Source organism: Micrasema longulum, unplaced genomic scaffold, assembly GCF_059751315.1.
Source record: "Micrasema longulum isolate JH-2025_06_02 unplaced genomic scaffold, ASM5975131v1 h1tg000120l, whole genome shotgun sequence".
NCBI classification, from domain to species: domain Eukaryota; kingdom Metazoa; phylum Arthropoda; class Insecta; order Trichoptera; family Brachycentridae; genus Micrasema; species Micrasema longulum.
This window is the reverse complement of record NW_028277326.1, coordinates 848,465-920,553: the sequence shown is the minus strand read 5'-3', so window position 1 is coordinate 920,553 and position 72,089 is coordinate 848,465. Positions and strand designations below refer to the sequence as shown.

At 31.4% G+C, this 72,089-nt stretch overlaps 1 protein-coding gene across 1 annotated transcript; it reads left to right on the top strand.

Annotated features, from left to right (window-relative positions):
- The first annotated feature begins 24,456 nt into the window (after window positions 1-24,456).
- LOC148284442 (neprilysin-2-like) lies at window positions 24,457-66,299 on the top strand. The gene is made up of 16 exons (XM_088240047.1): window positions 24,457-24,514; window positions 26,610-26,746; window positions 30,171-30,275; window positions 32,503-32,748; window positions 34,866-35,077; window positions 40,205-40,381; window positions 42,206-42,291; window positions 43,890-43,995; window positions 49,375-49,559; window positions 53,906-53,995; window positions 56,712-56,862; window positions 58,368-58,536; window positions 60,851-60,969; window positions 62,055-62,186; window positions 62,819-62,956; window positions 65,822-66,299. The coding sequence occupies exons 1-16, from the start codon at window positions 24,483-24,485 to the stop codon at window positions 66,020-66,022; spliced, it is 2,286 nt and encodes a 761-aa protein (XP_088096173.1). The 5' UTR covers window positions 24,457-24,482; the 3' UTR covers window positions 66,023-66,299.
- Window positions 66,300-72,089: the final 5,790 nt, after the last annotated feature.

The window sequence follows — 72,089 nt, the reverse complement described above, 5'->3', positions numbered from 1 at the left end:
TCTTCTGAGATGCCAATTCTCAAAACGTAGTATTTTGCTGTTTCGGACCCTAGTCAAAGTGCCACGATTCTCATCCGTAGAGGAGAAAGGTGTTGTGCAGGCGTTATAGGCGGCATTTAGTCTTTGCTAAGTTAATATCCGATCTCCTGCCTTTAATTAAACCCAAAATATTTACTACTACTACCACCACAGTAGTAGGTAGGCAGAGATAATGGACCGCCACACACGTCTATCCTGGCATACATTCCTAGCCTCTTCCACATTCATACATCTTGTCATACATGCCCTTCGGTTCTGTCTGCTTTTGACATGACCAGACTTAAGATTTTGGTTTATCTGATCATGCCACGTCTTCTTTGGCCGTCTTCGTCTCACGTTGCCGTTCATTTCCGCCGTATATACTTGTTTTACCATTATTTCGCCGTTCATTTGCTCTACATGACCAAACCATCTCAGAGACCCTTTCTTAATTTTATCAGTTATACTTGACTCAGATTTACACTCTCGCCTGATTTCATCATTCGTAATCCTGTCGTACATTGATTTCCCACACATTCGTCTAAGAGATCGCATTTCAACCGCATTCACTCGGCTTTTATCCTGCCCCTACTAGTTCCATGTTGCACTTCCATACATAAGTGCTGGGACTAAAACTTCGTTGTGCATTGCCAGTTTAGCTTTGATTGACATATTTTTATTACTGTGCTCAGTGCGCCGTTCATTTTGTTGCCCGCATTCACTCTCCTTTCAACATATTTTTCTACTCTTCCATCTCTTGAAAACATGCTTCCAATTCTTCTACTTATGCAAGACATTCGTTGTTTACATTTATTATGCTGTCAATAACCTCACCCCCCCTTTTAAATACCATAGCTTTTAACTTACTTTCATTCATCGCCAATTCGCTTTCCAGGCATACATTATACATTCTAGAGACTATTTATACCTCCTATTTATTCCGATAAATTATATCGGAATATTTTTTATATATTATGGTGATTGCTGCATTCGTTTCTAAACAGATTAAATGACAAAATGTCGTTTCGAGGGAACAAAGTCGCAATTACACAGTACCTGCATTATGAATATGCAGAAATTTACCTTCAACACATATTCAATTAGATCGGTTTAAGTGTAAGTAGCAAATGGTTTGTTATTTATTTATCTAACACTTTATATACATATACAATATATATACATATAAGGGCGGGCATATTGCCTTAAGGCAATTTCTTCCTACCTACCCAAACCGTTCAGTTTGAGAACATTACAAGTTCATGAACATATTCTTAGTAATGTCGCAGAATAGTAAAATTTTATTTATTTATTTATTTATATTTTATTTATTTAATTTTACAATACGCCCAAGGGGCATTTACAAAAAATATACAGGTAAGTACAAACATAGTAAGTAAAAATTTAAAAGGTAAACAACGCTTTTTTGTATACACGTAGAAACAATAAAAAGCATACTGCTATGCAAAATAAAAAGTGAAACTTCACATACTAAAAAAAAATAAAAAATATATGGATATAAGAAAAGTAATTGAATTAAAAAGCAAATTGTAAATAACTTGCAAAGAATTTAAACAAAAAATATACACATTTACATATACTTATACGTATAAAAAAATGGTTATGAAATAAAAAAAAATCAACTAAAATTTTACACTATACAATGAAAAGAGGAGAAGAGAGGCGATGGAAAGGAAAGAAGAAGGAGAAAATGACAACTTAAACATTTAGATAGTGACATTATAATTTTGATTGAATATAAATGAAGAAGGGGCCGTCTGTAACATTAGTGGGTGTTCACAAAATCTCGCAATCGTCTCCTGCAATGATCTCTTTCCTTAGACAATATCTAAACTTGTACGCTTCTCCTGAAAACGGCTATCGTTTTAAAGAACTAAATATGTTCATCCAGGACATTGAACACTCTTGGCGCCACGAAAGATAAATTTCTCCTAAATAAAGTCGTACGTGTTTTTTGTATAAAATTACACATATCTGAAGCCCTGTAAATGCCTGGACTTCCATATTCTATGCCCGCCCTTAGATGTATATAAATTGTATACGTTTACAAAGTTTTAAATAAATAAATATAAAAAAACTCTCTTGGTCTCTTGGAGCCCTCTTGGAGCTCTTGGCCTCAAAGAGTTAGGGATATGTTATTATGTTTGAACATGGCAAAATGGTGAATGTTGCGCAGTGTGTAATGTGGTCACTCAAACCAGCCAATGACTTTATCCTTCTTTTTTCCTTCCCACCCCCTCTCCTCTCTTCATAGTAAAGTGTTTTTTATTTTTATTTTTTTAACCTTTGTTTTTAATTATTGTATAAAATTGTAAAATTCAATATGTCCGTATGTATTTGTGATTTTCTCAAACTGAATGGTTTGGGTAGGTAGAAAGAAATTGTCTTAAGCCAATATGCCCGCCCTTATATGTATATAAATTGTATACGTATATAAAGTGTTAAATAAATAAATAAATGACAGGTCATAAGCCCTGTAAATACCTAGACTTCCATATTCCCTTATTGAAGGTGTTCTCCATCCCTGTTAAAATTTGTTGATATTACAACAGACATGAAGAACATTTTTACAAAAGGGAATATAGAACATTTAAGTTTGTAAGTGAAAATTCTTGATGGAAGTTCATTGTAATTTATTATATAAATAAAACACGAGTGATACTTTAATCCACAAATTTGGAATATCCAGTGACCGGTTTCATCGCTTTCGCGACATCTTCGAGACCAGTCTCGAAGATGTCGCGAAAGCGATGAAACCGGTCACTGGATATTCCAAATTTGTGGATTAAAGTATCACTCGTGTTTTATTTATATAATAAAAAAAAGGGAATATAGAAGTCTAGGCATCCACAGGGCTTATGGCCTGTCATTGGCTGGTTTAAGTGGCCACTTTTCACACTGTGTAACATTCACCATTCTGCCTATATTTGGACCTCTACATTCCTGAGGCTCTTCTGTTGACGTTTTTTAAAGTTAAAAAACTAAAACCTTTATTGTTCCGGGTGAGATTTATTTGATTGTATTATTTTACCTACATACTAGGCAACCTGAAAATATTTTGGAATTATTATATTTCGTCATAGACCAGGTGGATTCTTTAACAATGTTATGGGTTTGTCTAAATTTTTGTAGACAAAGACTGGATTCAACCCCTTAGGAAGCTGTTAATACAAACATATCACAACAGACATAAAGAACATTTTACAGATGGGAATATAGAAGTCCAGGCATCCACAGGGCTTATGATCTGCCATTGGCTGGTTTCAATGGCCACTTTATACACTGTGCTCTTGTTATTGTGTTTTTGTAATATACTCGTATATGTATTTGTTTGAAAAAATAATAAAATAAAGCACTGTATTTTGCGGACGATAAGACGCATCGGACCATACGACGCACACCAAATTATGGTTGGATTTTCAGAGTTTAAAAGTGCGTCGTTTGGTCCGAAAAATACGGTATTATTTATCATTTTTACTTCTTTGTTTGATTGGTGTAATAGGAGTTACGCCAGAATTAAATTTTAATGGACATCTTAGTCTTCAAAGTAATGTCAGTTGTTCTCTGAGTTAAAACAGGCGGATCTTTGGAAAATAAACAACGAAACGATAAAAACGTTTTGTTTTCATAACCTGTTTTGGATTTAATTTGTATTTTTAATTGAAACCAACAGTATTGAAAACTAAGTTATTTACATATTTTATTTATTTATTATTCACATTTTTCGCTCACACACTATAATTAATAATAAAAATAATGTGACCTCACTGGGGTTTCCCGTGCCGAGGACACTTAACAATGTACTTTTATGAAATTACATTTGAGAATAAACAAAGAAGACTAACTTTAAAAACATAAATTATTAACAAATATTTAGAAAGTTTTAAAAACAAAGTATTTATGTACATCTTTATTATTTATATAACAAAACACACAATGAAAATAACAAAAACCTAACATAAGCTATACACTTGTGGATCAATTGATTTAATATTGGCATAGGCGAATGAGACAATCCATTTTACTTTTACCTAGCTCCATTATCCATTTTTTTATAGCCTTTTAAAACATTTTTTCGTTACTAATTGTTTTAATAGATAGTGGAAGTAGGTTATAGATTTTAATTGGATAATACTCAAAATCCCTCTGAAAGTATGTTTCTATACATGACTTTCTAAACTTAAATTTTGAATTAAAAAAGTCATACCTAAAATTATGATGCTATATTAGATTACGCGGACATAGTCAGGGCCCTTTTCAGAGTTATTTATTTAATTTTCAACATTTTATATTCTAAAAAGAGCGGGCATGTTGCCTTAAAAGTATTTCTTCTTCCTTATCCAAACCGTTCAGTCAAGAAAATTACATGCACGAAAACAAAATGAAACTCAAATGTAAACATCTACAGTTTACTATGAAAAGAGGAGAGGGGATGGGAAGAAATGAAGAAGGAGAAAGGAACCAATCAAATATAGGGATGGTGATATTTCAATCTCGATTGTATTGTAAATAAAAAAGTCTTGGACATTAGTGGGTAGATTATTCCACAATCGAGCAGCGACTACTGTGAAAGAGGAGGCAAAAAAATGAGAGCGGTGACATTGTATTGAAAGAGTTCTCTCGTTATTAAAACAAATTGCGACGGTTAAAGATATAATTAAATATTTGTTTATAACCACTTACCGACAATTGATAGTTTTTTATAATGTTTTGCTTTTAAGGCCGTTTTTAAAGTTATATTTATCAAATACCGCGCCAAATGACTGTAATCAGTGTGTCACTTTTCAGTAGTGACGTCATGAAACGGTTGGCGTTCTTATTTTCACTGACCTGGCAAGAATCTATGGAATATTGCTTTGATTACTTCATTAAGTTGATCGTAATTTGCTCATTTCTATGTTATGGTTGTTTTTACGAACGTTTCGATTTAGAAAAACCTAGAAAGTTGACATAGTCTCTAGTTGAAATGTCACATTATACAAATTATACTCTTTTTTCTATGGTCAAAACGTTGCGGGGGCTTTAAAGCGGAAACCGGAAATACTACACGTAGATATTATAAGGAGTGACGTCATTATTTACGATTTTAAAATAAATACTATTTTTAACATTTTTAAATTTATTTTTGCGTGCGTTTTTGAGATATTTCATCCTACTCCAAAATTTTTAAATGTTCACGTGTACACGAAAACATTTTAAAAAAATAATTCCGGGTTGGGCTGGAATTCCTCATTGCGACACTTCTGTATTTTTTATTCAATTTTTCGTGTTTTAGCTCATCGGGCAGTTTATTATATTCGGGGTGGCCAATATTTTCCAAAGATCTACTGCCGAACTTTGTTGAGCGAAACTTAGACACATGAAGATTCCCTGAGTAACGCGTATTGTAATTGTGAATATGACCAAATGTGTATTTAAAATTTGACTGAGCAGAAAAGTTTATGATATTTAAAATAGTATTGGTTATGTCATGCAGTGGCATTACCTTGAAAGGAAGTTTCTTTGTTTGTCGGTAGATATCCTTGACATGGGAATCCCATTTAAGTCCAAGAATGTTTTTTAGAGCTCTGTTCTGAAGAACTTGTATTTCCGAGATCTGATTTTTGCTGGCCAATCGGATAAAAATCTGTATGGTTTGGTAAACTCAAACCTAATAAAGTGTTTTGGGTAATTCAACAAAATTTTGAGTACGTCCAAATGTTTTCAGACAGGCTAGATTTCCTTCCTTGGGAGTTATTTTAATCTAAATTTGTTTCAACAGAGAGAGAAAACATTTTTGAGAAGGAAATATGGAAGTCTAGGCTTTTACAGTGCTTATGACCTGTCATTACCTAGTTTAAGTGGCCCTTTTACACACTGTGTAACATTAACCATTCTGCCTATGCATAAACGTCCACATTTTCCCAACTCTTCTATCTGTTGACTTGGTGGCGACTTGGTAATCAACATAATCGACCTATTCATGATTTGATTTAATGAAAGAACTGCATATTTAAAAACCGGTGTTTTTATTCCACAACTTAATACTCGTACATATTATTATATTTTTACTGTTAAGAATCACAGCGAAATTCAGACGAACGCAGAAACATCCGGTGTATATTTCATAACCACATCATTAGCAACTAACAAAGCAATAGTTGTCTATTGTCACGCTCATTAGCGCGTCTGAGCGCGAGAAAGATAGAGATTGTCATACCATGGGCTTATTCACGGATACTACACAATGCGTATGTGTAAGTATAGCGCACGCGCCAGCTTATAAAAATCCACCAGTAGGTAGTAGGTAGACATTATAAATAGACAAGTAGCCATGAAAACGTGATGAAACTAGGTGTTTTAACGCCTTGGACAACAAAAAAAACTGCGCCTTTAAAAACTTTATTTTTACTACTGATATTTATTTATTTTACAGAAACATGCAGTCAACAATACTTAAATAAAATAATAAAGATAAGGTTTAAAGACAAACCAGCGGAGTCTTTAAATAAAAATCATCCATATTAAATTGTGGTACATTTTTAAATGTGTGCTTGCGTATTTATATATTTATGTAAAATAGTGTGTTTGTGTGTATTTGTATGAGAGGGTGTTCAGGTGTGTCTAAGCATAAGCATCATTAAAAAGCAAGTAGGAGCATATCGCAGCCAGATATGATTAGTCTTAAATTATTTTAACATAAATCATGGGGCATGTTAAATTTTTTTCATTTTTTATTTTAATTTTTTTTTTTGTTTTTTTACAATAAACATAAGTGATGAAACAGAGTTTTAAAAACATAAAGCATAATTACATGGTATGTATACATGTATACAAGAAAATTTAATGAATTTTTGCTCCTATAATAAATAATGGACAGTTATAATATTTTTGTGTAACATAAGAAAGAAAAAAAAAATATTCTGTAAAAGAAAATATGGTATTTTTTTTTATAGTAGTTAAAAAAGGAAATAAAAAATATTTAAAAAAAACACAAAAATATTTTTTATTATTATTAAAGGGCAACAAGATTAATCATAGAAAAAAAGAGTTCATATCTTTAGTTTGAATCCAGGATAGTGCATGTTTTTAAAAAGAAGGAAAATTTTGAAAGTTTGTAATCAATGAAATATTATCATTTAAAAATAGTATATCTAAAGATAAAAAAAAAGAATTAAGGTTTTAGCAAGAACGATAGAGGAAAGAGTTTGTGCATAGTTAGTGCTACAGACTGGCAGATGGAATAAATATTTATCTCTTGTCGTGCGAAAGGGGACATTAAAATTAATTTTGGTGAGCAGGTCAAAAGAGTCTACTTTATTATTCAATAATTTATATAAATAGCATAATTCAGATATAGTGCGTCTATTTACAAGGGTAAAAAATATTTTTTTAAGCCCGTCGTCTTTGTTTACGTTATTTGGGTGACTGTTTATTGCCATTGCCTCATTTATTATTCGTGGGTTTATGCAAAATTTTCGGTTCAAATGCGAAAAAATGTTTAGTGTCTATAAAGTGTTCCGCTATTGCAGATTTGTCGGGATGCCCAAGTTTACACGCTCTTTTGTGTTCGTCAATCCTTTTCTTTCCTGTTTGTCCTACGTACACTTTATCACATCCTTGGCAACTTAGTTTATAAACAGCTAAGATTAAATCTATTCATTCTTATTTTCGCCTTTTTTACGAGTTTATTAGTTTTTATTACATGTTTATTTACTAAGGCTCCTCCCAAGGGTGGGATACCTTAGTAATGAAGAGGTTCAGTGGTTTTTTTAAAAACATGTATGTGTGAATTGATTATCAAACTTAGTCGAAATTATAATTTTAACATTTTGATCTGTCGTATATCTGCGCTAAGATTTTTTCAACTTTTCGAATTTTGGAATTACTTCGCTTTTGACGTCGCGTCGCCAGTTATATTTGTTGAGTTCTGCTGATTGGTGAATTGGCTTCCCGGAAGCCGGAAATATATCACAACACTCCATAATTGGTTGATTCGGAATAACTAGTGACGTCGTTCAAAGTAGTTCGTTTTTATTTAAAAAAAATAAATTCATACGTTTTCAAGAAACTTCGACGTACAATTTAATGCTTTAATTTTTACTGTGCGTAAGAAAACTTTTTTTATATTCAGTTTCCAGTAGCACTGAACTTCCTCATTTGTGTCTAATACTAAATACTGCAGCACCTTACTAAATAAAATAAAAAAACGTAGTTCTCTTTTGTATTTCAAATAGATTTCTGTGTTAAAAAGGGGGCATTTCAAAACGATGATAAACTCAAGATAATTACAATTAAAGCAAAAAATGCTCGCTTGAACCTGATTTTAATATGACTTGAAAATCACCAAGACGGTAAGACTATCTTTCTTCTGTTTTTTATTTATCTAAGTATTATAAAGCCGGCTTTTTTGACATCTCTTCACATGCACTCAGGAAGATACTCCCTCTCACTTCTATTCAATGTACTTCATAGTCCTAACGCTCCTATATACCTGAAAAATTTCAACGCTTATCAGTTCATGGTTTACCTCTTCGTTCTTATTCTCAAGGTACTCTCTTAATACCCATCCACAATTCCTCTTTCTTCTCTAACTCATATAGTGTCCATGCGGCTCCACTGTGGAATCATCTCCCATCCACCATCAAAGATGTTACTACATTATCTCTGTTTAAATCACGTCTGAAGAAACATCTCCTTTCTCTTCCTTAATCTCTTTTTTTTTACTCTTTTTTCCCTTTTCCCATTTAGTAATTGTTTTAATTTAAAGTAATTTATAAACAAATACGTTTATTTCTATTTTTATATATCTTTAGCTTTTTAATCTTTTTTTCTATTGAATATGTTCTGTAACTTAAATTATAAAAATATATATTTAATTTTATTGGTTGGTTGGAAGAAATTGCCATTTGGCAATAAGCCCGCCAATGTACAAATAACATTATGTACAAAAAGTTAAATAAAAAAAAGATAGTAAAAATGGTGGAAAAAATATAATAACGAAATGGATTTTTTGTGATGGCAATGTTTTTACGGCTAGATGGTTCTATATGTTAATATACAACAACATCTAGCCGCATTATCTCTGCATCTAGCCGTTCGTTTTCTGACTTTCAGAATTTAATCCGACTTCAAAATTTACAACAGTGGAACAAAGATTTTGTCACTTTTAATGAGTAGATATGTGTGCCGTAGGGTACTAGATACGTCGGTACATACCGATGTACTTACCTCAAAACTTTAAGATAGATCGTCGGTCGGGTATCTTCGTTATCACTCGCTTTAACTATGACGTCATAGTAAAGGTGTGTATAGTTCCGTGGCGTACGTGTCCTGTTGGTACATATTGATGTACCAATCTAAAACTTGAAGATAGACCGTTTCTTCAACGATGTCATGGTGAAGGTATGATGACCCTAACTTCCAATTTTAATCGCCGCACTGGGATGATATTCCAAACGCTCTCGCGGGCGCAGAAAACACTTTTATCTCGCGCATTTTATATAAATACGCGAAACAAAAGTATTTGATGCGTAATATAATATGCTTATAGCCATGTAGGTGCTGCATTCGAGTTGAGATTAGCATTATTTTATTACATCTTAAATAGTGTTTGATTGTTTTTGTGCTTAACCTACTTCCATTAAAATGGAAAATAACAGGCAAAATCTTATCAAAAATCTCGGTGTTTTTATTGCGTTAGGGGTCATTAATTCGCGTTGTACTAAATGAACCTATTACAACAGAGATGATGAACATTTTAGGAAAGGGAATATGATATTGTTAGAGTATAACTTTACAATACGTACTCACCACAACTGTCACTAAAATTCTCTGGAAAGAGTAGAATAATGAGAGTAAAATTCTTAAGGTAAATAGATTTCAAACTAACACTCGTATGCAGAGACAAAACTTAAGGTGAGGAAAGTACATTCTAATCTCATATGCAGAGAATAACCCGAAGGTGAAGACAATAGAATGTACTTACCCCACCTTAAGGGGTATAATACCCGTATGCAGAGACAAAACTTAAGGTGAAGAAAGTACATTCTAATTTCAAATGCAGAGAATAACCCAAAGGTGAAGACAATAGAATGTACTCTCCTCACCTTAAGGTTTGTCTCTGCATACGGGTATAAGAATCAGTCATGAATTTTTAAATTACGATATTTTACTAAAAACATTAAATTTGTTCAAATTTAACAACAGTAGAAAAATTATTGACCTTTTAAATTTAATCAAAATTAAATTAATTTCAACAGAGAGGGAAAACATTTTTGATAAGGGAATATCGAAGTCTAGGCATTTACAGGGCTTATGACCTGTTATTGGCTGGTTTAAGTGGCCACTTTACACACTGAAACATTCACTATTTTACCCATGTTTGAACATCCACATTTCCACAACTCTTGCATCTGTTGACTTTTGTAAAGTAAAAGAGCTGAAACTTTTATGAAACCTTGTAAAAGAGCTGAAAACTTCGATATTCCCTTCTCAAAAATGTTTTCCCTCTCTGTTGAAATAAATTTAAATTTGAATAACTCCCTAGGGAGAAAATCCAGCTAGTCTGCAAGCATTTGGACATACTCAAACATTGTTATTCGAAATTGTAAATTCAATATTGGATTGCCCTGAGCTGTTATCTTTCATCAACTTCAGGGTGCCTGGAAAAATGACTAGACAGGTGCCACCATTTTGTAGCAACAATTCACGGATAGTGTATACTTGCAATGCCGTATTGAACAGACTTTATGAACTCGGCAATAGATATTCCCACGTATTGGATATAATATTTAGTGTATGGTATTGTTCCTATAAAACAAACCTTTTGAACTTTTCAAAGATGGTGAATGGTAATTATACTTATTTATTTATACATTTCATAATATATACATTTTTTTGTTCACTTTGCCCAACTGTATGAAACAGTACTTTTCTTGTTATATTACTTTGAAATATTTTGCTAATCAATTTGATTTTTACATTTATTCTTAAATTGTTGTCTACTGAATATGTTGAATAATTAGTTTTTGTTTATAAATCTTGGGGAAATGTCATTTACGTTTTTTTTAAAATAAAAAAACCTAATTTGTTAATATTATAATTTTTTGTTAAGGGCAGATTTGCCGTATATGTTAATAAAATAAAAAATCTAGGCATTTTCACGGCTTATGACCTATACCTACGTATCGCCGTATATTATTATTCACTGTTGTTTTTGCTTTTATTTATTTATTGAAATCTACATTCATATACACAATAGCTTGCAACAATTAAGAATTTCAACTCTACAGGAAATTAGATACAGTAAAAGTTTTCTTGCGCGTTAAATTGGAGCATTAAATTGTACCGCAGTTTCCTGAAAATGTACGGAAAAAAAACATTTTACTGAAAACGGACAACTTTGAATGACGTCACTGGTTCATATGAATCAACCTGTGATATAAAAGCTATGGATGAAAGCTATGGAAGATTTCTGGTTTGCTTGCAACGGAGGGACCAATGGAAAGAACTGAATGAGAATAAACGGAAAAGAACCTCTGACGTCACACGCGGAGTTATTTCAGAAATACAAAACTTTAAAAAATGGTAGCGCTGATAATACGATATATAAAAATTGTAAAAAAAAATTGGCTTAGTTTATTAGTCTATTAACAAATAAATAAACAATGAGCTTCCTCGTTGCCCCCAGAAGCGTTTGGTGAGGCTTGGTAAGGGAGAGCAATCAGTGGGTACTTGGTAAATAGTGAAAATACTTACTTACAAAATCCCAAAATTAGTTGTTACAAATAAACTAACAAATATAATTAATATGCCATAATTCCGGCAAAAAAATAAATATTTTAACGTTTCTTACCAAAATACCACCGTGTCAATCGATTTTTAAGCTTAAGAGGAAACTCGTCTTTCTTTTATTTTATTTTATTAACATAAACGGCAAATCTGCCTTTTACAAACATTTATAATATTTACATATTTGGCTTAAGATTTTTTTATTTTTTTTTAAACATGAATTTCCTTATACCCAAGATTTATAAAAAAAAATTAAACCAAAAATTATACAAGATATATATTTTAAAAATAACCTAAAAATTATACAGTATATTCAGTAGAAAGTTTAAATAATAAAACATTCTACAGTAAAACAACAAGAAAATCATAAGTACTGTTTCACACAGCTAGGCAAAGTGAACAAAAAACTGTATATATATATGTATATGTATTATGAAATGCATGATCAAATAAATATAAATAGCATTCACCATCTTTGAAAAAGTTCAAAGGGTTTGTTCTATAGGAACAATACACTACACTAAATATATCGGATACGTGGGAATAACTATTGCCGAGTTCATGAAGTCTATTAAATACGGCATTACAAGTATACACTGTCCGTGAATTGTTGCTTTTCTTCATACAAACAAACTCCCGTATTTTCTCTCCGGATTATGACAATAGATCAGTGATTTTTTTACATACTATAGATGTTTACTTTTGTTTTGTTTTTATACAAAATAGTTTATTATGGGAACTAGACACAGTTTTATCTGCTGTGTTCGGGCGGACGGTGTACAAACTTTTTTTGAAAAACGCAAAACGTACCGATACAGAAAATTTTATTCTGATACTTTGCGAAAAAAACAACAAATTCGTTTGACTTTTGAGGTGCGGAAAACAGGACAACAAAACGTCGATTTTGTCTATTCTAACAAAAGGTCTGATATGCAGTTGTCTTTTTTGCACAGTATCGGGGGGGCATCTGTAAGACAGTGACAGTAAAACAATGTTCGAATATCTATTTATTAATGTTAATATAAAAAAACATATTTTAACTTTATTATTATGTTTATAAAATTACATATTTTACCATATATGTAGATGTGTTACCATTTTTACTTTATTGTATTTATTTTTACCATCAATTATTTATTTATTTAACTTTTTGTACATAATGTTATTTGTACATTGCCAAATGGCAATTTCTTCCAACCAACCAATAAAATAAAAGTTTTATTTTTATTATTCAAGTTACAGAACATATTCAATAGAAAATAAAAAAAAGATTAAAAAGTGAAAAATATATAAAAATAGAAATAAACGTATTTGTTTATAAATTACCTTAAATCAAAACTATTACTCAATGGGAAAAAGGAAAAAAGCGGAAAGAGGAAAAAGGAAAGGAGGAGAGATTAAGGAAGAGAAAGGAGATGTTTCTTCAGACGTGATTTAAACAGAGAGAATGTAGTCACATCTTTGATTAATTACCGAATTAATTACCGAATTAAATTATTATTAATTAAATATGGTCATGTATTACTATAAAACTTTTCTGCAGTTCATTTTTCAACATGTATAAATTTTTACTATTTTTATTTTTCTATTATTATTTTGTATGTTCTTTTGATTATTTTGTATATTGTTTTACATGTTAATAAATGTTTTTTATTTATACATAAAAGAGTCCCGACTTAACACGGAATTTTCTAACAAGTCGGGACATAAAAAAATATAATTGTGCTCTATGATAAAATTGTGTATTTTGTGCATTAAATAAATGAACAGATAAAATGTTTTTTTTTTAAATCTAAAAATAACTCTTTTAGTAAATGTCTTGTTTAAACTTATCATAATTTATTTTTATTTTGCTTTTTATTCATAGATTTATAGCTGTAAGCCTTCGGTTAAGTTTTTAACTCATAATATAATGCTTACTTTGACACAATTTACTTTCTTCTTTTGCAATTTTCCAAAAATTAGATTTTTTGAGTCGAGTCGTTTTCGTCGTAAAGGTCAATTGCCACACAAACGGAGTACATTTAAAATAAGAGAATATTGAAGTCTAGATATTAATAGGACTTGTGACCTGTCGTTGGCTGTTTTAAGACGCCTTTCTATCGTTTCCTTTCTTTAAAATGTTCTTCATCTGTTTTAAAATATGCGAATCTTTATAATTACCTAAGGGGTGAGATCCGCTCCTTGTCTGCAGACATTTGGACGAACTCAAAATATTGTAAGTTAAATCAACTGGTCAAGAAGAAAATCGAAGATTTTAAAAATATTTTCAGGTAAGTAGGTATTTAGGTGAAACGGTTCAGCCGACGAATCTCATCCACATGATAAAGGTTACAACAGCTCTTTTACTTTGTAAAAATTAAATTGACAGAATTGAAGAAATGTTGATGTTCTAGCATAGGCAGAATGATGAATGTTACACGTGTGTAAGGTGGCCACATAAACCACCCAATGACTGGTCATAAGCCTTGTAAATGCACAGACTTCCATACTCCATTATTAAAAATGTTTTATCTCTCTGTTGCAGTAAATTTAGAGAAAACGTTTATTTTAATTACTGAAAATTAATCAAAATTGTATTTTGATACGCGTCAGTTTTCATTTAAACATCATTTACTTAACGCTACATAACAGTAATTAATCAATCAACTGGTGTATTTTATACTGCGTTTTAAATGAGGAAGTTCAAACCTACGGGAAATTGAATTAAAAAATGTTTTCTTACGCGCGTTAAAAATTAGAGCATTAAATTGTACAGCAAAGAATCTTCAAAATGTATTAAAAAATAATCAAAAATATTTTTGAAAAAACGAACAACTTTCAACGGCGTCGCTTGTTCATATGAATCAACCAATGATGAGAGATTTATGAAAGATTTTCGGTTTACGTATCAACGGACCAATCGACGGAACTGACCGAGAAGAAGCGGAAGAGAATTTGAGACGACATACGCGGAGTAATTTCAGATATACAAAACTTTAAAAAATCATTGCGCTTATAATACGAGACAAGAATTAAAAAAAAAAAAACGGTAATACGCTTACTGTTGGTTCCAATCCAGGCACAGAGAAAAACTGTATTAAACTACCTTATAATAAAATTCATGTTGATCCTCCTAGAAATCGAACCCAAGACCTCAAGCATGGTTTCGAGACGTACCCGTTTCAATTTTGATGTTCGTGTTAAAGAACATATGAGGTGTCTTCACAATTACAATTTCTCCGAATTTGCAAATCACCTAATCAATTTAATCATGACTTTATTAAAAATAATACTAATGTCCGTACAATCAAAACTCTTTATTGTTCAACTGTTCGCCCTCTTCTAGAATATGCCTCCGTGGTCTGGTCTCCAGTCTATGTCAGTCGTATAAATCACATTAAATCAGTCCAACATCGCTCGCTTCGAAAAGTAGCGTGGATGCTCGGACTAGAGAGAGGTAATTATTCTTGTGCTGATATAGAGTCACTGTTAAATATTTCTAGTATACAAAAACGTAGAACTAATATTGACTCCAAATATATGTTCGGCAGACTAAATGGTATAATCGATGTTCCATCATTACTGGGACAAGTAAAATTCAATATTCCGACTCGTAGGTTGAGAAACAATGAAGTACTGTTCATCGATCGGCATAGAATAAACTATGGCCTTAATTCTCCAATGACCCGTCTTTGTCGTATTGTTAACTCAAGACAAGATCTGGACTTTTTTGGTTTAAGTTTACAGCGATTTAAACGAGCACTAAATAAATAGTCCAGATCTTGTATTGATGTCCCTAATATTTGTCAATGCCTCTTTTTATTTTTTAATGTTTTAAACTATTCTTTTATTGTAATATTTAAACCCTATTAATTGTATACATAGACAATGTCCGTTAATAAATAAATAAATAAAAATACAAAAGTTAAAATCTTCCATCCGAATAATAAAGGATTAAAAGTAAATAATATGGAAATATTTCAAAGTAGGGAAGCTTTAAAAAATAATGTTGCTTTGATCAATAATCAAACAACCCTTCAATATAGCCCGTTATACGATGTTCTATTGTAATGGTCACCTTAAACATATTAAACTCAGCCCTCTGTCTCCATCCCTCCCCCTTTTTTTCTACTATTTCTTAAACAAACTACAATATTATCATAATCTAATCAGTGCATGATTGTTCTAATCAGCGCGTGTGCTTATTAAAATAGATGTCGTGTTGGTTTTATATTTTTGTGCAATAACTATAGTGAAGGTGTATAGTGGGTTTGCACGTTAATTCAATTAGTGTCCTGACGAAGAAACGGGTACGTCTCGAAACCTGTGGACATAGAAAAGTCGGTGAGTGGTTATAAACAAATATTTAATAACATTTAGTAAAATGTTTGACGACAAATGCTTTAAATATTAATAATACATATTTTCCTTTGTGGTACGAAAAAAACCTTTTATTTTTGTTGCCCGGTGTTTAAATCTACAAATATTACAACCGAAATATAGAAGCGCGTATCATCACAAAATAAATTAGTCATTTCATTATTTTATTTTATTTTATAGTTAATTAAGTTATCTTAACGACCGTGTCAAAGTGTTTTATTTAGGAAACTGTCAAACAAATGATTTATTTATCGCCGTATTGTATAGTAAAATTGATAATATTTATTGGGTTTTTCCCGTCATTTAGCAAAGGCGGGAAGTGCCTACATAAATACGCATGTAATTTTCTAGTACCCTCGCCGAATGGTGGATAGGGCATTACTAAAGTATGAAACCAACTGGTCCAAGAAGAAGTTTAAAAATTGAAAAATTGTTTTCAGGCGTTGCCTAGTATGTGAAATAATTCAGTCAGATGAATCTCTTCACAACAATAAAGGTTTCAGCTCTTTAACTTCACTAAAATCAAAAAATGGAAGAATTGAAGAAATATGGATGTTCAAACATAGGCAAAATGGTGAATGTTACACAGAGTGTAAAGTAGCCACTCAAACCAGCCAATGACAGGTCATAAGCCCTGTAAATGCCTAGACTGCCATCATCCCTTATTTAAGGTATTCTCCATCCCTGTTGTAATTTGTTAATATTACAAATTTACAAATTTACAAATCAGCAATATATTGTGTTTTTTTATTTATTCTTTTTTATTTTTTTAAAGGAATAACCCGGTAAGCCTCTATTTTGAGGCTTGTCAGCAGGTGGAATAGAGACGATATAAAAGGAGGTAATGAAAAATACACCACAACCCCAGACCATTTGAGAAAAAATCTTTCTTGGATTTTTTTCTAGCAACTGGCGGGAATCGAACCCGCCACGCCAGTTTCACAGTCGGACGTCTAACCAACTGCGCCATGGCGCCTGTCTAATTTATCTATTTTTTTTTATTATCAATTGGATGTCAACATAAGTTGGGTCCGATTGTTTTTTCCAAGTTTAAAAAAGAGCATCAAGATTAAACTTTCTTTTATTAGGGCCTTCTATCAAAACATGCTAATATCGGCTAAAAACAAGTTACATCAATTAACAAATCATAATAAACATAAAAACAGCAGAAACAGAAAGGAATAATAATATACTATATGTTATCAATATAATATACGTTATCAGAGACTTAGAAATAGTTTTAGATTCCAAGCTTGTGTTCGATATTCACATTAATGGAATGAGGAAGTTCAGTGTTTTTTTTCAAATGTTTTATTCGTTAATAGACTGTTAAACTAAGTCAAATTTTTAATTTTTACATATCGTATTATCGGCGCTACGATTTTTCAAAGTTTTGTATTTCTGAAATAACTCCTCGTGTGACGTCAGAGGTTCATTTCCGCTTATTCCCATTCAGTTCTTCCTATTGGTCCAGAAGCGACAAGCAGACCGGAAATCTTCCATAGCTCTCAGATCATAGGTTGATTCACATTAACCAGTGACGTCATTTAAAGTAGTGCGTTTTTATCAAAATATTTTTTATTATTTTTTCTGTACATTTTCAAGAAACTTTGCCCTACAATTTAATGCTTTAATTTTTACCCCGCGTAAGAAAACATTTTTTGTATCCAATTTCCCGTAAGGCTGAAGTTCCTCATTATTAATAAGGCTTACAAAATGCTAGGTTTTTTAATGCGAATGTCCAATGACTTTAAAAACATTAAAACATTTATATTGCTATATAACACAAATGTGAGAAGTCAATTAGAATATGCTTCAATTATATGGAAACCCCAATATAAAATATATATATACAACCTAGAAAGGATACAGAAGAAATTCATTAATTTAATAAAATATAAATTTCACTGTACACCAAAATCAATTCAAACTCTGGAGTATAGAAGAGTGATTGCAGATCAAATATTCCTGTTTAAACTAGTAAACAACGTCGTAGACTGCCCTTTACTTACAAGTTCTTTGGAATATCTTGTCCCAGCAGAACAAGACTCCATACTACATTTAATTTGCCAGTACCTAGGACTAACTCAAGGAAAAACGACTTTTTCTTTAGAGCGTGTCATTATTATAATACTGATCTCTCCGGTCACGCAGACATTTTTCATTTCTCCTATATGAAATATAGAAGATTCCTCATAGACAGTACACCCGTTTGGTTATACGATGTCAGTAATTATGTATGTCCTCGTATGTTCATTATTACATTTTGTACCTTTTATAAAACTTTTTTTCTTTTCTTATTCTTTAAATTTTAATATATCTTGTTTTTATATACTTTATTTTTATTACCGTATATAAATATATGTATTTTTATTTTATTTGCAACTTCTAAGTGTCTAACATTTCTTAATTGTTGGATTGCTTTTGTTTTAATACCGATAATGTACTTAATCAATAGCTTACACCACTGTGGAAAATTTATATTGACTGTTTTCACAATTTCCGTCTAAATATATTCTTATTTTCTGTATACAATATATGTAAAAACTGATGTTTTATTCCCAAATAATATATATATATATATATATATATGTATATATATATATATATAGACACAAAACATAGACATAAAAAATAAATGTACAAGAATTACTAAAAACAATTATTGTAATAATAACCCTTTAACTAAACTATCAAAATTCCAACATAAATTGAAACAGGCACTAACAGAAAAAACCCACCAAAAACCTGATAATACCTATTTAGAAAAAAAGAACAAGAAGACACAAAAAACAAAAACCACCGACGAGATGTCCTTTCGTTCATTGCATCTTCACCGCATACTGCGCAAATATTGCGAACGGCAAAAATTCTCAGTTTAGTCTATTTGACATTCCATTTTGAAGGCTTCAAATCAAATAAAATAATGTATTATGGTGTAATATATATATTCTTTAAATAAATAAAATTAAATAAATATGTACATAATATGTAACGTAAAAGTAAATACAATATCTTTTAGAGCAGAAAACTTTCTTTCGACAACCTTTACCATGTTGTTTTACTTTTGGTATTGAATTGTAAATTTAGAACTAAACGAACACGTGAAAACCGAATTGTGACATTTTTAATTACTTTGCGGGTGACGTCACTAGTTCTCTTCAGTGAGTTGTCCTGATTGGTGGGTTGGCTTTCCGAAAACTGAAAATCCATCGCAACACTCAACTTTTTTCATGCATTTTAGAGAAACTTCGCCTCACAATTATTTATTTATTTGGCTTACAAACAATGAAAAATAATACGTAATACACATAAATATTTAAACAATAAAAAAAAGACACTCCTTATATTTCAACATTAACATATAACTATTAAATAAATACCTTTTCAAATTAAATGAGCAAAATAAATTATTAAATTAAAAATAAATGACTGTAAAAATTGTAAAAAAAAAAAAAAAACTACTAATTAATAATAAAATACGCATTCAAATAAAATAAATTATTTTTAAGAAATCATTCATTAATATAAAACTAATAAAAGCAATATATAAAATACTAATAAAAACAATAAACAAAATATGCATCAAAACTAAATAATTCATTTATAAATGCTTGATTTTTTTTCTATTCAATTTCCCGTAACACTGAACTATCTCATTCAACAAATGAAAGGAGTAAAGATATAACATATCTTATAGATGTTCGAACATGAGTAAATTGGTGAATATTGTTCTGTGTGTGAAGTGAACACCGTAACCTGCAAATACTTAATTAATTACTTTACTTAATTTTTCTCCAGCATGTTCCCTCATTATATCTGTGAAAAACTTTAATTTGATAATTTATGTACTTTTTTTTATATTCTGTATTTTTATAAAACAACTGTTGTTTTATTATTTATATATAAATCATATTATACAAAGTATTTTACAAGTATAATACGTTGAATTACATTCCCAGGAGTTACAACAACTCAATTCGGGACATAAATAATATTAACATTTAGAAAATAACACATATTGAGAACAACAAAGAAACAAAGCAAGTTTAGCACCTTTATAACTAAATATACAACAACAATATATACGCCTTACACCTTTTCTCTTAACCCTTATCTCCTTTAGTAGTGAATCTACTAAAGGAGATAAGGTCATTAACATCACATGCCATGCAGATGATGCTGCCATAGTGATGATGAGAACATATCCATCTCAGTTAGTAAACATCTGGATGCCTAAGAAATGTCGTATAGTACAATGAACACATGATTATTGGAAACATAATTCGGATATTCAAAACGTGTGTCAGACCACATCATGGTGTATACAACAGAGGCAAGGATAGATAGAGAGAAAATAAAAAATACAAAAAACCAAGTAGAAAAACTAAATAGAAAAACGAAATAGAAAAACCAAATAACTGCCCAGAACGTCAGAGATGAAAGTACTAAAGGCAATCGCAAATCCTAAATAAATAATAAAATGAATGACATATTGATTTATTTATTTAACTTTTAGTACATAATGTTATTTGTACATTGGCGAGCTTATTGCCAAATGGCAATTTCTTCCAACAAACCAATAAAATAAAAGTTTTATTTTTATAATTCAAGTTACAGAACATATTCAATAGAGAAAAAAAAAAGATTAAAAAGTTAAAAATGTATAAAAATAGAAATAAACGTATTTGTTTATAAATTACCTTAAATCAAAACTATTACTCAATGGGAAAAAGGAAAAAAGCGGAAAGAGGAAAAAGGAAAGGAGGAGAGATTAAGGAAGAGAAAGGAGATGTTTCTTCAGACGTGATTTAAACAGAGATAATGTAGTAACATCTTTGATGGTGGATGGGAGATGGGACATATTGTAAGCCCAGTAGATTCCTAAACATTCCTTGTAGCTATTGTTAGCACGCCACTGCAACATTATATTTGATAACTTTTTTGTTCATAATTATCCAATGTTAACGATTGTTTATAAAATGATAATGAATTATGCGTAGTTTAAAATATTACTCATATAAAAATGTCCAAGCGGATGAAGAATACAGTTCGGAGAGTGAAATAGAACCAGAACCCTGGACGAGTGTTTGCGACTCGGAGGCTGCTAGAAAAGTCGACGTGGTAGTGTAGTGATAGGTGATTTCGCCATCCATGCTTGTGTTCCTGAGTTCGATTCCTGGTAAGATCAACTTGAAATATTTGTTCATAAGGTGGTTTTACACTGTTGTGTTTTTGTGCCCCAATGCCTCGATTATGAGCGCTATCTTCATCTATATATATCGAGACGGTATACTTAACTTCTGTACTATCTGAACTTACCTCGGTATGTTCTACCTACTTGTCATATCGACATCATATGATCGAAACAAGCCAATGGAATGACCGCAAACTATAAGTCCGCGTTCCTTACGTCATTTACATTTTTAAAAGTTCTTATTTATATTTTAATTAATACTTCTGTGATAGAAATCGCTTACTTTAATGCGATTATAAACTCTAATTTAAGCAAAATAGTTCAATTAAATATAATTTTTATATGTCTTTTAACCATTGCTAAAACGATATGCTTAACGATCGTCTCCATTTATCTATTGAGCGATTACAGGGCCGACTTTCGATACGTTCTCTCAGAAAGATAGTAAAACAGATGGAAAAAATTCAATAATCAAATTATTTTTTTAAAGTGGTAATAGTCTAACGCCTAGATACTCACTGTTAAAAGAACACAACCTTACAATATTATTTTCACATCTAGGCGTTCGTTTTATTAAACTGACAGTTATGTCGGAATTTAATTTGACTTCAAAATGTACTTATTTATCTCTCATATTTACAATAGACATATAAGAAAAAAGTGCCAACCTCAAAACGATTAAAATTTTAATAAATCATAATCAAAGAAAAAATTGCTCTAGGGAACAAAATTTTTGACACTTTTAATGCGTAGATAAACGTGTCGAGGGGTTCTAGACCCGTCGGTATAAACCTATGTACTTACATCAAAACTTGATGGTGGGGGTATCGGTAGTATATCTTTGCAGTCGGTCGGAAGACTTTTATCTTCAACTATGACGTCGTACTGAAGCTATGTTATTTAAGAGCGTAGATATGTGTACCGTGACGTACGCTTCCCCTTGTTTCATATCGATGTACCTACCCAAAACTTGAAGGGGGGGGGGGGCGGTAGTATATCTTTATAATCGCTAGAGGGCATTTATCTTTAACTATACCGTCAAGGTGAAGGTATGACGTCTTTATCTTCCCATCATAATCGAGGCCCTGGAGTGGCACATGAATTGTTGTAAGACTGACCTTACCTTTAACATTTTGTTGCATTTATTTTACCAGCGCAGTGCCCCGTGCACCACAACGTGCTAGGTGGCTAAATTACATTAGTGAATGAGGAAGTTCAGTGATTTTTATTAATGAATGAACGAACAAACTAAGCCAATAAAAAAAAAGTGTATTTATGCTTCGTATTATCGGCGGCGCTTTGATTTTTTAAAGTCTTGTAATTTTTAAATTACTCCGCGTGTGACGTCTCAAGTTCTCTTCAGTGAGTTCTGCTGATCGGCGAATTGGGTCCCCGTAAACCGGAAATCTATCCCAACACTATATCATAGGTTGATTCGGAAGTAAAACTGATCATATTACCTTTATGAAACAAAAATATATATATTTTTTAATATATTACAACAGAGATGAAGAACATTTCAGTGAAGGTAATATGGAAGTCTTGGCATCAACAGGGCTTATGACCTGTCAATGGCTGGTTTAAGTGGCCACTTTATACACTGTGTAACATTCACCATTCTGCCCATATTCAAACATCTATATTCCTTCAATTCTTTCACGTGTTAATGTTTGTGAAGTCAAAGAGCTGAAACCTTTATTTATGCGGGTGAGATTCATCTAATTGAATTATTTCACCTACATACTAGGCAACGCCTGAAAATCTTATTTTTTCAGTTTCCATACTTCTTCATGGACCAGGTGGATTTATCAACAATATTTTTAGTTTGTTCAAATTTTTGTAGACATGGACTGGATTCAACTCCCTGGGGAGCTGTTAATATTAACATATTACAACAGAGATAAAGAACATTTAAGAGAAGGTAATATAGAAGTCTGGGCATCTACAGGGCTTTTGACCTGTCAGTGGCTGGTTTAAGTGGCCACTTTACACACTGTGTAACATTCACCATTCTACCCATATTCGAACATCTATATGTAATTTGTTAATATAAACAGCTCCCCAGGGAGTTAAATCCAGTCCATGTCTACAAAAATTTGGACCAACTCAAAATATTGTTGAAATATATATTTACTTTTTAAATCATTTTTTATTTAATTTTTACAATACTGCTAGGGGGCATTTATAAAAATAATACAGGTAAGTGCAAACATAGTAATAATTTAAAAAATAAACAGAAACACATTTTTTTTTTAGACATATAGAAACCAAAAAATCATACTACAATGCAAAATCAAAAGTTAAAACTTTGCGTGATAAAAAAGAGAAAAATATGGATATAATGAAACAAAGGCTGTAGTCTGGTAAAACGAACGCAAAATTAAAAAATCATCCGATTTTGTCATTTTAAAACGAATAATAAAAAAATAAAAAAAATAAAATAAAATAAAAACAATATTTTTAAAAGGTATTTCTGTTAAAAAATATACTTAAAAGTTTTATGTAATATCGTTTTACGTAATATTTTAATAATACCTTAATCGTTTTTGGTAAGGGCTGGTTTGAAGGTCATCAAAAAGTCAATAAGATATAGTTTTAAATTGAATATTACAACCAGAATTATCTAGCTTCTTTTCCACATTCGCCTAAGTGAAGCATGTGGACATCACCAGTTGCCTCCAGGAAACCTTATCGCCAGCCAGAACTCTCGCCTCCTACCGCGTCAATCCAGCGCCTCTTGCTATCGCCGAATAAAGTCAAAAGATCGTCATCGACGGCCTTCCTGGACGGCGCGAGCCCGCAGGTTAAAAGAAGATGCAACATAGGTTGAGGCTCTCCTGAAGCATGCACAACACGTGTCTAAGCCAGGTCCATCGCCGCATCCTCAAGACGCTCGTTATAGGAGACTGCTGCGTCCGTTCTCGGACTTCAGTGTTAGCTGTAAAATCGAAGCACCTTATACCCAATATTCTCCTCAAGCACTTACTCTCAAAACTCAAAAGTTTGGTGTTTTGAGAATCCAGTCTAACAAAAATTTGATCAAACTAAAAACACCGTTGAATATTTTTTATGTATTTATATATTGTTTCAGATAATATTGGGATAGTGATATCGAATGGCTAACAATGGAAATGACACAATTATCAAGTAAGAGCCTCTTTTATGTTATTTTATTTTATTTAATTAGAATTTTTAACACCTATTACAGAAAAATAAGTAGAAATATGATAAAACTAAAAGATATTTCCCTTTCAATGGTTTCTTCAATAAAGGTTTTGGCATTACTTTAAATAGTAAACTCTCCTAGCGTGAACACATCGATAATACTGTCAACAAATCTCTCAAACTTACTGGTTTAATCAATAGATTGTCGGTTCCAAAACATTAATATCATCAAAACTCTTCACTGCTCACTAGAACGATCCCATCTAGAATATGCTTCTCAAATTTAGTCTCCATAATGTAGAACTCGTTTTGACCATATCGAGTCTGTCCAACACCATTTTCTAAGAAAAATGGCATGATTGGTCGAAATGCAAAAGGGTATTTTTTTCTAATTTGAAAAAAAGAATCGTGTGTTAGAAATACCACATTGTAAAACGAGGCTCGCACAGAGACATGGATATTTTATAGGCCCAAATTTTTTTATTATTTTTTTACTGATAATATTTCATTGATCCTAAACTTTCAAAATTTTCCTTCTTTTAAAAAACATGCACTATCCTGAATTCAAACAAAAGATATGAACTCTTTTTTTCTATGATATATTTTGTTTCCCTTTAATAATAAGGAATATTTTTGTGTTGTTTTTTAATATTTTTTTTTCTTTTTTTAATTACTCTAAATAAAAAAAATGCCATATTATCTTTTACGGAATATTTTAATTTTTCTTTCTTATGTTTCACAAAAAAAGTATAACTGTCTATTATTTATTATTGGAGCAAAAATTCATTAACATTTTCTTGTATACCCACGAACAGGCCATGCCTTTGTGGGATTTTTTTGTTTACTATTTTTACTATTAATATATATTTCATTGCTTTGTAATTATGCTTTATTTTTATACTCTGTTTTATCACTTATGTTTATTGTAAGAAATCCAAAAAATTTCAACAAAAATAAAAAATAAAATTAAAAAAATACAGCTGCTATCTCTCGATCTGTCTTTATTGGAGAAACGGAAAACGGAGATAGACCTTATATGCATTCTGAAAATACTTAATTATTTATGTGATGTCCCATCTCGGTTGCATTCAAATCCTTTTCAAATTCCCAACCGTGTCACCAGAAGTCAAAATCTGCTATTTTTTTAATCTTCCAAGAGCAGCATTTGTTTTTATGCCCCAATGTTCAGAATGTGTAGATGAGTAAATTCGTCACACAACGTGGAATTATTCGGTAGATCTTCTGGCTCTTCGTAAATCTCTTCGTCATTAACACAGGGTGGGATAAATATGGATTGGCATGGGTGAGGTCGAAGTCATATATGTTGATCGAGTTTATGAATATATTTTTATTTATTATTATTATTACTTTTCCGCACCTAATGGTGCATAGGGCACTGCATTGGTACACCAATCTCAGCGTTTCTTGATCATTTTTGCTACTTGAATATATTGTTTACCATTATTTTACTGTCCTTGTTTGTCTTTGCTACATAGTTATATGTTATTTTTGTTCAGTTTCTTGTATACATGTTTCTTCATTCAACTATTTTAATTAACTAAGGCCGAATATGAAATAAATAAATTCTAGAATCAATTTTAAAAATCCACTCTTAACCTTTCCGAGCCTAAGCATGAAAAAAAACTATAAATATAATGTATTATATTCGACTTAAAAAAATTTGGCCTTTAACTTTAAGTTTGACAAATTATATGGAGAGCTTATTATTTTTCCTCGTGATTACTACTCCTACTACTACTACCATGAACCATACTAGAATGGATCGCAACATACGTCCATCCTGGCATACATTTCTAGCTTCTTCCACATTCATACATCTTGTCATACATGCCCTTTGGTTTTGCCTGCTTTTGACATGACCAGACAGATAAGATTTTGGTTTATCTGATCATGCCGCGTTTGATCGACTTTGTGCTCCTCTGACTCTGACAAAATATGATTTATCAACTATCCTACAAAATCTCTAAAATACTAGATTTCCAGTATGGCACGATCTGACGACCGTTGAAATGCATAAAAAATATCTATGTACCTATGTAAATTTGACACGTTGCAGACAACCTAGTTGGTGGGGAAGGAGGACACGCCTGGAACGGAACTTGACAGTACTGTCAGCAGTGACAATAATCCTTCTCACATGCCTTGTCATTATCCTCGCTGTCATCGTCAGCAACACTTACTCTACAGACTATGGTAAGCTGAAATCATCATTAATTCAATTGGGATTAAATTAGATGCGTCATACCGATACCGATGTTTCGGCGATATCTTTGTGTTTCCGATAAATTGGAATCATTTTGGAATATTTATTTGCTGAAACACCAATATATCGGATTCGGGGATAATCAGATTAGGGAATATTTTCTTGCTGAAACACCTATACATCGGAATCGGGGATATTTACTTGCTGAAACACCGATGTATCGGAATCGGGGATATATATGATTAGGTGATATTTTGTTTTATTTTATTTTATTTTCTTTTATTTAGGAAACATACAGTACAGTTACATTGTTTTATATTTTACACAGTTAGACTTAACTCTAATGGACCAGTGAAGTTTTCATATTATAACATAATTAAATGTAAGGTTGTTAATTAAAGTACAAAAAAGAGAACGAAAATAAACATAAATAGAAGTTGTTTAAAAATTAATCTGGAATATTTACTTGACTAATACCTATATATCTCGATTTTCCTTAGTGAGCGGGATTTTAGTGAGAAACTCCTTGATGATTTTCTGAATGTTTGAGTTTGTTGTTTACCATGTTGGTGTACCGTGTACTTTTTAAAAGTTGTAATTATGTTTTAGATCCTATAAAATATTTGTAGAGATATACTCGTATGACTGTGTTAACTTATTTCTCGTCCCAACTCACCCTAAGACTTTAGTTCCACGGAGTTGGGACCTGTGTCTCAAAAAATAAGTAATAAACTGCTTATAAATAAATATACCGGAATCGAGGATATCTGCTGAAACACATATACGGCGTAATCAGAAATATTTACTTGACTGAATACCGATATATCGGAATTGGGAATATTAATTTGCTGAAACACCGATTAATCGGAGTTGGAGAAATATATTCAATTAAATAATTTTGTAAAAAAATGGTTACTATATTTAGGTAGAGAAAAATTGGAAAACTTACTCAAAAACATTCTTAAATAATTAACGGTATATTTAAAAACTGTATAACTCTTAAATAAATTAACCAGTAGGTAGTCATGTTATTGTTTATTTTTACATAAAAATGTCTGCCTTAAAACAGGTTGTACTTACTTAGGCAGACTAGACATAATTCAGAAAAATCTATTACCCAAGTATGTAGGTATGTAGTAGATAAAGAAACCGTATTTTTTTGTTGATAAACCATGATTGTTTTTATTATTATATTTGCTGAAACACCTATGTATTGGAATCAGTAATATTTATTTGCCTTAACACTGATACATCAAAAACGAGGATAGTTATTTGCTGAAACACCGATTTATCGGAATGGGGAATTCCAGTTCAACCCGGAATTAAATTTTAAAAATGTTTTCGTGTACACGTGAATATTTAAAAAAATTGGAGTAGGATGAAATATCTCAAAAACGCACGCCAAAATAAATAAAAAATGTTAGAAATAGTATTCATTTTAAAATCGTAAATAATGACGTCACTCCTTATATCTACGTGTAGTTTTTCCGGTTTCCACTTTAAAGCCCCCGCACCTTGAAAGGAACGTTTTGACCATAGAAAAAAAGAGTATAATTTGTGGTTAGTGATATGGCGGCGAATAATTCGATTACAATCTACGACCTGAAATCCGGCAAATAATACTTTGTTGACATTTCAACCAGAGATTATGTCAACTTTCTAGGTTTTTCTATATCGAAACAACCATAACATAGAAATGAGCAATTACGATCAACTGAATGAAGTAATCAAAGCAATATTCAATAGATTCTTGTCAGTTTTGTTATTGGCTGGAGAAATACAACTTACGTAGTCAGTGAAAGTAAGAACGCCAACCGTTTCATGACGTCAGTACTAAAAAGTGACACACTGATTACAGTCATTTGGCGCGGTATTTGAAAAGTGTAACTTTAAAAAATCATATCTTTGTAAATAATGCACAAAAAAATAATTACATATTTTTGCTAAGTTAAAGAGTACGCTAATAGAAAAAAAAATAGAAAACAGTGGAATTCCTCATTGGGGATATACCTATATCTGCTGAAACGAATATGTATCGGAATCAGGGATATTTACTTGCCTGAACACCTATACATTGGAATCAATGATATTTATTTGCTGAAACACCGATATTTATTTATTTATTTATTCATGAACGGTTTAAATCGGGAATGTATATTTGCTGGAACAACTATACATCGTAATCGGGAACATGTATTTACTAAGACACCAATATATGGAGTGAGGGGTGCATACCTCTTCAAACGCAAAATGCGACTTGATATGAAGATTTGACTTTTTACCTCAATACATATTAGACTAGCAGACCCGACATACGTTGTCCTGCCCAAACGTTCGCTTACCTTTAAAAAATACTTTTTATTGATAAGTAAGTACCTAGGTAAAGTGATTGAATTCCAAAACTAAAAAATTGATAATATTCAAATATTTAATTTAGATAGTTACTTGTTTATGTTTGCTTCTAAAACATAAAATGTATATTTTTTCAAATGTGGCATTCTTTTTGCAAACGTCAAACGCCGGTTTTCTCACCAACAGAGAGGTGTACTTATGTAAGAATACGATTTTTTTAAATGTATTGAATTTTATTTTATTTTAGTATAACCGAAAATCCAGTTAAAAGAAATAAATGGGTATAAATTATGAGGAATTTAATGAAACAACCTGATTAAGATCCACAAAAAACAAATGTTGTTTGTAAACATTCAAAAACAAACTTTTTTACATGCAAAAAAACATCTTTCCATTTTTTCGTAAATGCGTTCTCCTCAAATGCAACCATGATAGATCGATGAATAAAACATTTATGCTCCCAACTTCTTTTTTACATATTCGATTGAAGATTTAATATCTACGAACACGCACAGCGCAAAGATCTATATTTCTCTGAAAAGCGCACGTAAATCGGTTCAGCCGTTTAGGAGGAGTACGGTGACATCCCACGTCCAGAGGAATTATATATATATATATAAAGATGTCTACAAACATTTAGACAAACTTAAATGTTGTAAATTAGAATTAGTATTAAGTAGATGCTGCTAAAATTATAAATAGGATTAAATTAATTTCTAAATCATAACTTAATAAGGGAACTTGTCTAGCTTCACACCGGTTGGTAATAAAATAAATATTAACCGATAATTTATTTTTATTAATTACATAATAATTCACTATGTTAGTGCTGCAAATTTACATTTCATATTTAAATTATTTTGTGTTTACGAATGAAACATGTCTGTTTTATTTTTCACAGTTGCACTGTAATCACATAATTTTTTTGCGTAGCGTCACGTAATAGTATTATCACAGCAAAAGTCAGTTTAAAAATGAAAACAGGGAGGTAATTACCCACCAATTTAAATGTCAACTAGTCTATTTAATTATACCTCATTAGTCAACGGGCATTTTTTTCAGATTCCAGCATACAGGGTGATCAGTCCTTTACTGGAGACAAGAATCCATTCTATGGCAGATGGGATAAATCCAAAATATGTTTGTCACCCAGTTGTGTATCTGCTGGTAAGTTTATTTTTTTACTTTATTTGTTAATACATTCTTTTATTTTTTGGGGACATTAATTTACTAAAATGAATACGTATTTTAGTGGAGAATTAAAAATATTTTGTAAAAGATAAGAGATGAACAAAAATAGTAGTTATAGCTGACATTGGCGAGCGGTGATGTTTTGTTCTACAAAAAATGCTCATCTACATCTAAGTAAAACATTTAAGTTTGTAAGTGAAAATTCTTGATGGAAGTTCATTGTAATTTATTATATAAATAAAAAACGAGTGATACTTTAATCCACAGATTAGGAATATCGTTTTCTTTCGCGACGTTTTCGAGACTGGTATCTTTATTAAGGAGTTCAATGTATTTATACAAAACAGAGGTAAGAATAGATAATTCAAAGTTATATGAAAGTAAATTAAATAAAGTTATTTTTATCTTAAGGATCATTATCAATTTTTTTTTCGGGTTAACTAATGAGTTGATGTAATGCTATTTTAAAGAGTTTAAGTATTTTATTTTTACCTAAATTTACTTTATTTTATTTTATTTTTACTTAAATAAATTAAATAAACTTAAAAACGCAATAAATCAACTCATTAGTTAACCCGAAAAAAATTTGATAATGATCCTTAAGATAAAAATAACTTTATTTAATTTACTTTCATATAACTTTGAATTATCTATCCTTACCTCCGTTTTGTAAAAATACATTAAACTCCTTAGTAAAGATACCAGTCTCGAGGATGTCGCGAAAGCGATGAAACCGGTCACTGGATATTCCAAATTTGTAGATTAAAGTATCACTTGTCTTTTATTTATATAATAAATCACATCTAAGTACATAATATAAGTGATATAATTTAAAATTTTTCTGTGGTAATGTGAAAATCAACTCATACAACAATTATTATTGTCAACGTCGCGATATACGTAGCTATATTCTACACTTTTTCAATACAACACCTTTACAAAAGTTAATTAAAAATACCACAATGACATTCAGCAGATATTTCCATTATAATTGAAATGTCAACACTGAGCCCTGTCCGATTCAGTTTAAAATGAATAGTGCCGAAAACGCCCACGTCAAACGCCACATGTCTTATGTGATACATAATATGTCAACGATATTATGTAAAAAGGAAAAAGTCTTTCGGAAATAATATTCGAAATACTAGTTTCCAAATAGAGAATCTTCAAATATTATTTGTTATCTGCAAGCTTGTTTTTAGAACTAAAACAACGCAACTGAGTTAAAGATAAAGAAATACAGTGCACTTTTGTTGTATGAAAGAATAAGCTGAGGCAATCGGCTAGTTTGTAGATTTTTAATAAATAAAGATTATTTAATTTCTGGTCCCATAAACATAATTACTAAAAAACATTTTTATTGACAGTTGGTCATAATCGCTAATTTGAACGATTCGCCTATAATAGCTGATTCCTAGAATATTGTTACATTCGTTCCTAAATCAATTGGAAGAAACCGATACTCAATAGACACAATGAAAACGAAATAAAAACCAATAAATCACCTTCTGAATATCTAATAGATAATGTTTATTTTTATATGTTTGTATTTTTAAAACTCTGCTAGTTTGAGGATTAATGTGGCTTTGCATCATTTTAAAACAATTTAGTAGCAATAATTTCTAAATTCCTCTCAAACATAACCAGAATACACGCTTCACGAATAATAATGGTTGAGTGTTTTAAAAAAATGTAATTAATATTGGAATAGAACTCTTTATTGTTTAGTACCTTGCATTTTTAATTTATTGTTCAAATTTATTTATATTACAAAAATAAACAGTCGACAATGATTTAAAAACATCAAAAAATACGGTTTAAAGACAGACCAACAAAGTTTCTAATTAAAAATTATACAAATTAAATTGTGTAACAACACAAGGGTGTGTTTAAGTGTATTTGTATGAGAGTAAGTGTAGAGGTGTATTTTTGTGTATTTGTGTAGGAATAAGTGTTCAAGTGTGTGTAAGTGTGAGCATCATTAAATAGCAAATGGAATCGTATCGCAGCCAGAAAGAATAAGTCTTAATTAATTTTTAAATAAATTGAGGGGCATGTTAAATATATCAATAGATGAAAAAAAAGCATTATAGTTAGAGCAAGAACGATAGAGGAAAGAGTGTTGTGCATAGTTAGTGCTACAGACTGGCAGATGAAATAAATACTTATTTCTTGTGCTTTAATCAAATTTTTATTTTCACAGCTTCGAATCTTTTGAAGCACATGAATTCAGAGGCCGACCCTTGTGACGACTTCTACGAATTCGCCTGTGGAAATTTCATCAAATCAACCAAGATACCTGACGATAAAGTGTCAGTCAACACTTTCTCTGTGATAAATGACGAGCTACAGCTTCAGCTAAGGAATTTATTAGAAGGAAAAGCAGACGAAGACGAACCTCTTGCTTTTCGATTATCAAGGAATTTGTATAAGTCTTGCATGAATACAAGTGAGTACAAACAAATAATTTCCCAATGCAGTATCTTTTCATGTAGGGTTTTTGTATGGCAGGCATTTGCCGCATTTGACAGGTATTTTAAGGTTTCGACAGGCGTGCGGCCGGCATTGCTCTGCGACAGGTATTTTTTAATTTCATTGCGGTCATCGCAGCTTCTCGAGTTCCAGTGAAGCTGTAGGATTTTATGCATGTCGGTACATGAGAGCTCCTACCCAGTTGGAGATTAACAGAAGAAAACTTTATTTATACTTCGAGTGTGTCTATTACATGTCATATAGACGGATTGACAGTAAGAGTGACTGCTTAAACGTTTTATGTCAGTAACTAACTGCGTTAAGTACGGACCTAACTGACGTGGACAACATTCTGGAACTGACTGTGTTTCTTTACTAAGGGGGTTACGACTTATAAATTGTCCAGTGTTCACTTTACTTCTTAGTATGAAATCGTATGCTATTTCCATGGCTGTCAACGATTTTGATCCTGTCAGCATTTTGTCAATTTTTTTATTTTTATTTTATTTTATTTATTTGGATAACCAACAGTTATAATTATCTTATGTATATATATATAACAAAACAAATAAAAAATAAGCCAATTACAGATTTTCACAAGTAGCATCACAGTAAGTTAAAAAAGATTCTCGAACATAAAATGAATAGTAATTAAATGTAAATTCAAAAGAAAAGAAAAAACACTACGAATTATTTCGAAAGCAAACGCCGTACGTCATTAAGATTATTTGCAAATAAATCTATGTTAAATGATTTATTTATTATATTAAAATTATTTAAAGTTTGCCATAAATATGAATTTTGCCTATAATTATATGAAACAAGAGGTATATGAAGAAGAGGGTTATTTCTTAAAACTTTGGAAGGAACATTGATAGAAAGTTTGCATAGTAGTTCAGGACAATCAATTGAACCAGAGGTAATTTTTAGTAAAAATTTTAGTTAATAAGATAAGTTTTTTTTGTTTCGTCTACTATTTTGTGAAAAGGACCGAATTTATATTGTTGAGGTATTTGTTACAATCAATTTAGTGTAAAGTTTCTGCAAACCAAGTGTTGCAAAATTTCCATTGAAATTAAACGTAAAAATGACATTATTCAATAAATAATTATAAAAATCTATGAACATACTGTAAGTTTCATATTTTCGTTTAAAATCACCATAAATTATATCTCGGCAACCACTTTAAATATTACCGAGATTTTTTATAATTATCTTTAAGCCAACTTTTACACATAAGAAAAAAAATGAAACACGTATTTTAACATAATAGATCATTTTATTTCAAATATTTTGTCCATCGGCATCTCCGAAAATGACAAAATATCGAGAACCCACAAAAATATTTATTTATTCATTCAAAATAACACCCCTTTATATATTCATGAACTTATTAATACTTTTTAGGCTGTGCCCGTGTAAGTCAAAATAATTAACAATAAAAAATGCATAGCAAAATTAATTAAATTATAATAACATGTGATATAATGGAATAATAATCCAGAAAAAAAACTATAAATTATAAATAACAAAATTCCAAAGAAGGCATTAAAATAAAATCAGAATACAATATTAAAATAAAAATTGTGAAAAATTTGTTTCATAGATAATCAAACATACAAAATAAAAGTATCATTGAAATCAATAGAAAATAATTCAAGAACAAAATTGAAATGATAATTGATTGAGATATTGTTTCTTTAAACTCACTCTGTACTAACGCAAGATGTAAATGTAATATTTAAAATAACAGTAAATACTAAATTTAAAAATACAATAATACATTATGAAAAAACATTAAAATATCAAAAGATATAGGCAAATAAAAATATTGAAGGAAAGCAGATTACTAAATTTTCACTAGTCTCGAAATTTCCTCAATAACCTCATCCCTATCGATGTAAACAATTTTTTTAAATACATTGGTAAAAAAAACATTCATTCGAGAGAAAGAGCTGTAATCTAATAAGATCATTAAAAGGAATGCACAAATGTGTTTTAAAAAGTATGAAAAGAGACGGTGATTTTTAGTCGATCATTTTCTAACCCCAATACAGTTTTCATAAATACTTTTTGTTCTTGTTTTTTTTGCAGGTGAAATCGAGAGAGATGGAACCACCCCTCTATTGGAAGTTATACAAGAACTCGGTAAATGGCCAGTACTGGAAGGTCCAAAGTGGAACGATGCTGATTTTAACTGGATCGACTCTATGCACACATTTTACAAAGTTGGTTATGCAACTAAATATTTCTTCGACTGCAGCATAGCCCCTGATATAAAAAATTCAACCAATCGAATGATCACTGTAAGCATTTTTATTTTTTAAGAAAGAGTGAGACAAATTTAGAATAAACAGTGACCGATTATATTACTTACGTCTCTGTTATAATATTATTATTAAATTTATCTAAATTTATTACATTATAAAATAGAAGGAAATAACTCAGTAAGATGAATCTTGCTTACATCAATAAAGGTTTCGGCTCTTTTACTTCACAAAAGTCAACAGAGGGAAGAGTTGAGGAAATACAGATGTTTAAACATAGGTAGAATGGTGAATGTTACACAGTGTGTAAAGTGGCCACTCAAACCAGCCATTAACAGGCTGTAACTGTAAATGCCTAGACATCCATATTCCAATATCAAAAATGTTTTCCTCTCTGTTGCAATACATTTCATTCTTAATAACTCTCTAGGGGGGAAATCCAGCCTGTCTACAAATATTTCGACATACTCAAAATATTTTCAATTAAATTTATGTATTGTAAACAATTTCTTAACCCTTTATTTTTATAGTTTACTCCTTTTTAAAATTCGCTGTTATAAACTATATTTTTTCCTTCGTCCACGTGGTAATAAGTTAATTTCGTCAGCCTCGTGATGTGTTGGTCAGTGCGTTTGCCTGCTATGCAAGAGGTCTCGGGTTCAATTCCCGACATTGAAAAAAAAGGGTGTTTTTTTTTTTTTTTTAAGAAAAAGAAATATTTGCATTCTTATGATTTACTCAAATATTTAATTTTGAGGGCCATTTTCAACGAGTTGTAAATAACTCACTATTAGAAAATGGAATCGAGTTGGGGTAGAGTGGAATTCGAACCGCGGATCTTCGGTCCGTGAGTCCGAGACACTAGCCACAGGACCACAACCCGATTTCACACTTTCACACTAGAATATTTCATAGTCCCTGGACTGGTACGTGAACCGTAAGACTGATCATACTACCTACATGTAAAAAAAATGATCAAGACACGCTACGATTGGTGTACTAATGAAGTGCCCTATGCACCATTAGGTGTGAAAAGGGAATGATGAATCAATTAGTTTTGTGGTTTATCAATACGAACTTTCTCAATGGAAATATGTCTGTGTCTTGAGTCTAAAAGGGCCAATTTCCGATTTTTTTTCGTCCTAACATTTTGTAGATTTTGTAGGTTAATGTCAATTAAAATCATTTAAAATATACCATCTGAATTTGTTGCGATAGAGTGGAAAAACATTTTTGAGAAGGCAATATGGAAATCTAAGCATTTACAGGGCTTGCGACCTGTCATTGACTGGTTTCACCAAAATTCACCATTTTTTAATATTTTTTTTTTAAATTGAAAACATATTATAAATAATTTTATTTAATATTCCCAAGGAGTTTAAAAAAAAAATTCATTAAGAGACATACAGATAACAATATGTATTTAAAGAAGTTTTTATATTTTAAACTATAACATTATTTACAAAAACAGAATAAAAATTATGATATACTACAAATCAAAAAGGGTATGAAAAATATTTAAAAATAATAAAATAAACATAATACTAGGCATGGAAATTAATTCAAAATGATGTATACTTTATGCAATCTGGGAAAGAAAAATTAAAACATAAAAATTACATGTACATACAGACTGGACAAGTGCAAAATAAAAAAAGTTTTTTTAAATTAACGAAATTATCAAAAACGTGTTAAAATTACGTATACAAGCTAAAAAAGTATAAAAAAACACAAATAACATTTCAATAGTATTAAAAATTACACATTCAAGCAAAAACGGTAAAATATTAAAAGTTATATGTTCAAGATGAGCATTTTCTGGATAAACTAAGACTCTAACTATTTTTCTGCCTAGACTTCCATTTTTACTTCTCAAAAATGTTTTCCCTCTCTGTTGCAACAAGTTTAGATCTAAATAACTCCCTAAGGAATAAATTTAGCCAGTCTGCAAATATTTGTACATACTCAAAACATTGTTGAATTAACTAACTGATAAAAGAAGAAGTATCAAAATTGGAGAATTGTTTTCAGGCGTTGCTTAGTGGGTGAATTGGTTCAGCCGGATGAATCTCACCTACGCCCACGTGATATCTTTTACTTTACAAAAATCAACGGATGGAAGAGTTAAAGTTAGGAGGAAATGTGAATATTTAAACATTGACAAAACGGTGAATATTACACAGTGTGTAAAGTGGTCACTTAAACCAGCCAATGACGGGTCATAAGCCCTGTAAATACCTAGACATCCATATTCTTTTCTCATAAATGTTTTTCTTCTCTGTTGCAACAAATGTAGATCTAAATAACTCCCTAGGTAGGAAATCCAGCTAGTCTGCAAACATTTGGATATACAATACATTGTTAAAAAATACAATTTTATATGCACATAGGTACATACGTAGTAGAATTATTATTGAATACATTTTTAATCATTTCAAACAGTTAACTATAACGCCACAAAATAAGTGTTAAATCGCCTCCCTGTAATGTTATGATTTTCAATATTAACTTTTTTAGACCAAAGGCTTTTATGGAATGATGTGAAAGCTTGTATCGATCGCCAGTCCTCCAACTATCGCTCTGAAAAATACGATGGTCTATGGCGATGTAGCATCGTTATACTGGTCACAAATCCGAAATCCTTGTACAAAACCAAAACGAAAAGCATACCAAACTAACCATAATATTACAAAATAAAGCTAAAAAAAAATTTTTGAAAAAAAACTGACTCAAGTGTAAATTTCGTATTTAATTTATTAAAATTACTAACACAAAAGCAAATAATATCTTACAATACGATGATGTTTGTATAAAATATAGAATTTAAAAAAAATATATTTCCAAGTCAACGTGATCATGATCACAATATTAGAGAAAATGTAAAAATCAGACTCCTATTTAGAAAAAAGGCGGAATCACAAAATTCCATTAAACATACATATGTATTGCTGTTGTTTTTCTGAAAAAACAAAATTTAAAAAACGAAATAAAAATAAGACATTAAAAAAATATTATGAAATGGGAACAAACATTTACGAAGAAAAAAAAATTTATAAAAAAGGTTAAGAAATATGTATTGAATAACTTTTTAAGGAAATATTTTTATTTAAATTTGTTGCAACAGAGAGGGAAAACATTTTTGAGAAGGGAATATGGGAGTCTAGGCATTTATAAGGCTTAACACCTGTCATTGGCTGGTTTAATCCAGCCAGTCTGCAAGCATTTGAACATACTCAAAATATTTTTAGATTGTTATTATAAGAATATGTTTATGTGTGCCCTATTTCAAGATTCAATAAATAAAAAATCAAGTCGATTTACTAAATGTAGGCAATTAATATTTAAAGCATTAACTTTGTGGCCAAACCTTTTCTTCTCCTTCTTATCAGCCCGTTTCTCTCCACTGCTGGATATAGGCCTCTTCCAAATTTTCCCATGTTCTTCTGTCCCGGGCACTCTGCTTCCATCCATGGCCCACGAGTTCGACGACGTCGTCAGTCCATCTCCTCTGTGGGCTCCCTACTTCCCCTTTACTTCTTTAGGGTCTCCAGTTTAGTATTCTGACGGTCCACCTATCGACTTCTTGTCTCGCCACATGACCCGCCCACTGCAATTTTTGTCTTCCCACTCTTTCTGCGATATCGGTCACCTTTGTACGGCGTCTTATCTCCTCATTCCTTTAGGCATGGGCTAAGTATCTCCGGTTAAAGATCGGATATATAATACATCGTTCCAAGCAAAAATATATCCGCTTAACATATCCATATCCGCTTACTATATCCGGGAGTTGTATGGAGTTATAGAGCGAGAATATGTCTGAGATGGGTAACTCCGACTTGTTAATATATCTATGCACGGAGTGAGATCGGTTATTATGTCTTAATACGTATCTTTCTTGAACGGTTTTAATATTTCTGGTGACTTTGCAAAAATACTGAGCGAAACGGTTACAAAATACATAACAATTTTGGATTTCATTTTTTTATTTTATTATTTTTTTTCTTTCTGTTGACGCCCATGCGGCTTTTACATTATACATACCATGTAATAAAAAGTTACACATTAAACATAATTAACATTTTTTTAAATATAAAAATTAAAAAAATAAAAAATAAAAAAAATAAAGTTACATAGTTAACATAATTTACTATTAAGACATAATACATACATTATATTATGTTTATTTATATAATAAGTAGATTTTTTTGGTTTCCTTACAATCGTTATATTTATATGAGTAACATTGTTGTTACCAACGTTAGACTGAATTTAAATAGTAAATGAATCGGTTTTAACTGACACATGTGCTACGCTTCCAGTTGCGGTTTTGACTTTTGACATAACTTCTCTTTTATCAAAGTATATCCATTCAGCCGCTCCGCCATCTCGCTCCCAAAGATATATCTCGCATCTCGCTCCGGCCACTCCAAGCGTTGGCTTCCCACTCATCGGAGTTGGGAGTTGTTCGAATAAAGGATATATTTATTTACTGGAAAGGAAAGGAGTGATAAATATCCGTTTTGAGATATATATCCGAAGATATAGTTGTGTCCGGAGTTATCCATGCCTACATTCCTTATTCGGTATCTTAAGGAGACGCCCGACATTTGTCAGACCGCTGAGTGCACTTAATTTTGTAAACGTCAAACACTTTACTGAATGTTATGAAATATTTGTATAAAACCACTTACCGACTTTTCTATGTCTACCGGTTTCGAGACGTACCCACCTCTTCCGCCCCTCACCATAGTTGAAGGTGTATGGTGAGTTTTTCATGTTAGTTTAATTGGTGTCCTGACGAAGAGGCGGGTACGTCTCGAAACTGGTAGCCATAGAAAATTCGGTAAGTGGTAACATAGATATATTTAAAAAAAATCATATTGATTCTTTTTGGCATCCCTCTTTCCGCCTACTCGTTTTCAAATAATGTAAAAAAAAAACTTTTTTTTTTTAATTCGGGGTGAAAAAAACACTCTATTTTACTTCTCACCTTTCCAGCTATTCCTATGCAAAACATATGTCAATCGGTCGCTCTGTTGAGACGTGAAGGGAACACAAACTAACAAACACACTTTCGCATTTATAATTTTAGTATGGATTACAATGATTTTTAACTCGAAAATTTGCGTATATTATACAGAACTAATGGCAATTTTTTTTTTGCAGTTAGATCAGCCAGCATTGGGCCTAAATCGCGAATATTTACTAAAAGGAATGAACGACAAACTGGTAACGGCGTATTTTGAATACATGGTGGACATTGCTGTACTATTGGGAGCCGACAAGGACTTTGCTGTATCTGAACTAACCCAGTCACTTCACTTTGAAATGGCGATGGCTAATGTAAGAATAAAAGTGACTCAATGCGAAATCTTATTTTAGTGCCTTTGAGCAGGCTTAAACATTAAAGGGACTTAATAAAATATTTTCATGCTTTAACATTACATGATATCACTTATCACATCTCATCAAGATACCAGTACCTAATATATATCACTATGTAAGTACTAAGTAGCGTACACCGGGAATAAAAGTGACACAATGCGAAATTTTATTTTAGTACCTTTGAGCAGGCTTAAACATTAAAGGGACTTAATAAAATATTTTCATGCTTTAACATTACATGATATCACTTATTACGTCTCATCAAGATACCAGTACCTAATATATATGACTATGTAAGTACTAAGTAGCGTAAACCGGGAATAAAAGTGACACAATGCGAAATCTTATTTTAATGCCTTTTGACAGAGTGAAATATAAAAGGAATTAAATTAAATTTACAATTTATTTTTAAAAAAAATAATCTTTGTGTTGTTATGATTTACCGAATATTTCAATTTTGGTGACCATTTTCTACGAGTGGGGTGCGAACTTCGGACTTTTGATCAATGAGTTCACGACGTTACCCACGGGACCACAACCTGATTCAAATTTTAACACAAAAACACTACATGTAACTTTGAGGTAGCAAGAGTTAATATATCATATAGAAGTACATTGTCGTAAGTCTAAATTTGGCTGTTTTGAGTTATGAATTCAGTTTAACCACATTTAGTCGCCTTAATTTGAATACAACGTAAGTATTTTTTCCTGTATTTGAAATTATGTAAGATTGAATTTTCGCCGTACAAAATAGCATCTTTCTCTGTCGTTTGAACCAAGAAATAATTGTCAGAAAAGAGATGAAACACACTAAAAAATAAACACCGTAAATCGGCAGGTGCTCAGTTATGTACATTATTTTAGATAAAACACTAAGTAAATGTACTTCGTAAAAACCAAATTATTTCTTTAAAAAAAAAACATCTAAGTTTTATACAAAACTAAAGATTCATGAAGTTTTTTTTTATTGTCTCCTGTAAAGTTATTATTTGAGGACTGTTTTTTCAAAAACGACATTTGCTTGAAACGTAATTTTCAGGAGAGGGTTTTTTGTGACTCACGTCAAATCGCGTGGACAATCTTTGTTTAAAAAAAGCTTTACAACTAAACTTGAAGGTAATTTTTATAATTTTCCTTTATATTTCATTAGCACCCAAAATAATTTTTTGAAATTAGGGTAAAATATCGTTTTTTCAAAACGCGGTATTTTACCGCAAAAAACTTCGATATTTTTAAGCCAGTTTTTAGCGTGCTTTGGTGAGTTTTTAAGGTAATCGCTTTGTGGTGCGAACACCGTATTTTGAAAAAAACGATCCTCATTTTAAGACATGCTCTATATTAAAAGTAAGGCTACTATTTTTTTCATCTTTCGTAAGAGAACACTCACGTATTTTTAGCAAGATGTACCACTAATTTTAGTATTCTTTGAAATCAATCGAGTAAAATATCAAACCACAGTAATTATGATTAAGCAGTGTTTTTTTCATATTCCAGCAGTCAAATGAGCAAATACTGGGCTTTATAATGTCAATACACATTAAGTTACAAGTTTTAATACATTTTAAAGTGCTTGTTTTTATTTCTCCTGTAGAATAGCAGATTTGGACATACCACAGTTCGATATAATTAGTTTTTAGTACCATATTCATGCAAAAACGTCTGAAAAATATTGTCATTTTTCTTGATTAAAACTACACAGTTTATTATTTTGATACAAAGTATGATATTAATCAAATTTTGTGCTTAAATTTTCCTAAATCTTTGTATTCATGTTTCCTTCAGATTTCTCTTCCCCAAGAAGAGAGACGAGATGCCAACGCCCTGTATCATTCCTTTACCATTGCTGAACTTAATACGAGATTCCCAAGGTAATTATCATATTTTCTTATTTTTAATAGTGTTATTTCAAATTAGGTCAACAGGTCAAATATTTTCTTATTTTAAATTGTGTTATTTCAAATTAGGTCGATAGGTCAAATATTTTCTTATTTTTAATAGTGTAATTTTAAATTAGGTCGACAAGTCAAATAATTTCTTATTTTTAATAGTGTTATTTTAAATTAGGTCGACAGGTCAAATATTTTCTTATTTTTAATACTGTTATTTCAAATTAAGTCGACAGGTCAAATATTTTCTTATTTTAAATAGTGTTATTTCAAATTAGGTCAACAGGTGAAATATTTTCTTATTTTCAATAGTGTTATTTCAAATTAGGTCAACGTGTCAAGTGCGAGGACTACTGAATAACATCGTGTAACAAATTTAGACATTCTGGGAACGTTTTCCTTTAAATATCTGTCACCTAAATAATTTTGTAATACTTACTATCAAAATGTATCAATTAAAATAATTATTGAAATACAACAAACACTTTATTTGCCCGTGGCTTTTTTATTACATTTTTGTTTAAAACTCATACGTATCGCATATCTGATAAAACAAAGTCATCATTAAAAAAGGCGGAATTTCCTGGAAAGCCTAAAAACTAAATAAACAAATTGTCTTACAACGATGTTTTTCTTTTTCTTTTTCTTTTCACCCCTTAAAGTAATGCCGATGTGTCATATTTATAGATTTGTTTTTAAAAATGCCACAACGTATTTTAAAGAAGATCTCGATTGTCATAAAAAATAATAAATATTTGACACTGTTTGAGACTGGCAGCGCGGCGCTCATATAAATATATTTATTCATCCATCAAGCGGGTAAATTATAAAGCTAGAATTACATAAGTATTTTTTTTAGCAGATGAGAGTTTTTTAAAAACTTATCTTTATATACATAATTCCTCTGTACGTGTAATGTCACTGAACTTCTCCTAAACGACTTAACCGATTTACGAGCGGTTTTCAGAGAAATATAGATCTTTGCGCTGTGCGTGCTCGTAGATATTAAAATCTTCAATATAATATGTAAAAAATAAGTAAGGAGCATAAATGTTGTATTCATCGACCTACCAGTGTTGCACTCGAGGAAAATGCATTTACAAAAAAAATTAAAGAAGTTGTTTTTTGTGTATAAAAAGGTTGTTTTTGAATGTTTACAAACAGCATTTGTTTTTTGTAGATCTCAATCATATTCTTTCCTTAAATTCATTATAACTTCTACCCATTTATTTCTTTTTACTGGATTTTTTGTAATAATAAAAAAATATTAAATTCAATACATAATTAAAAATCGTATTTTTACATAAGTACACCCCTCTGTTGGTGAGAAGACCGGAGTTTGACGTTTGTAAAAAGAAGGCCACAATATTTGAAAAATATTTTTTATAAGTTTTGGAATTCAACCATAAACAAGTACCTAGGCACGTACTCAGGAATTATATATATAAAGATGATGTATGTTTTGATAGTAATATTAACGTAGGTATCTCTGAATCGTCTTTATTACACAAGTGTCAGTGTTATTTTATGCGCTTTATATAAATATCTAACTCAAGGTTTGTATTGTATTTACATTACAGTTTTACCTGGTTGCAGACATTCAACCAGTTACTAAACCCTTTTAGTAATGTTACAGAAGAGGATAGTGTCATCATTTATGTCCCAAAATATCTGGAAGATTTATTTGTAAGTATTTTAATATTAAACAAGCAAGAAACAGTCAGCGATCACCAACTGTTACATGCTAGGGAATTCTGTGCTTCGGGCATCGTTTTATCGGCCCTGCGGGCCTCAGTCGATCAATTAGAATCTCGGGTACTGTGAAAATTTGCCTTTTTCAGCCTCACAATTAATTTCTTGCTGTTCTGATCGATATAAATGTAATAAAAAATTTGTAAAGTTCATGTGTTTTCGGTTGAAACTTGAGTTAAAATCCGATCAATATATTCATATATCGTGGGCATACAAGAGAAATTGACCAAGTGACAAAATCAATAATGTTCAGGGGAGCCATTTTAGTGTTTTTCTAAAGTTCAATTGCTTCTCAAAGATCAGATTTTTCAAGTATGTGGTTGGTAATTTTACACTATATGCTGGGTACTTTCAACTCTAATCTAAAGTTTAAACATATTTCAAAAAAATATCACTTTTACGTTTAAAAAAAATTGAAAAACTCAGTCAATTTTGCCTGTAAAATTTGTCATGAAATTTTGCAGATATTAGGGGAGATAAGAGATCTAGAGGTAGTATTTCAATTTATAACTATAAATGAGGTTTTAGGGATTTTTATTTAAATGATCTATTTTTTAAATATTTACAAAGGTTAAATAAACACAGAAATACAAAATAAATGAAAAAGAACAAATAATTACGAAGTGTTACGTAATAATCTAAAGAATAAATTTTATTTATTAACTTTTTATATAAAAAAAAACATAAACGTTAAATACAAAACGTACACTCACTTACTAACTACTGACTACTAACTCTAACTAACCCTTCACTGGTGACATCTACCTACAAGTAAAATTGACTAACTGTTACTTGGTCAATTTTTTGGATCTTAAATTTAATAACAAAAGTGACTTTGTGTGTGTTGGTCAATTTTACTTGTCAAAAATCAGTGAGCTTCTATCAAATGGTCACATATTTTAAAAACTAAATTTTTTGGAGTGTCGTTTCGACTTGGCATTTTTACCAGTTAAGCATTATGCTAATATGATGTCAAAAAGTCAATAATCTCAATATCGTCATTTTTTCTAATGGTCACTTTTACCTGTATAACCACGATATGTAAAAAACATCACCTATTACCTCTGCAAAGACGTCGTGAAATAGCGGATATAATTTATCTACTAAAAATTGCCTCTGGTTCAATCGACTGTCCTGAACTACTGTGCAAACTCTATATTGATGTTCCTTCCAAAGTTCTAAGAAATAATCTTCTTCTTCATATACCTCTTGTTTCATCTAATGAGGAACTTCAGCCCTACGGGAAATTGGATACGAAAAATGTTTTCTTGCGCGGGTTAAAAATTAGAGCATTAAATTATAGAGCAAAGTTTCTTGAAAATATACGAAAAAAATAATAAAAAATATTTTCATAAAAATGCGCTACTTTGAATGACGTCACTGGTTCATGTGAATCAAACTATGATCTAGAGCTATGGAAAATTTCCGGTCTGCTTGTCGCTTCTGGACCAATGGGAAGAACTGAATGAGAATAAGCGGAAATGAACCTTTGACGTTACACGCGGAGTTATTTCAGAAATACAAAAGTTTGAAAAATCGTAGCGCTGATAATACGATACGACAATTGAAACAATTTTTTTTTACTTAGTTTAACAAATAAATAAAAAAATTAAAAACCACTGAAATTCTCATTGTAGGCAAAATTCATATTTATGGCGAACATTTTATAATTTTAATGTAATAGCTAAATCATTAAACATAGATTTATTTGCAAATAATCATAATGACGTACGGTATTCATAGTATTTTTTCTTTTCTTTTGGATTTACATTTAATAACATTTACATAGTTTTTTAAGAAAAGTGGCATGGTCGGTCGGATTACAAAGGAATAATTATTCTTATTTCGAAATAGAGCAATCTCTTAATCTGTCTTCATTGGAGAGACGTAGAACTGAGATGGACCTTATATGCATTTTTACAATACTTAACGCTTTAAGTGATGTCCCATGTCTGTTGCAATCAATTTCTTTTCATGTTCCCAACCGTGTCACCAGAAGTCAAATCTGCTATTTATAAAATCTTCTAAGGGCAACTTTGGTTTTTATGCCCCAATGTCCAGAATGTGTAGATTAGTCAATTCATCACACGACTTGGATTTTTTTGGGATAGATCTTCCGGCTTTTCGTAGATCTCTTCGCGACTAAACAGTGTGGGATGAAGTTGGATTGGCATGGTTTAGCTCAAAGTTTTTGGTCTTTCGTTTTTTTAATATATTGTATACTATTATTGTTTTGCCCTTGTTTGTCTTTGCTAAATAGTTTTATGTAATTTTTGTTCAGTTTCTTGCATTTATGTTTCTTCATGTAACTGTTGTAATTTGATTAGGCCGTATATATATAATAAATAAACAAATAAATAAATAACTTTTCATTTTATGTTCGAGATTTTTTTTAACTAACTGTGATGCCACTTGTGAAAACCTGTAATTGGCTTATTTGTGATATTTTTGTTTTATATTTAAGATGAATATAGCTGTTGGTTATCCAAATAAAGAATATTCTGTTTCTCAGAATAATGCTACCTAAACCACGCATAATTTACAGATATACAATAATTATCCCAGCGGCCTCCGTGGTGTAGTGTTTAAGACGATTGACTCGCACACGGAAGGTTCCGGGTTCAATTTCCGGTGAGAACACAAAAATTAAATGCGATTTTTCCTAAACGTGGGTATACAGGTATACTCGAGGCCTGTTGTGGTGTAAAAAAATATATTTACTAGAAAAGTTCGATTAGTAAGCGATTAACAATGAATAGCGAAGAATCTGTCATTTAAAATAATTACAGTGAGCTATTGCCGACCGCAGATTCTACCGATTTTTAAACACTTCCATTTTTGTAATTATTTATTTGTCCCCAATACATAGGCAATTCACTTATAAATTAATCAATCAAATATTTACTCTCTTCTGTTTTCTGATAAAGCTACCTTTTCTGCCATCTGTTTATTATAATGAATACTCTTATCGTTCGGTCGTACAAAATACAAACGTTGCGTTGATTGGTTGGATTATTTATTGTTTCAGCATTTACTTTGTGGAAAACATTTTTAATTTATTTCAAATAAAACACTTTGTAATTTTAAATAAATCGATTGGTTAGTATTGGTAAATAGTGATTCCAGCATAGAATTAAGAATAGTTTAGAAGGAGCGTAGAATCATATTTTAATACATCGGACTGTGTCCAATAATCCCCCCGCTGTGCTCAATTTTTGCCGCGCGCATTCGTGATGTATCTGCGTTATGTTGCACGACAGGAAAAACTATAATTTTAACACAAATGTAAGGTAAAAAAAAAGCAATCTGTTAATTTCTCAAAAATTTTATTGTGCCCGCGGAATTATTGATTGACACAACCGAGTTGTTAAGTAAAGAGTCATTTAATAAAAGTATTTGAATTAATGAACTTTACACAAAAAATACAAAAAAAAAAATATTTTACATAAAACGGATATTTTTATATCACGTTAAATAATATTTGATGTTTTAAAGAAAATGTCGTTCAAATGGCGTTATTTAATCCGAGGTCTAATTTTCATTAGTTCTTTCATTAGATGATCAAAGAAGGGTAAAAAAAATTACTACCCTGGCAACACTAACGAAATTTCCATTTTTTTCTTCGAAAATCTGACATATGGAAAAATAATTTAATTTTTAAGTAATGCATTTGCTACTTAAACATTCGTTTGCTAATTACATATGAAATGTGATACCATCCTGTTTCTTTAAGATCCTAGCAGTATTTCTACACTTTAAAAGGACACAACACGGCATAGTTAAATTCAAATCAGGTGTTGCGTACTGAGCGACGTCTACAAAGAAACTAATGGGTCAAAACGTAAACCTACTAATTTATAAGAATGTCAGCATATCACTTAATAATATCGAAACTATTATCTGCTCAAATTTCCTGCAATGGTAGCCAAAACGCCGAAACGAATCCAACTTACACGGAACTCCCAAAAATGGGGGAGTTCGATTTGGCCATGTAGTAGATTAGATCAGTTCAATTCAGGGCTGGTATTCCAAACGCTCTTTCGGCCGTTTTATCTCGTGATAATATAAAATACACGAGAAAAACTGTTTTCTCGTGCCGCGAGAGTGGTTCAGAATAGCGCCCCAGTAGCTCAATCACAAATAACTATCGACGTGCTAATAAGCGACGTGGTAACAATATCTCACCATGGTTGTTCATCGTATTCGCAATCACAATGGAACATCCGTAAACACTTAATATTGATTGTCGAAATATTTACGTTTCGCGACGTATAATCCTGCTGCGCAATCACATATTTGAATTTCACCGGTGTAAATATGGAAAATATTCCAAAACTGCTATTTTTAATTATTCATTTATTATTTATTATGCTATGTATTGAATTAAGCCGGCGGTTGGTAAGCCAAATGTCAAAAAAAGCAGTCGCCATAATAATTGTGATTTAATTTTCACTTTTTTGTATTAGATACTCCTTACTATTTTGCAAACGCAATATATTGTATAATTAACTAATTACAACAGGGATGGAGAATACCTTAAATAAGGGAATATGGAAGTCTAGGCATTTACAGGGCTTATGACCTGTCATTGGCTGGTTTAAGTGGCCACTTTACACACTGCGTAACATTCACCATTTTGCCTATGTTTGAACATCCATATTTCTTCAATTCTTCCATTTGTTGATTTTAGATCAAACATAGGCAAAATGGTGAATGTTACACAGTGTGTAAAGTGGCCACTTAAACCAGCCAATGACAGGTCATAAGCCCTGTAAATTCCTAGACTTCCGTATTCCCTTATTTAAGGTATTCTCAATCCCTGTTGTAATTTGTTAATCTTAATGACTCCCGAGGGGGTGAAATCCAGTCTTTTGTCTACGAACATTTGGGTAAACTCAAATATTGTAATATTGAATAATGTTTGAAAGTAAACGCCGATTTTTCGCCAGCGAACTGTATTTATTTACGAGGAAAATAAAAAGCAAATCGACACAAGCGTTGACTAAGAGATTACAGACGCGTCGACTTATCATCGCGATAACTTAAGCATGTTCATTATTGTTCATTGTGATCGCTCAAATGTTTAGCATGTTTTTTAGCACGTTCTGATATTTGTGATTGAGCTACAGGTATCTCCGTTACTCTCGCACTTCGTAACCAAATTATGTATTTAATCAACATGAATGTGTCAAATACACATCGAAGCATAAGGTTCTTTTCTTCAGTCATCTCCGACTCCTGTAAGAGCTCCCTGCATCAACAAACAAACACCCTGCACATCTATTCACCTTATTTGATTGAATTGTTTTTCAGGCCCTTATTGCGAGTTTTCCCGAGAGAGTGCAAGCCAACTACGTGATATGGCGAGCGGTGAAGGACTCCGTATCATACACAAACGAGAAGTTGAGGCAGAAGCAACTTGTGTACAGCGGAGTGATGGCAGGAATTACAGCCAATGAGCCCAAGTGGAAAGAGTGTGTTACTACAGTCAGCAATAGGTGACTTGTATAATTTTTATTTCATGGTAAACAGCGAATATTTTGCATTTTATTTATTTATTTTATTTATAAATTTATTGCATAAAAATAATATACATACGTAATAACAGAGAATCTATATAAAACCAATTAATGTGAAATTAAAACGGAGTGTTCTCTGTTTATGATTATGGTAGTCTCCATCAAACATGGCACAGCCTGTTCTAAGATGAAGATTTTCTATCTTAGAGCGTAAGTAGTCCTATACTAATAAAAAACTAAAACTACTTAATTATAAATGCCTAGCTAATCAAATGTAAGAAATAAAAAATCATTATTATACGAATATAAAGTATATTATGTGCCTAGAATACATGTAACTTAAACATAAATAATATAGTATAATATATAATAAAACAAATATAAAGCAATGAAACACATAAAAATATAAATAATATGTGTACCAATTATATAAAGTACTATGTTTATTGATTTACATATATTTTTCAAAAAAATCTCTCGCTACACTATTTATATGTGCAATTATTTTTAATTTAAAATTTGTTTTACATTTTGAGTCTTTTACAATGATCGTTTAGAACAATGTATCAGGTTGGGGAAAAAATAATTTCATATCTCGCGCTCTTTTTTTTAAACTAAATATATCTCGTTCATTATTGATCACATTGGATTTTACAATACGGCGTTGTAAAGGTGTGAGTGTATAATACAAACGCTTCTTTGACAGTATTGCGCTTGGTCGGTTCAGTCGTGAACTATCGTGCGTCGGGTATGGAGGTCTCAAAAGAAGAAATTCGTCATAGTTTACATTTTTACTACCTGAAAGGGAAAACGCGTCGAAAGCGACCAAAAAAATTGCGATATATACAGGGCTGATACTCTTTCGGTTTGTTCCGCACAACAGTGGTTCGAGCGATTTCGTTCTGGTGTAGTGGAGGTGAATGATACACCACGCCCTGGCAGGCCTGTCGTTGAAAATGTCGATATAATCATGAAAAATATCAAGATAGACCGACATGTTTGCAGTCGTAGCATCGTCCAAGATCTGAATATCGATGAACATTTTGCAGAAGGCTGGAGTAAAAAAAAGCTCGATATTTGGGTGCCACACGAGCTGACGCAAAAAAAACTCATGGACTGAATCTCCATGTGCGAATCGCTGCTGAATCGCAACATAATCGACCTATTTCTGAAGCGGATGGTGACTGGTGATGAAAAGTGGGTTACTTTGTCAAGCGACAGAGATCGTGGTCGGAAGCCAACGAAGTGGACCAGACCGTGGCCAAGTCAGGACTGACGGCCAGGAAGGTGTTGCTGTGTGTTAGGTGGGATTAACAGGGAGCACTCTACTATGAGCTGCTCCCCTATGGCCAAACGCTCAATTCTGCCCTCTACTGTGAACAATTTGACCGTTTGAAGCTGGCGATCGAACAGAAGCGGCCAGCATTGTTAAATAGGAGAGGAATTGTGTTTCATCAGGACAACGCCAGGCCGCACAAATCTTTGATGACGCGCCAGAAGCTCTGGGAGCTCGGATTGGAAGTTTTTATGCATCCACCCTATAGTCCGGCTTTTGCACCAAGTGACTACCACCTATTCCTGTCTATAGCCAACGCGCTTGGAGGTACACATTTGACCTCAATAGAGACATGTAAAAATTGGTTGTCAGAGTTTTATGCCAATAGGGACAAGGGCTTCTACGAGAAGGGCATTATGAAGTAGAATTCTCGTTGACAACAAGTTATTGAATAGAACGGCGTACATTTGATCTAAATCGGATGATTGTCACACTCTTTATAAAGCATTGAAATATAGCGAAAAATACGAAATAACGTTTTCCCCAACCTATTATTTGAACCTTTTTGAAAACGCGACCCCTAAAGAAGGAAAAATTTGTTGGACCCCAAGGACCTTCATTTTATTATACTATTGAGTGACGATATACAAAAACGGAATCAAAATTATATCTGCTCATATCAGTAATACCAACTTAATCGTTTTTTTTAATTTTAAGCTAAAATGAGTCAAAAGTTACATATTGACGATTATAGTGCAATATGTCGCAACCCACAAAAATACGAAAATGACCTAAGTATGCAGAAGTGCTTATAGATGTATTCTTTATGTACTGGCAAAATGTCGTTGCCCACAAAAAAAATATTTAACTTAAAATAAAATTTTCATGTGTTCCAAAAATTAAGATACGATATGTCCAATCCCTCTTTAAAACAATATGTTTTAAAGTCGGTAATGGTAAATACTTTTATTTCGTGGATTATTAAAACAATGCTAAACAATAATAACAATAATTAACCCTTTTAAACCTGAATAAATTCCTCCGGATATAAAATTTATTTTGTAATCTGTATAAATTATTTAATAATTATAGTATTGTATAATTTTTTTTAACTTTTGTACTTTATAAAATATTTAAAGTTTATTTTTATTGATTTATTTATTATATATACGGCCTAAGCCAATTACAACAGTTACGTGAAGAAACATAAATGCAAGAAACTGAACAAAAAAAACATAAAACTATTTAGCAAAGACAAACAAGGGCAAAACAATAATTCTCAACAATATATTCAAAAAAACGAATGACTAATAAAATGTGGATATTAAACTGATAATTAATCATGTGACATCCGTTAGTGTCTTCCAGTGTATGTTTATTTAGGTCAAAAATATAAAAATCAATGTTTTCTTTTCCAGGTAAACTTTTTATTTGTTTTCGTATTTATTCCTCATTAAATTATCTAAGTTTAATTTTATAATTTTTACTTTACGTCTATTTTTGGTTTTTCCTATTTATTATTTTCCAATTATTCATATTTAAAAAAACCCTGGATGAAACTTTAATTTTTTAAATGTTTTTGATGGATGCATTTACACCGTAAATTCCATTATTTAGTATACCCACGCACAGGCCATGCCTCCGTGGGATGTTTTTGATTTTGTAAATAAAGTGATATATTATGGCCTCGTAGTGCAGTGGTCAGCGCGTTTGCTTACCATGCAAGAGGTTTCGGGTTCGATTCTCGATATGGTTGACATTGTATATTTATTTGAAAAGATGTCTTTACACTAGTGTATTTTATAGTCCCTGGACTTGTACCTGAAGCGTAAGACTGATAATTATTTTTATTTTTATTTTTTTATTATTTAAATTTCATTGATAAACCCTTACGGGTTACATACATTTAACAAAATATTTTCACTTTTAAAATTCACATTCTACTGTTAATAATCATATTTTTAACATCTTTTGTAAAGGTTGTCTGAGTCTTTTGTTTAGTTTTGTCTGGTAGTTTATTGTATAATTTCAGTCCATGGTTTATTAGTCTCGAATGTCCTTTTCTCGTTTTAAAACTCACCTTCATGTAACAAAAATGATCAAGATACACTGCGATTGATGTACCAATACAGTGCCCTATGCACCATTGAGTGCGGATAGGGAATGATGATATTATGAAATAAAAATTAAAATAAGAATAAAAAATAAATCAAATTACATTAATTTCAGTGAATTATATACTATATTGATTCTAGTCATCATTTGAAAAGATGACAAGAACTCGTTTCAAAACAAACAAACCTGCCAGACATCAGCTTCTAAAAAAATTAGCTTTTCTGTATAATATTTAGTGTTTGTCCAAATTTTTGTAGACAAGGACTGGATTCAACTCTCTAGGGAGCTGTTAATATTAACAAGATGAAGAACATTTTAGAGAAGGTAATATAGGAGTCTAGGCATCTACAGGGCTTACGACATGTCATTGGCTGGATTAAGTGGCTAGTTTACACACTGTGTAACATTGACCATTTTGCCCATATTGCCTAGACTTCTATATTGCCTTCTATAAAATGTTCTTCATCTCTGTTGTAATATGTTTTCTGTATAATGCCGACTACTTAAAAATAGAGACGTACTTAGAAGTACCAGTAATTGAAAAATAAACACGCCGCTTTTTAATTTTGGTAGGTACTGGAGTAAATAAATCTTATACATCTCGTATATTTGAATGATATCCCGGGTTGAAAGAATTAAATCAGAGTTATTAACTAATTATGATAAGAGATAAAACGTTTTTACTCTCTCCTGTAAAATAAGGTAAATGAGCGTTGCGACATATTGCACTATAGCGGTCGATTTACGTAATAAACTTTCTATGGATCTTGTATTATTATTTATTCAAATTTCTTTTTGAAAACCGTTTTTTGATTCTAATGTTCTGTTCTTATATTTCGAAAAATAATTAAATTGTATAATTGAAAACTATTTCGCGGGTATCCTTGTTATCCAGTTATATTATGGTGACAGTAATATCATATCGTGTTGTTAGTCTAGGAATTGCAATTGGTTCTATGTACGTGAGGAAGCATTTTGATGAGGACTCTAAGAAGACTGCTCTAGAAATGGTCAAAAATATCAGGTAAATAATTCATTTATTGTGTATGCAGTTAATTGGTAGAATTCTATATTAAAATTTATTAAGGTATCTAAAACCAAATACTTCTATTGGATTAAATTTTCCATTTATTTTTAAATACATACATGAGTGTATAATGTGACACGTTTCGTCTTGTTAGAACATTATCAAACTTATTTAAAGTTTTTCTTATACAATAATAATATTTGTAGTTTAATGATATTTTATTTTTATTTTATTTCATTGGAAAGCAAACAGACATTTATAAGATACAATTATACTAAAAATACATATCATTAAGTCCAATAATTCTTCCACATAATATTGCTATTGTAAATGTATAATAAAAATTATTCATAACATAAAATAACTATTCATACAAAACTTATAATATTACTAAAAATGTAAATGTAATACATATTATTAAAAATATGTATATTTTTTAATATTGGTCACACAGTTGCTCATTATAATATATAATACAACTATAGTTGACTATACTGTGTACATTTATTATGTGCCTACATACAGAACTGCTCATAATTTTGTGAGTTCCCTGACATTTCATGATCAGATCGAAACAGTTTGTAGTAGTTCATTGAAGATGTTAGGATTCGTCTTGCGTACTGCTAGGATTTTTGGTAGTACACAAGTACTGAGAATTCTTTATAACTCGTTGGTGCGAAGTAGACTCGAGAGTGGCTCGATGATTTGGGGACCGTGTGAGTTGAAGTACTCTCTTATGGTGGAGAGGGTCAGAAGAAATTTCTTCGGTTTCTCTACATGAGGGAGTGCGGATATTATCCATGGCTTTATCCCACTGAGTTTCTCCAGGGTATGCTTGGTTACAGCAGTTTGAAGACTAGAAGGAATGTGTATTTAACAACGCACTTCTTTCGATTGTTGCGCGGTATTATTGACAACCCTGAAATTATGCGGAGCATTAGCTTTTATGTTCCTGATAATTACCTTAGACAGCGTCAACATAGACTGTTTCACATTCCAATATACAGGACCAACCTGCCAATGGTTATGCCTGTTGGAAGGGCTATCTCTATGTTGAACAATATCACTTTGGACATTGACATTTTTCACGTCTCTGAGGGAGTTTTTCGTTACAAGATTCTCTTACTTTTTTAACATATTATTCTTTGGATATTATGTATACTAATGTGTTTTTTTTACATATACCTAATTTTACCTAATTATTTATATATGTATGAATTAAGATATTTTATTTTGTAATGTACATATATATGAATAAATAAATAAATGATTAAATGATTAAATGATTAATAACCTGCATAATATAGGCTGCGGATTCAAGGCGCAACATCATAACGTTTTTTTTTTTAGAAATTTTTATTTTTTAAGGAAGTTAAAGATATGTTATTAATATCAATACGATTTGATTTCTGATTACAAATATTACAATTTCTATTTACAAATTAATTTTGAAAATTTCATTTAGAAATTTTAAAAAGAGATTGGTGTCTGGTCTGCGTTACTGGAACTCCAAAATTAATAAGTGATAGATCTTAGGGCAATCTATCAGCTTATTCAAAGTTTTATACATAAAAATGGCGTCAGCCTATAGAGTGTCAGATATAGGTGCACAATGGTGCTAATAGTTTATGAGAGTATTTAGTACTGTAGTAAGTATTGAGCATTTCTGTATAAATCAATATAAATGAAGTAATCGAAAATCAATAAGGGTATACTGAGTACATTTTGGGTTTATACAATGTATTATAAACTCTTGTATATATTAAAAAATAAAAGTAGAATCCAATGAACGTATTTTATTTTAAATTTTCAATAATTTATTGACTAAAATTTCATTAACCTTTGACAATGTCGTTTTATATTTTTTAAAACAATACATAATTTCTAAGATTTCACGGCCGTTCAGATGCACAATGCGTTTTCTCTGAGTTATTCTGTCGTGCGCCATTTGCACTATTTTCCTTTAGCTTTTGGATCGCATTATCAGGGTTGATATTATTTGCGTTAGAGCTATCGCCGCATAACTTTTCCAATTCTGAATAGGTTGATCGCGGTGTAAAAATATAAATATATTAGAATTAATTTTTAACCTTGTGTACTTGAATTTTTTATTTGAACTGAGAGGCACCAGGATGATAAAGCAGCAATGTAATAGATGTCTGAGAGATGCATTTAATATAAAAATGTAGACGATATAAGTATCGATTCAAGACTAGGTAACATTTAAACAAAATATTTCCGTATTACAACAGATGTGAAGAACATTTTAGAGAAGGAAATATATAAGTCTAAGTATCTACAGAGCTTATGACCTGTCATTGTCTGGTTAAAGCGGCTACTTTACACACTATGTAACAATCACCATTCCGCCCATATTTGTGGTCCTAGATACGCTATTTTTATATGTACAATTACTATCAAAATAATAATGATTTTATATTAAAAGCTCTGTACAGATTGAAATTATCTGATTTGGTTCAAAGGTTATGATGTTTTAAAAATCGCACAATCACAAAATCTGTTACAACAAATTTGAAAATATGAGTTTTTTTTTTTAAAAATTAGAAGAATTTTTGAAAATGTTTACCATGCGGAATGTTCCTCTAAAGTTTCGCGGTCTAGCTTTGAAACACCGTGTTTATAGGATATTAAGATATTTTTAAGCATAAATTTCTACTCAAATTACTTGTAAGGGTTTTTCTTAATTTTTAAGAACCGAGTTCCGAAGCAATTTGGAGAAAATAGACTGGATGGATGAAGGTACCAGGGCCGCTGCACTGGAGAAAGCTGACAACATGGCCGCCCATATTGCGTACCCTCAAGAACTGGTCGACAACAATAAAATCACAGAATACTACGAAGGAGTAAGAATTTATTATTTATTATTATTTATAAGTCATACAACACAAAGTATTTTACAAGTATAATACGTTGAATTACATTCCCAGGAGTTACAACAACTCAATTCGGGACATAAATAATATTATCATTTAGAAAATAACACATATTGAGAACAACAAAGAAACAAAGCAAATTTAGCACCTTTAGAACTAAATATAGCACACTAATATGTACACCAACAACAAAGAAACAAAGCAAGTTTAGCACCTTTAGAACTAAATATAGCACACTAATATGATTTATACCGTATTCAATTTGTTCATAACATCTTAAGAACTAATGAAAACCTCACCATGGGCTATCTCTTCGTTCTAGTAACGGGAGAACCCTTTCAATACCCATTACCGCTCTTTTTTTTCCTCCTCTTTCACAGTAGTAGCTGATCAATTTTGTAATAATCTTAATAAACGTTTACCTGTATTTGCATATAGTTGATAAATAAGTGTCATATGTCAAAATAGGACTTACAAATTGCTGCCTTTTTGCTAATGATGGCAGTATGATGGGTAGTAGATAGGAACTCACTAATAAGGAAATATCACCTAAGATAAATGAAATAAAAGTACATGAAATAGATTTAGAATAATTCATCGTATTTTCAAAATCAATGTGGATATTGTGGAGAAATGTTTTAATATATATACTTTTATTTTTTTAAATACGTCACTAGATAAACGCGACATGTTTGGCCTTGATAGTTGTGACGTTAAGATTCGTGACAATGTTCTAAACAAATTTAAATGGTCAGGAACAAATAAACATGAATCGTGACGTATTAATAGAATGACCGTTTTTGCGGGAATTCAAACTTACAAATTTAAAAAAATATTTTTTATGCTACATAAAAGTAATAAAAAAAAAATTATTAGTGGACTATTTCATAGATCTTTTTTACTTTAAAAATGCGAAAAAAAATATTTTCACAATTTGTCAATAAATGCTTACCTTTAGTTATAAGGTATCAATTTAACAAATTACAACAGAGATAGAGAAAAATTTAGAAAACGGAAAAGGGAAGGGTCATTGGCTGGTTTAAGTGGCTACTTTACGCACTGTGTAACATTCACCATTCTGCCTATATTTAAACATTTACATTTCCTCAACTCTTCCATCTGTTGACTTTTGTGAAGTAAAAGAGCTGAAACCATGTGGATGAGATTCATCCGGCTGAACCAATTCACCCACTAGGCAACGCCTGAAAACAAATATTCCAATTTTTATACTTCTTCTTCTAGCAGTAAGTTAGTTCAACAATATTTCGAGCATGTCCCAATGTTTGCAGACACGCTGGACTTCCTCCCCGGGGAGTTATTTAGATCTACATTTGTGGACACAACCAGCCAATGACATGCCATAAGCCCTGTTAATGCCTAGACCTCCATGTTACCTTCTCAAAAATGTTTCCCCCTCTCTTGTAACAATTGTTTATTTTTTACTGTGTTCGCTAATGAAATTTGTCATGTTTCAGTTAGAATTAGGACCAAATCAGTACCTGAGATCTGTATTAAACTATACAAAGTTCCTGATGGATTATAGTGCAAAGCGTTTAAGGGAGCCTGTCAATAGAACCGAATGGAGTACCCACGGGCAACCCGCTGTGGTCAACGCTTTCTATTCATCTATAGAAAACAGCATACGTAAATACCACTTCTATACCCTTGACGTATAATAAATAGACACGTTATTCACATATTTACACCGGGTTTTTAAGAACACGCGCGGTCCATCTTTTCTTCATGCAAACGTACTCCCATATTGTCTCCGTGGATATAATATAGTAGTATAATCCACGATATTATCTATGGCTTTATCCCACTGAGTTCCTCCAGGGTATGCTCGGTAACAGCAGTTTGAAGACTAGAAGGAATGTGTATTTAACTACGCACTTCTTTCGATTGTTGCGCGGTATAATTGACAACCCTGAAATTATGCGGAGCATTGGCTTTTATGTTCCGGATAATTACCTTAGACAGCGTCAGCATAGACTGTTTCACATTGCAATATACAGGACCAACCAACAATGGTTATGCTTGTTGGAAGGGCTATCTCTAGGTTGAACAATATTACTTTGGACATTGACATTTTTCACGTCTCTCAGGGAGTTTTTCTTTACAAGATTCTCTTACATTTTTAACATATTATTCTCTGAATATTATGTATAATTGTGTTTTTTTTATATTTACCTAATTTCACGTAATTATTTTAATTATTTCTATATGTATAAATTAAGATATTCCATTTTGTAATGTACATATATATATTAATAAATAAAATTGAAAAATATTTTTCAATTCAATACTCTCCTGTCTAGTTTCGAAAGTATTCATCTCAAATTACCACCCTTTTAAGGAAAAAAAGACTTGATTCATTAGCTACACGTGTAGTATTTAGTAAACATGCATACCAAACAAACAAACCATCACGCCGTTTCCTCGTAGGGGTAGGCAGAGAGGATAGAACGCCATACCACACTATCTTTGCATACAGACCTCGCTTTCTCTACATTTACCGTTTATTCACTTATATATGTATTCTAAATAAGTATTTTTCTAACTTCTTCTAATTTTATGATTATTTTAATACAACTTATACCCAAAAATGTACTCCTGTTCTCAACTGCAATACAAGTATGTGTTATTATGTATCCTCATATATTTTCTACTAATATGTAATGATTTTTAAATTTTAGTTTATTTAATTTTTTTTTCTTTCTCTTCTTAATTCATTTTTATTTTTGCTCCTTTCTTTGTGTAACATGCATTACTGTCTTCATATTTAAAAATGCACTTCTGTTCTTTCCACTTTTATACTAATATGTAAAGATGATATTTTTGATATTTTTCTTTTTCTTCTAAAAATAATTTATATATTTTTTGCTACTTCTTTGTAAAATACATGTCTTTCTTCATTTGTATATGTGTATGTAAAACATGTAAAAGCCTAAAAGGCGTTTAAATAAATGAATAGAATAAATTCATACATCTTCTCATGCACGCACGCCGATTATACCTACTTTTGACATGTCCATCTTCAAGTATTTGATGAACTTGATCGTGCCATGTATTTTTTGGTCTTCCTCGTTTTCTGCATCCATCAACATTCGCATCGTAGATCCTTTTAGCCGTTATTTCGCTGTCCATTCGCTCTATATGTCAAAACCAACGCAGCGCCCCTTTCTTGATTCTGTAGATTATGCATGTCTCAGCCTTACACAGTTCACGGATTTCGACGTTTGTGCACCTATCATACATCGTTTTACTACCTATTCGCCTGAGGGATCGCATTTCGACAGCATTTAACCTACTTTAATCATCATTTTTCCAATTCCATACTTCACTCCCATACAATTAGAGTTAGCACTAGAACTCCATTGTGAACTGCTAGGTTTAGCCTCCTGCAATAAACATTTGTTTGCCAAAGTAGATTTCAGTGCACCGTTCACGATGTTCCAAGCACTCACCTTCCTTTCAATATCTCTCTCGGTCTTTCCATCCCTAGTAAACATATTTCCTAGATACACAAATTCTTCTACCTGACTCAGAATATATCCGTTTACACTGATCTCACATTTAGTTATATTTTCATCCTTTTAAAAACCATCACTTTCGATTTATCAACATTCATAAGCAAACCGCTTTTCTTGCATACATCGTAGACTTTTGTTACCAAGAATTGCAGGTCTTCTTTGCTGCTAGCAAGAAGCACGGCATCATCCGCATACAGAAGACAGTTAACAGTTATACCACTCATCACATGCATAAAATAGTAAATAATTAATTTGTTACGTAAACCTTGAAGAAGAAGCTTGTTTGCTTTGAACTTTTCGGTGGAAAAAAAAACTAAAAATGGTTGTTTACTAATAAAGTGATTTTATTTATTTAATTATAATGAATAACCACAAAATTTGTGCTACAAATATAACATGTTTAGTTTATAATTATTTAATTACAGAATTTCCTGCTGGAGTTTTACAAGGAGATTTCTTTTCTTCCCAACGACCTCGATATTTAAACTACGGAGCCATTGGGTTCATCATTGCTCATGAAGTTATCCATGGATTTGATGATCAAGTAAAACAATAATTATGCATTACCAACATTAAATATTAATAAGAAACCTGCTTTGTTTTTTGGTTTAACAATATAACTTTTATAATTGTATTAAATTTGGGATATATGTTATATACATCATATGTTATATACATTATATGTAATATATTTATATAATGTATATAACATTCTATATTAAATATGGTACTTGGAGCCGTTTATGTGTTACCTTAAAACGAGAGTATTATTTTTAGAGGTGGAGGCTTTTTTTTCTTTATAACACAAAGTATTTTACAAGTATAATACGTTGAATTACATTCCCTGGAGTTACCACAACTCAATTCGAGACATAAATAATATTAACATTTAGAAAGTAACACATTTTGAGAACAACAAAGAAACAAAGCAAGTTTAGCACCTTTATAACTAAATATAGCACAACAATATATACGCCAAAAACCTTTTTTTACACAAGCAGAATAAATATATAAAAAAACGCTTTTAAGAATAAAAAAAGTAGTGAATCTATTAGTAAGGGAGATAAGGTCATTAACATCACATGCCATGCAGATGATGCTGCCATTGTGATGATGAGAACATGTCCACCTCAGTAAGTAAACATCTGGATGCCTAAGAAATGTCGTATAGTACAATGAACACATAATTATTGGAAACATAATAATGGTTAGAACCTACTATACAATATACAAGCTCCCGAAGACACTGTAACCTGTAGAGATATGTTGTAAAGGATCCTCGTGAGTGGTTCTCGCCCTCCAAACCAAGGTCTTTAAAGAGCCCGGTTACTATGTGATAGGCGAGAGTTCTCATTTTGCTTAATCTTCCCATTTAAACCAGTGGTCCCCCGAGAATCAGATTTATTTTATGATGCAAAGCATCACATTCACTCAGAATGCGTACAGGTGTTTCCTCATCTGCACTACAGAACTAACATCAAATATGTTTTTCACTTTATTTTCTAAATTGCAAGATTTTGAAATAACGGCTTGAAGATAACGAATGCGTATGATTATCTTACTTTTCGTGCGTTTGACCCGAGTAAACGTTTATAATTTCTGCTTGTGTTGAAATTTGTTTCATTTCAGGGTAGTCAATTCGACGAGGAAGGTAATCTTTTCAACTGGTGGGCGGAGGATACCAAAGCGCGCTATTTGGAGAAAGCCCAATGTATAATCGATCAGTATTCAAACTACACGGCTAAGGAGGTCGGACTCAATGTGAGATAAAAATATTATTTATTTTTTAATTACAACAGACCATTATATAACGTAAAATAGTAACATATCCCAAAATCCATGGGACCAAAAGCCCGAGTTTGAGTTAGAAACTAATAAAAATTATAACATACATATCTGGACAGCACACAGCAGTATAAAGCACACACAGTGTGATTTATACTGCTAAATAGAATAACTAAATATGTTTTTAGAATGGTAACTTTCTAACCCCTAGATACTCTTCTTTGTTAATTGGACAGAATCTAGCGAAATTATTTTCACATCTAGGCGTTCATTTTATTAAAGTGACAGTTATGTCGGAGTTTAATTCGACTTCGAAATTTACTTATTTCTCTCTCATATTTTAAGACTTTTTTTTTAAAAAGTTCCAAACTCAAAACGCTTAAAATTTTTCATAAATCATAATTAAAAGTAAAACTGCTCGGTGGACCAAAATTTATGACACTTTCAATTTGTAGATAAACATATCGAGAGGTTCTAGACCCGTCGGTATAAACCGATATACTTAAATTAAAACATGATGGTGGGGGTATCGGTAGTGTACCTTTATAGTCGGTCGGATTAATGTCATGTGGATTAATGAATAAATATATTTTTTTTTTAATTTTCAGCTTAATGGTATAAATACGCAAGGAGAGAATATTGCTGACAATGGTGGTCTAAAGGAGGTTTACTTTGCTTACCTAAAGTGGGTTAAACGGAATGGCGAGGAGCCATCATTACCTGGTCTGCCATTCTCTCCCAAACAGGTCTGTATGACTTAGGTTAGGTTAAATGAAGTTAAAGTGGCATTTACACGAGAGCAGGACGATGTTGTGCTGTCCCAGCATCGGACCTATTGTCCCAGCATCGGACCTATTGTCCCAGTCTAAACAGAAATTCGGAGGACAGGACAATTGACCGAGATTGATTGCTTGATTGAGATGATTGGTTATCTAGCTTTCATATATTTTTTAAAATACCTAAATTTTGTAAATGGGGTCTAGAATTCCAATCATTTATGCGCTTAATAGCTGCAAGACGTGTTGTAATTATATTCCTTTTTACTATCATTTTTAAATATCATTAATACACTAAATTTATTTGTCAATTTTTAAAATGCGTAAATATGGGGCTAAATTTCTAACTGTCTATGCGCTATGTAGCTGCAAGACGTCCTGTAATCTAGCTTCTATCTGTTATAATTTTTAATTGATCTTAGTTGAAAACTAGGAACTAGTCCATGCGCTCTGTAGCTGCAAGACGTGCTGGGATATTTATTAATTGTACAGCGCCCTTGAGGTGATTTTCACAAAAATGGCGCTATATAAATTATCCAACTATATATATATATATATATTTATATATATTATCCTAGAGATAGACAAGCAGACTATCTCCGCAGAACAATAGACAACATTGACCTCCAGACAGTAGGACAATCCCCACTTGCCAAAAATGTCGGCCAAAAAATGCCCTTTTACAATTTATTTCATTCTTCAATAATTCCAATATTATTCATCTTGAATAACATCAACAAATAATAATTGCCCAAAAAGCTTTAATAAAAATTATCTTAAGAGTCCCTATCAGAACTAGCTCCCTCGGTATATTTAAAAATCTTATTGTAAAATCTATAAAACAACTTTATGTAAAAGCTCTGTTACTATACGCACATAAAAATTATTCTCTACCTTCCGTTACAAATACAAGAATTACTAGATACTCCACCCTGATGATGCAAAAAAATATAATTAATACAACCTTCGGTCAAAGAGGATTGACCTACTACTCGGTTAAAGTGTACAATCTACTTCCATTATCCATAAAGACAATTGGTAAATACTCTCAATATAAAATTGCTATTAAAAAATGGATAGTGAAGGTGGGTTGCGCACGGATCGATGAGTGGATCAAGCCAAATAGGTAAAATGTGTGTACTGTTTATGAAATTTGTTATATCGGTCTATATAAATTAGTTATGTTGTTTATGATTATTTTAGTTTACAGGTTTATTATGTTAATGATAATTAGGTTGGTTAGATTAATTACGTATTTTTATTATTATTATTATGTTAACTTTGTTAAATAACTAATTAAGGCATGTTTCATATTTTGTAAAATGTTTCCCTCGGCACGGGACACCCCAGTGAGAGAACATTATTCTGTATAAAAAATAGAATACAAACAATATAAAAGTATAAATAAATAAAATACAAAAGAAATAACACTTTTTGCGAACTTGCTCGTAACGCGCGTCATCGTGTATTCATTTTTGCAGCGTTCTTCGTGTGAATTATGGTAGAATTTTCCCATTGTCTTGTCCTATGCGTTTGATGCTGTTTACGGAGCTGGAACAGGGCCTTAACTACAATAAGAAGTTAACATTTATCTTCAAAGTAAAATTAAGTTTACTGTATGAAAAGCAGAATATGCATACAATTTTATCTTCTCAACATGTTAAATTATAGGTTACTGACGAAGATACTTTAAATGTTCGGGCAAATATACTCATTTTCGTACAAAAATATCGATTTTTCTTTATGGACAGTCGTAGATAACTCTGTTGACTTCCCATTGTAATCGAGGCCTAGGACAATATTGTCCTGTCTTTTGTATTGTCCTTGAGAGAACCCAGCATTAGTAAGGATACAAAATGTGTTATCGGATACGCTCTTTAGTAGATGACATTTTTGCACATACAATCAGTGCACGTGAGTGTTAGCTAATAAAAACATGTGTCCTATAAGCACATTTGTTTTATATTTTTGTGTAAATAATATGGTGAAGCATAGTATTCTTCACAATAGGGAAATATCACATACTGCGAATACCGATTAAAATATATGAAATGGATTGAGAATAATTAATTGTATTTTCATAATCAATATAAATATTGTGAAGAAGTATTTTCATACTTAAATGTAAATGTAATATCGGGTTGTGGTCCCGTGGCTAGTGTATCGGACTCACGGATCAAAGGTCTGTGGTTCGAATCCCACTCTACCCCTACTTGATTTCCATTTTTTAATAGTGAGTTATTTACAACTCGTTGAAAATGGCCACCAAAATTTTAAAATTTGGGTAAATTATAAGAACGCTAATATTTCTTTAAAAAAAATACGTTCGTAGAAAAACGTGAAGTGTTTGGCCTTGGTTGGTGAGACGTCAAGATTTGTGATAATGTTTGTTTTTTTGTAAAAAAAGAAATATTTGCGTACTTATAATTTACGCAAATATTTAATTTTGAGGGCCATTTTCAATGAGTTGTAAATAACTCACTATTAGAAAACGGGAATCAAGTTGGGGTAGAGTGAGATTCGAATCACGGACCTTTGATCCGCGAGTCCGAGACATTAGCCACGGGATTATGTTCTAAACCAAAGGCCAGGAAGAAATAAACATGAATCGTGACGTATAAGAGGCGTGGCCGAAGGAATGACCGTTTTTGCAGGAATTCAAAATTACAAATTTAAAAATATCTTTTATGCTTCTAAAAATTTGCAAAAAAATATTTTTTTGCCGGACAATATTTCATTGCTTTAAAAATGTAATAAAAAAAGTTATATTTCCATATTCTTCTCTTTTGCATGTTTTCTGGAATAAACTTATAAAATATATTTATTTATTTTTAGTTATTTTGGCTCAGTGCGGCCAACATCTGGTGCTCTGTCCATCGGCCCGAAGCCCTCAAGACGCATATTACTCTAGGAGTACACTCACCTGGAAGGTTCAGGGTTCTGGGACCAATGTCCAATATGCAGCAATTCTCTGAAGACTTCCACTGTTCGCCCAACGCCAAAATGAACCCTACACACAAGTGCACAGTTTGGTAGATTACCACACAAATACACTAGATTTGGCTGTATTACAGAGCCAGTTCCACCAAACAATTATGATTTTTATGTTTAGAATCCAATTGCACCAAAACAAGCTAAGCTCAATAAAGTTTAAAGATACACTGAAATTGATAAAATAAGTTGCAAAACGATACAATTATAAATCTTCAAACTTTATGGAACTAACCTTTTTTGGTGCAACTGCACCTTAGTTAAAATGGCCAAAATTGGTTGCTTTATCTTACCTTTTTAATACAGTACAGTTTTTTGTGCATTTTGACATTTATATTCACATATTCACGTGTCATTTTTTTAACCTAACTGTTTTTGGTCCACTGGTTTTCATAAACCTAACTGTTTGGAAAATTGATCTGATTTTGAATCAGAATATAAAAACTGGACGGAAAAAACATGCTTAGACAATTCATTTTTTTTTTTCTTTTTTCTTTTACTTTTTCTATTGAATTATCACTTTCTTCCGTCTGATCCAAAGCTTTTTGACCACTTCGTCGATGACTGATAACGTTTATTAAATTTTTGGATAACATAACAAAAATTTACAGTGGCATACTAATTCTTATTCTTAGTGGTGAGGATCAGTGCTATGCAAGCTCCTGACGTCACTGCGACCTGTGAAGATCTTTTCTGATGGGTTCCCGTGAATATTTCTCGCTCTCAAAGCCCAGGTCTATAAAGAGCCTGGAAGGAAGGCGAGAGTTGACATTTGCTAAATCTCCCCCTCCAAGCCCAGATCCGTATAGTTTCGGGCTATTAGGTAAAGGGCCAGCTCTTTATCATCCTCAGGTTTATCCAGTTGTACCCCAAGGTTGAGGCTCCTTTTATTATGAAAAGCATCACACTCACACAGAATGTGTATAGGTGTTTCCTCATTTGCACTGCAGAATCTACATCTAGAAGTGTTGGAAAGGTTGTAAGATTGGCATACTTAGCTTGAATTCATAAAAAAACTAACCAAGCATGTTTTTTCCCTCCAGTCTTCATATATTATGTTATCTTTTGTACAAATGCCAACTTTAAGATGACGTCTGAATTTAAATACAATTCTACACGCGGACATGAGTACTAAATAAAAATTCAACAATTGTCGCTATTATGCTTCTAACATGTAAAGCCCGATGGCCAAAATAAAAACATAAGAGGTGATGCGGGTCAGAATAGACCCAGTTTTAAAAGTCGCCTTTTAGGCATTATTTAGGGGTTTTTCCTGTATTATTTAATCATCAAAATGTGACCTGAATCATTAAGATGTTATTATCCAATAGGAATCTATTCATTTTCTGATTCAAGCCAGTCAGTGTAACACCAGATGGTAAGAATACTTCGCTCGCCGCCCGGACCTCTTACTTACGAGTATCCCCGAGGGGGACGAAATTCTGAACTCACCGTTTGAATGATCAAAATTCAATGTATTCCTTCAATGTCAAAGCTCTCTCACACCTCGACGTTCGGAGAGAACGATTGCTCTTAAAATTTGACGCTGGTCAAATTTCCAATTGCAATGGATATTGACGTGCTCCAAACTTCAACTTTACACTTGAGTAAAGATCAGTAATGTATTCACTGCCGTTTTCGTTTTTCAAACTCGAGAGTAACATTTATTAAAATAAAGACTTCTCACTTACAACACCTTTTATGCTTGGCTTTGTTATTGCGTAGCTCTACGTCGTTCACTATGGCAAAGACACTTAAAATCCTTTTCTGTACATTAGTGCGAAGCAACTTAGAATATGCATCTCAAATATGGAATCCTATGTACAATGTGCAGATATCACGCATTGAAAATATTTTTAAAAAAATCGTAAAGTTCATGTGTTTCCGGTTGAAACTTGAGTTTAAATCCGACCAGTATATTAATTTATGTAAAAAACATCACCTATTGCCTCTGCAAAAACGTCGGGAAATAGCGGATATAATTTATTTACTTCAAATTGCCTCTGGTTCAATTGACTGTCATGAACTACTATGCAAACTTTCTATCAATATTCCTTCCAAAGTTTTAAGAAATAACTCTCTTCTCCACATACCTCTTGTTTCATCTAATTATAGGCAAAATTCATATTTATGGCGAACTTTTGAAAATTTTAATGTAATAAACAAATCATTTAACATAGATTTATTTGCAAATAATCTTAATGGCGTACGACGTTTGCTTTCGAAATAATTCGTAGTATTTTTTCTTTTCTTTTGGAATTTACATTTAATTACTATTCATTTTATGTTCGAGAATCTTTTTTAACTCACTGTGATGCTACTTGTGAAAACCTGTAATTGGCTTATTTGTTATTTGTTTTGTAATATATATAAAAGATAATTATAGCTGTTGGTTATCCAAATAAATAAAATAAAAATAAAACAAAATAAAACACCTCTCTCTTCAATCCGTGCCGGATGTCTGAGGATGGTGATTACGCCTGACTCCAGGCATGGCTCGTCTGTGGACCGTCTCCCTCCACCTGAAACGGTATTGTGCTCTTGAATAGGCATACAGACGACTAAATTAATAGACTGGAGATTTTTTGTCCCGTGTGTTGCAAAAAACAGTATTTTGGACAAGGGAATAGGGTTGTTTATATGTTATTATATTTTTATACTTTAATTATTTTCATTCAGTTAATTTAGTGCCATATTGTCAGCATATGGAGCATGTGAAGTCAATTTGAGTTATTATTTTTCCCGATGTGCTAGTTTTTTGTTTACCCTCGCGTTTTTCTGTATTGCTTTGATTTCTTGCCTCATTTGCAAAATCACCAGTGATTCAAGCATTAATTACTTCACTCAGATTCTGCGTGCACACATGTTCAGTATTGTACGCACAAGGAGTACTTATTGCGCATGAACGCAGACCAACTTAAAATCAGAAAATGAACTTTGTGATACACGATGTAAAAAAAAATCAAAACCAGCTGCAAGATTTCATCCACAGGATTCTCTTCAGATGTCTGAGCAATTTTTTGTGCCATTTTCTGATTTCTTGTAATACAGTCATTATTTATAGATAAACAATTAATATTTAAGTTAAGTAATTTAGTGTTGTTTACATTAAATATGGATAATAGATAATGTGAAGCGTAATTTTAATGTTTTTATTCCACCTTAATATTATTTATCAATCGACAATGTAAAGAGTTTTTCATTTTTGTGTAATTTTAAATTTAATTTAAATTAAAAGCACAAATTTTAATTTCAATGTAAAAGTAGGTTATAGAATATATTCATTGATAAATGGACGACTCTGCATTTCTCGCAAACGGTCATTATTTCGTGGAAATTTTCAATGTTATTTTCAAGTATTTAAGGGTTTACTTTTCAAATTTTTATCAGGATGACGCTTCAGGCACTGAAACGTTGCAGTGAAAACCCTTAAACAAATTGTCGTGATCGTAGAACAACGACGGATGTGTGAAAAATGCGAAGTTGACTTTTTTTATATTTCATCATGAAAAGGTTATACGAAGGCTTTTTATTTCAAGTTTAAAAAAATACATTCATACTTGAATGTAATATTAGCGCGAAAGTATGTTTGTTCGTTTTTTCGTGTTGCTTTCACGTCTTAACGGAGGGACCGATCGACATATTTTTTTCCATAGGGATAGCCGGAGAGCTGAGAAGTAAAATATGAAATTACACTATTTTTAGTTTGTCCAAATTTTTAAAGACAAAAGACTGGATTTCACCCCCCAGGGAGTCATAAAGATTAACAAATTACAACAGGGGTGGAGAACATTTAAGAAAAGGAAATATGGAAGTCTAGGCATTTACAGGGCCTCTGACCTGTCATTGGCTGGTTAAAGTGGCCACTTAACACACTGTGAAACATTCACCATTTTGCCAATGTGTGAACATCCATATTTCTTATCATCATATGGACAATTATTTTCAGGCGTTCCCTAGTAAGTGAAATATTTCGATCAGATGAATCTTTTCACAACAACAAAAGTTTCAGCTATTCAAAAAATCAGCAGATGGAAAAACACCTAATTATCAAATAATATTAATTTATTTATTTCGTAGTTTTAAAATGTACAGACGTTCATTGTTTCAGGTCCAAGCTAGCTAGAAAATTCCTGTGTTTAGGAAGAGCCTTCTTTTCACATGTATTTTTTTATTATTTAAATAATATAATTATACATTTTTACAATTTTTTAAAATTTCAAATGTTATATTTTTTACTAAAACTAAAATCCCACCAAGCCACTTACTGTAGCTTGTTGGTGGAGAATATATTTATACTAATTTGTTTAATATTATTTACATTTATAAAAACAATGAATAACAGATATAAATTAACAGCAATTTCATTAAATGATGCTTAAAAACATCAAATAATAATAATATCAAAAAATTTAAAAAATAAATAAATTTGAAAACTTACAGGCAATAATAAAACTTGAATCAAAAATATAAATATAGATTATAAATCAGTATAAATACAAATACAAAAGTATAAACACGTTTTTTTCAGGGCCAGATCGCAAAACTTCAAAGAAACATTCCTCGTGGTAAGCTTTTAAAAAAATCCCAGTAATTTTTTTCCAAAAACTAATTTTTAAAGAAAAAAAATCTATATTTGCAATCTCAAAACGGAGTAAATCATTGTTATATTTTTTTGTTTTAGTTTTCGTAAAAAAATATAAGAATTTTTAAAGCTTTCTACGAGTTTCGTGGTCTGGCCCTGAAAAACTGTGTACATAAGATATACTTTTTAAGTTGTGACAGTTTAAAAAAAAAAAGAGTCACTCTCATTTAAGTAGAAGAAAATCACATGTGTCGTTGATCTACGATCATAACGAAATATCTCACATTGATCCTGAACACTTCGAGTGGAGATAAATCGGCCCGATGTTTTAGGTACTTCGATTTCTTTTTAAAGTATTTTTACCTGAGAGTGGCCGCTTAATATTTTAAAAATAGAAATTAATAAGACGTAATACATGTCAATCAACCCTAATTTTACTGTTGCGCCCACATTTTATTTGTATTTGTTTATACGAAAAAAACATTTGATAAAAATCAACTGTGCGATATTTTTTGTTGAGAGTAAGGTAAATGAGTTATACTGTAGTAATTAATATTTCTGTATATAAATTAATTGTAGAAGATAAGCTAAATAATTTTAAAGAAACATTACAAATAGTCAAATCTACAAATAAATCATATTAATTTACTTGTTTTTCTAGTTAATAAATACTAAAACACGAACACAATTTATATCCAGTGTGAAAAACATGGATAGCCCATGCTAAATGTATTAATATAAATAAATGTCAGTTAATATTTGTAAACAGGAGTTCTTTAAACCCTGTCACATCCGAAACCACAATGATCAGTATGGGCAAGAAGACATATTAGCATTTGTCAAAAATATTTAGAACAAAGATTTTTTAAAAAAATAAAATATTAAAAAAAGGAAATGGTTGCTTACTTCTGCAGGGGAGAAGTGAGGGGAACGCGCCCGCGCTGTGGTCGGCGTTTCAGACTCCCCCTCCCCCCCTCCTCGTTTCTCCCCTGCAGAAGTAAGCAACCATTTGCTTTTTTGATATTTTTTTTTTTTAATTTTAATATTTCTAAAAAAAATTTTACTGTGTCAACATTTTTTTGTTTGTTTATTTTTCCATACATATATTATTTACATATAAATAAATCACAAAAATACATCTTAAAATTAAACTATAACATGAATTGGAAAAAATGCCCACAAAGACTTCAGCGTCTGAGTGTGGGCCATTCCTTTTTTGATTATTAAAAAGTTTATAGCATATATATATAGGTTTGACATGACCATGAAAAGAAAAGAAACGAAAAATAAAAGAAAAACCAAATTAAAATATGCTGATATTATGAAAATATGATTTATTTGCAGTATGCATTTATTTTTTTATTTTATTTTTTAAAGAATGTGTCTATCTGTTCCTTCTTGTATGTCTTCCCTCGTACTGATCATCGTGGTTTCGGATGTGACGGGGTTTTTATGAACACCCTGTATAACCACTTGTCTACCGGTTTTGAGACGTAGGGGAGAATGGGGTAGAGGCGAATACCTAAG

Bases quoted from the DNA above. Each gene is read 5' to 3' on its own strand.
- LOC148284442 (XM_088240047.1), top strand. From the start codon at position 24,483: ATGGCTAACAATGGAAATGACACAATTATCAA. The intron at 24,515-26,609 runs GTAAGAGCCTCT...GACACGTTGCAG, and splicing joins GGAAATGACACAATTATCAA to ACAACCTAGTTGGTGGGGAA. The intron at 62,187-62,818 runs GTGAGATAAAAA...TTTAATTTTCAG, and splicing joins CTAAGGAGGTCGGACTCAAT to CTTAATGGTATAAATACGCA.